Consider the following 71,650-nt stretch of genomic DNA (forward strand, 5'->3'; position numbering starts at 1 on the left):
TGATTGGAATGCAAATTTGGAAACAAAGAATGATCAGAAGTTGGAGAATATAGCCTTGGTGATAGAAACAATGCCAGAGATTGAATGATAGAATTTTGCAAGACCAATGACTTCTTCATTGCAAATACCTTCTTTCACCAACATAAACGACGACTATACAATATGCATGGACCTGCCAGATGGAACACACAGAAATCAAATTGACTACATCTGTGGAAAGAGACGATGGAAAAGCTCAATATCATCAGTCAGAACAAGGCCGGGGGCCGACTGTGGAACTGACCATCATTTGCTCTATGCAAGTTCAAGCTGAAACCGAAGAAAATCAGAGCAAGACCATGAGAGCCAAAATATGACCTTGAGTATATCCCACCTAAATTTAGAGACCGTCTGAAGAATAGATTTGACACATTGAACACTAGTGACCGAAGACCAGACAAGTTGTGGAACGACATCAAAGACATCATCTATGAAGAAAGCAAGAGGTCATTGAAAAGACAAGAAAGAAAAGACCAAGATGATGTCAGAGGAGACTCTGAAACTTGCTCTTAAACGTCGAGCAGCTAAAGCAAAAGGAAGAATTGATGAAGTAAAAGAACTGAACAGAAGATTTCAAAGGGTGGCTGGAGAAGACAAAGTAAAGTATTGTAATGACATGTGCAAAGAGCTAGAGATGGAAAACCAAAAGGGAAGAACACTCTCAGTGTTTCTCAAGCTGCAAGCACTGAAGAAAAAATTCAAGCCTTGAGTTGCAATAGTGAAGGATTCTATGGGGAAAATATTAAATGACGCAGGAAGCAGCAAAAGAAGATGGAAGGAATACAGAGTCATTATACCTAAAAGAATTAGTCGATATTCAACCATTTCAACAGGTGGCATATGATCAGGAACTGAAGGTACTGAAGGAAGAAGTCCAAGCTGCTCTGAAGGCATTGGCAAAAAACAAGACTCCAGAAATGGATGAAATATCAGTTGAGATGTTTCAACAAACAGATGCAGTGCTGGAGGTGCTCACTCATCTATGCCAAGAAATATGGAAGACAGCTTCCTGGCCAACTAACTGGAAGAGATCCATATTTATTTCTATTCCCAAGAAAGGTGATCCAACCGAAAGTGGAAATTATAGAACAATATCATTAATATCACACACAAGCAAAATTTTGCTGAAGATCATTCAAAGACTGCTGCAGCAGTATATTGACAGGGACCTGCCAGAAATTCAGCCGGTTTCAGAAGAGAACATGCAACCAGGGACAACACTGCTGTTGTCAGATGGATCCTGGCTGAAAGCAGAGAATACCAGAAGGATGTTTACCTGTGTTTTATTGACTATGCAAAGGCATTCGACTGTGTGGATCATAACAAGTTATGGATAACATTGTAAAGAAAGGGAATTCCAGAACACTTAATTGTGCTCATGAGGAACCTTTACATAGATCAAGAGGCAGTTGTTCAGACAGAACAATGGGATACTGATTGGTTTAAAGTCAGGAAAGGTGTGTGTCAGGGTTGTATTCTTTCACCATACCTATTCAATGTGTATGTTGAGCAAATAATCTGAGAAGCTGGACTATATGAAGAAGAATGGGGCATCAGGATAGGAGGAAGACTCATTAACAACCTGTGTTATGCAGATGACACAACCTTGTTTGCTGAAAGTGAAGAGGACTTGAAGCACTTACTAATGAAGATCAAAGACCACAGCCTTCAGTATGGATGGATTGCACCTCAACATAAAGAAAACAAAAATCCTCCCAACTGGACCTATGAGCAACATCATGATAAATGGAGAAAAGATTGAAGTTGTCAAGGATTTCATTTTACTCGGGTCTATAATCAACAGCCAAGGAAGCAGCAGTCAAGAAATCAAAAGATGCATTGCATTGGGCAAATCTGCTGCAAAGGACCTCTTTAAAGTGTTGAAGAGCAAAGAAGTTACCTTGAAGACTAAGATGTGTCTGACCCAAGCCATGGTATTTTCAATCGCATCATATGCATGTGAAAGCTGGACAATGAATAAGGAAGACCGAAGAAGAATTGACACCTTTGAATTGTGGTGTTGGCGAAGAATATTGAATATACCATGGACTGCCAGAAGAACAAACAGATCTGTCTTAGAAGAATTGCAACCAGAATGCTCCTTAGAAGCAAGCATAGCGAGACTGGGTCTTACATACTTTGGACATGTTGTCAGGAGGGATCAGCCCCTGGAGAAGGACATCATGCTTGGCTGAGTACAGGGTCAGCGGAAAAGAAGAAGACTCTCAACGAGTTGTATTGACACGGTGGCTGCAACAATGAGCTCAAGCATAACAAGGATTGTAAGGATAGCTCAGGACTAGGCAGTGTTTTGTTCTGTTGTGCACAGGGTCGCTATGAGTGGGAACCAACTTGAGGGCACCTAACAACAACAACAGCAAAATTACACACATTAGTGTCGCCATGCATGAACACCTCATCAGTACTTTTTAGCTCAGGGACTTAATAACTCTGCAGTCCTCCCGAGGCTCAAGCCCGAGACCTGACAATCATCCTTGATTACTCATATTCTCTAACCTCTCAACCTCCTGATCAGGGACCAAATCCTGCCCTTTCTGTCCCCAAACCATCCAGCCATTCAGCTGTGTATTCTTCTCCATCCACTGCTTAGCCTCAGTCCTGGCCACCACCATCTTTTACCCCATACCCTCTCCCCTGCCCTTGTAGCCAATGAGAAGACCCAAGAATTAGGAAGCCGTAAGGAGGTCAAAGAAGTCCTTCAATGACAAATTAAAGGTAGAGACTTTTTAATAAAATCTTTTTGCATAATACATTCAAGGTTAATAGTGCAGAGAGGCAAGAATCATGTATAGAGACAACTACAAGGAAAAAAAAAAAAAGCCCTTCTTTCTTGGTTGCAGCCCATGTCACCTCCCAGGCCTAGAACTCTTCCTTTTCCTTGACATGGTGTATGAAAGTCCCCAGGAAGGAACCAGAACCAGGAAGCCCTGATGCTGCCCATGTACCAGCTTCTTAAGCCTTTGTAAGGCGTGCTATTCCTCACTGATTGGCTCAGTGTACATATACGTGCTAAGCATTTGCCAAGGGTTGGCGATGCTGAGAGATCTCCAACTGTTTTCAAGGACCTCAGAGTTGAGATGGGCAAATGTGGAAACAGCTAAGTAAATGCAATGTTCTAAGTGCCGTAACTTTGCACGAGCCTCCATGAGCACATACTCCAAGTGCCAAAGTCTGACACGGCACAGGGGAGAAGGCCAGACTCCCTACCTCTGTGAGCAATCAGCTCCTTCCTGTCCTAAGAGGTGGGCACTGTGAGCACCTGGGGACAGAGCCTCTGCACAGACACAGCCCTTTCCTGGGTGCCTTCATCACTGGTGCCTGAAAGTTGGTGAATGCAGGGTGTACTCTGTTACATGCAAGGGGTGGAGGAAGCCCTTTGCTTGCTGAATCAAAGGGAGGGAGGGAAGGTGGAAGGAGAGGAAACTCCAGCCTAGGCTTTCTTGTACAGTGCTGACTTCTCTCTGCTCAGTGCCCACAGAGGCCCTTTAAGAAGAGGAGAATCTGCCCTTCTCTTCCTTCCCCTTTTCACCCCAGCCAGGTCACTGTACCCTGTGCAGAGGGGAGGGGCTGTGAGCTGCTGAAGGGAGGGGAGAACCCTGAGCAGCCTGGTATGGGGGGAAAAAGCAGAATGAGGACACTGATGGGGAGTTGGAGAGACTTCATCATTTCCCAGGGCCCGAGACACAGGCTGACAGTGTCTGGACCGAGGCATGAAATGAGGCTACCTTGGTATCTGTAAAACAAAGCGAATGAGTCCCCTTGGGGCTTCTCAGACTCCTTCCCAGCAGCATCCTGGGCCCAGCTTCAGCAGTGGAGGAGAGAAAGTGGGCTGTAGAGGCATCAGCCTGGGCAGGTCATCTACCCTTGGTTCCTCCCATGCTGCTCCTTGCAGTCCTCAGGGCCTCAGTCAGTTGCAGCCCCCTGACCTGAGGCATTAACAGGCTGGTCACTACACAAGAGCATTCTGCCTGGGGACAAGTGAGGGCTGACATTCAGCTTGACCATTGCTGGCTGAGCTCTATGTAAAACACAAGTTTGTGTCCAGCTGGGTGCAGTGGTTTTTCTAATTCACTCCTAGGTGCCACATGAGTTAGAGGGCTGAGTGGTCTCGGTAGCAGCCAGAGACTTCAGACTCTGGGCCATAGTCATTGCCACAGCTTTCTGTGTTTTGCTGTTGGCATCTGTTGGATCTCACAGGCCTGTGCTGGTTCAGGCAAAAGCAGCTCCGAGAGCTGGAGCCACAGCAGGGAGAGCAGTGGTGAGGCATGGAGGTGAGCACTGGGTGGGCACCGGTTGAAGCAAAGTTAAAGAGAGCTAAGTGGTGTTGAGAAAGCAAAAGCTTTATTTTTTCATAGAGTCAGAGCCAGGTGATGACAATTGACTGGGCAGGTACCGGGGCAGGAATTTGTGGGCTCCTGGAGAACAGACAGGAGAGCCCTCTGGGGAGAACTCAGAGCCCTCTCCAGGGACATCTCAGCAGCTGGCTAAGGGAAGGGAGATAGATAGGAGTACTTGGAAAGTCCACACCAGGCAGGAGTGGGCCTTAGAACTCTGGTCTGTGGTCACTTTACAATTGCTCTTCTCAGTGGCATTGCCCAGTCATCAGACAGGAGGATCCTTTCTGGGAGGGCTCAAACCCTCCACAGGGACATCCACTTAGCTCGGCCTGTGAAAGTTGGTCTGAGAAAGGATGCATCAGGCTGGGGTGGTCCTTGGAACTTTGGGCCTTCACTTCCTTTACAATTGCTTGTCTCGTCCACACTGCCCAGAGCTGTGGCCACAGTGGGAGCCCCCGGACTGCTCACCACTGCCATCATCACTGCAGTCGGAGCTCTGGCGCCAGCATCAGTGGGACCTGTGGCGCCTGTGGTGGCTCAGGCAGCAGCCGGCCTCAGAGCTGGGGCCATGGCAGCCCCCAGAGCTGAGGGCACAGCTGGAGGAGACTTTGGGCAAGCACTGTGTAGGGGTCTTTGGGGGCACTTGGGTGAAGGGCACTTGGGAGGGGCCTGGCACTGCTGCTGGCTCTGCTGGCAGGACATCTTGGCTGAAGGGCAGTGAGCCTGGATAGATCAAAGAAAAAGGTCAATGCAAAACTCTAGGCCACTGTTTCCTCTATGAATGGTTTAATAAAACACTTGCTCTTTTGACCAGCTGCTTCCTTAGCTGTGATCTTCAGAAGGAAAATGGAAACTGGTTTAAAGTTAACCTGATCTGACAAGGCATCTCTTTCCCTCCACTTTGCTCTCCTGCCAGAAAAGAAGGCTGACCTCTTCTAACTGATCCCCAAGGCTTCCTGTCTTCATAGAAATGTGGAATCCAATACACCATTTGGTGTATTTGCTGAAGAATGTCTCTAGACGTGTGCATCTCTCAGGATGAAGTGTGGAGGGAATGCTGAGAGCCGGGGATCTGGCATGTCACAGACCCTGAGGTACCCTACTGAGGTTCCTTGCGTACTGTCCATATCCTTTGTCCCCAGCCGTACACCATCCTTTGTCCTCCTGCCTTCACATTAGACACCTCTGCTTCCCTCTTCCCCACTAAAGCCTGGGCTTGTCTTGCCAATGCTCCAAGTCAAAGCTCTGTCCCCTTCCAGACACTCACCAGATGCAGAGGAGGCAGGAGAAGGCTGTTCCTGAGGAGGCTGTGGATGAAGAGTCCAGGGCAGGAGCCCTTTTATCCTGTGCTGATTTGTGATGCACAGCCCAGGTATGCCGCTGCTTTCATAATCCGGGGAGGTGGCAGAGTTGAAAGGTCCCAGTCTAGGCCTCCAGCATCTTCCTGCATGCTTGATAATATCTGAAAAAAGAGACCCCGGAAGTCTTGATGACTGCTCAATATTTACCAGGAGGTGTATTGGGGACCTGCCATTTCTCCTCCTAACACGCATTCAGCGCAGATACTTTGACTTCAGCTCTGTCCCTTGTATTTTTTGGCGGGGGGGGGAGGGGGCCAGTGAGAATGTAGAGATGTATACGAATTGTTTCCTGACCTTCATTATTTCAAATCCAACTGGACAGACACCAGAAAAAGTAAACATAGATGTCTGGTATCATGTGATGTGTCCTGTGATACAAATGTTGCCGCAGACCTGTCTTTTGGATGTTGGTTCGCTATCAGGCCAAAACCAAACCAAACTCCTTGTCCTCTAGTTGATTCCGACTCATAGTGACCCTCTAGGGCAGAGCAGAACTGCCCCATAGGGTTTCCAAGGAGAGGCTGATAGATTTGAACTGCTGACCTTTCGGTTAGTAGCCTGAGCTCTTAACCACTGTGCCACCAAGGGTCCATATTCCCAAGGGGAGCGATACACTCAGAAGTAATCTGTTCCTGACTCCTAGGGGTGCTGAGTGATCTGAGTCCACTAGACCCTGGGAATAAGATGTATGGGGAAATGGATGGAGGGTGGGATCTAGACCCTGTTTGGGGCAGGTGAGATCCTTAATAGAACTTTATAGCAATTTATAAATTGCTTTATACAAGGCAAATTGAGATCTTCAGGCAAATAAAAGCAGTAAAGCCAAGGTAGAATTATATGGATGAGTAGACAAAATAGCAAAAGGACCTACAACTCTGAGATCACAAGAATCATAGTTAGTACACAAAAAAAGTTTGTCTATATTTACCTTCTTGTGTATATGTGATATTGATTATAAGAAAGTAAACTGATCCACAAGTATGAAATATTTAAGATAATTGAGGGAACTCATGAAGATGATTTTGTTTAATGCATTGCTAATGACGAGGTTGATGATGGTGGTAATGTTACGTGCATCTCATTTAATGGAACAGACCTGATGATTTCTCAGGTTTGTATATGATGATTTTTATAAAATCTGAAGCATATTTTCCCATTGAATTTTATTGTAGTATTAGAGATGAATTTCTCATTAAATTAATTTCTACTATCATAAGTAAGGAGCTCTGGTGGCGAAGTGTTTAAAGCAATCAATCGACTATTAACTGAAAAGTTGGTGGTTTAAACCATCAGTGGCTCTGAGGGAGAAATACGTGACAGCCTGCTTCCATAGAGACTTACAGCCTTGGAAACCCTGTGGGGTCACTATGAGTCAGAATCAAATCGACGGCAGTGGGTTTGGTTTTGGTTTGGTATCATAATAAGTGTATTTGGCTATTTATTTCCCAAAAATTACAGTAAAAAAATACAAGGGAACATTAACTATTTATATTTAAGTTAAATGATAATTTTTAATGAAACATTTGTACAGTAAATGTACGTGATTCTTTTTTGTACTTTACACGCTTTATAGAATTAACACATTCTTTTAGACATTAAAATACATTATAAGGATATGCATTTTACAACTGACTTTAAAACTTAAGGATCCTGTGTTTACTCTGAGATACCTGTGGTAGAAGGAATTCCACAGGGTCACAAGGAGTGGTGACTTGGGATAGGGGAAGGCGAAAGGGGTAGCAAGAAGCACTGACCCACCTCTCTGATGTTCTTTTTCCAGAATGAGACCTTCTGGGAGGGGATAGTTCCGGCTTAGTCCCAGAGCTATACTTGAATGTCCATTTCCCTTATTTTGTTGATGGCCCCACCAGTTGATAGTGCATTGGAAATAACTACTCATTAAGGGTAAAATTGGAACTTTCTCATACCCAACTGAGTAGCAAAGGTGAAGAGAGACCTACAGTGTTAAAAAACTCACCTCCGTTTTCCCCACATTGGAACCCAAGAGAATGCCAGATGAGAAAGGGAGCATCCTAATGAAGGTGTGTTTCTTAGTCAGTGTTCTCTAGAGAAATAGAAGCAGTAATATCTGTCTTTCTAGCTCTATATATCTAGAGAGACAGAGAGAAAGAGAGAGGTTTATTTATTTTATGGAATAGGCTCATGGGATTGTGGGAGCTGGCAAGTCCAAAATCTGTAGGTCATAATATAGGATGAAGATTCCTGCAGATTTGTGTCCCAAAATCTATAGGTCAGTTGACAGGAAGAGTGAGGAGGGAAGGAGTTCTGGAAAAAATGTCTATTTATAGTCTTGAGACAGAATACATTCTGGAGAAAACTCTTTTTTCGCTCTTAAGGCCTGTTACTGACTGGATGAAGCTTACCCACATTATGGAGGATATTCTACTTTATGTAAAGCGAAATGATTTAATCACATGTAACTACTTCATAATAGCATCTAGGCTAGTGTTTGACCAAACTGGGCACTATAGCCTAGCCAAGTTGGCACATAAAATTAACCATCACAACATGCTACCGGAAAATTTGGGAAACCCTGGTGGCATAGTGTTTAAGAGCTATGGCTGTAATGAAAAAGTTGGCAGTACAAATCCACGCTTCTTGGAAACTCTATGGGGCAGTTCTACTCTGTCCTATAGGGTCACTATGATTTGCAATCAACTTGATGGCAACATGTTTTTACTTACTTATTTATTTTTTTTGGTTTAAAGGATCCACTTTAGTCCTTAATTTGTGACTCTGGTTGGAGACACCACCTTCTGTCCTCTGTCTCACAGGCCAATATTTGCTCTGATCCCCTCCCCTTCCTAACTGCTATCACCAGCCCTCCCTTTCTGAGATTCCTTCTTCTTCAAATAATTCATTCCTTTACTTTATTCATTTAATAAACTTCAATTGAGCATTGCTGATATTCTCCAGGCAAAGACCATCATGGGCACACCCAGAGCAGAACAAAGTTGTGTTTATGGATTCATTGCAATGAAGGAAATAGTTCACCTTGTGTCTTAGTCATCTAGTGCTGCTATAACAAATACCACAAGTGGATGGCTTTAACAAAGAGAAGTTTATTCTTTCACAGTCCAGTAGGCTAGAAGTCCGAATTCAGGGCACCAGCTCTAGAGGAAGGCTTTCTCTCTCTGTCGGCTCTGGAAGAAGGTCCTTGTGATGCCTCAGTCTTCCCTTGGTCTGGGAGCATCTCAGTGCAGAAACCTCAGGTCCAAAGGAAATGCTCTGCTCCTGGCACTGCTTTCTTGATGGTATGAGGTCCCCCTGTCTCTCTGCTTGCTTCTCTCTTTTATATCTCAAAAGAGATTGGCTTAAGATACTATCTAATCTTTTTTTTTAGATTCTTTGGTCTATTTCTGTTTTTTTTTTTAATTAATTTTTATTGTGCTTTGAAAGTTTACAAATCAGGTCAGTCTCTCACACAAAACTTTACGTACACCTTGCCATACACTCCTAATTGCTCTCCCTCCAATGAGACAGCACAGTTCTTCCCTTACTCTCTCTCCTTGTGTCCATTCGGGTAGCTTCTGGCCCCCTCTGCCCTCTCATCCCCCCTACAGACAGGAGATGCCAACATAGTTTCATGTCTCCACTTCACCCAAGAAGGTAGTTCTTCACCAGTATCATTTTCCATCCCCTATGCCAGTCCAATCCCTGTCTGAAGAGTTAGCTTTGGGAATGGTTCCTGTCCTGAGCTAACAGAAAGTCTGGGGACCATGGCCTCTGGGGTCCCTCCAGTCCCAGTCTGACCATTAAATCTGGTCTTTTTACAAGAATTTGGGGTCTTCATCCCACTGCTCTCCTGCTCCCTCAGGGTTTCTCTGTTGAGTTCCCTGTCAGGGCAATAATCGGTTGTGGCCGGGCACCATCTAGTTCTTCTGGTCTCAGGCTGATGGAGTCTCTGGTTTATGTGGTCCTTTCTGTCTCTTAAGCTCAAAATTACCTTGTGTCTTTGGTGTTCTTCATTCTGCTTTGCTCCAGGTGGGTTGAGACCAATTGATGCATCTTAGATGGCCGCTTGCTAGCGTTTAAGACCCCAGACACCACTCTCCAAAGTGGAATGAAGAATGTTTTCTTAATAGATTTTATTATGCCAATTGACTTAGATGTCCCCTGACACCATGGTCCTCAAACCCCCACCCCTGCTACACTGGCCTTTGAAGCATTCAGTTTGTTCAAGAAACTTCTTCACTTTTGGTTTAGTCCATTTTTCTTGACCTCTCCTGTATTGTGTATTGTGTTTCCCTTCACCTAAAATAAAACTTATCTACTATCTAATTAGCAAAAACCTCTCTCCCTCCCTCCCTCCCTCCCCCCATCTCGTAACCATCAAAGAATATTTTCTTCTCTGTTTAAACTGTTTCTTTAGTTCTTATAATAGTGGTCTTATGCAATATTTGTCCTTTTGCAACTAATTTCACTCAGCATAATGTCTTCCAGATTTCCCCATGTTAATGAAATGTTTCATAGATTCAACATTGTTCTTTATTGATGTGTAGTATTCCATTGTGTGGTTATACCATAGTTTATTTATCCATTCATCCATTGATGGGCACCTTGGTTGCTTCCAAATTTTGCTATTGTAAACAGTGCTGCAACGAACATGGGTGTGCATGTATCTGTTTGTGTATAGGCTCTTATTTCTCTAGGATATATTCCAAGGAGTAATATTGCTGGAACGTATGGTAGTTCTAAGGAAACCCTGGTAGCGTAGTGGTTAAGAGTTTGGCTGCTCACCAAAAGGTCAGAAGTTTGAATCCACCAGGTGTTCCTTGGAAACCCTATGGGGCAGTTCTACTCTGTCCTATAGGGTTGCTATGAGTCAGAATCGACTCGACGGCAATGGATGGAAATGGATGGTAGTTCTATTTCTAGTTTTTAAAGAAAGCACCAAATCGATTTCCAAATTGTTTGTACCATTTTACATTCCCACCAGCAGTGTGTAAGTGTTCCAGTCTCTTCACAACCTCTCCAACATTTACTGTTATTTTTTTTTGGATTAATGCCAGCCTTGTTGGAGTGAGATGGAATCTCATTGTAGTTTTGATATGCGTTTCTCTAATGGCTAATGATCATGAGCATTTCCTCATGTATCTGTTAGCAGCCTGAATATCCTTTGCCCATTGTTTAATTGGGTTATTGTTTTATTGAGTTTTAGCAAAATCATGAGTTTTATGATTGAGTTTTAGCAAAATCACGTAGATTTTAGAGATCAGGCGCTGATCGGAAATGTCATAGCTAAAAACTTTTTCCCAGTTTGTGGGTAGTCTTTTTACTCTTTTGGTGAAGTCTTTGGATGACCATAGGAGTTTGATTTTCAGGAGCTCCTAGTTATCTGGTTTCTCTTTGGCATTTTTAGCAATGTTTTGTGTTCTGTTTATGCCACGTATTAGGGCTCCTAGCATTGTCCCTATTTTTTCTTCCATGATATTTATCGTTTTAGACTTTGTGTTTAGGTCTTTGATCCATTTTGAGTTAGCTTTTGTGCATGGTGTGTGGTATGCATCTTGTTTCATTTTTTTGCAGATGGATATATAGTTATGCCAGCACCATTTGTTAAAAAGACTGTCTTTTTCCCAATTAACTGACTTTGCGTCTTTGTCAAATATCAGCTGCTCATAAGTGGATGGATTTATGTCTGGATTCTCTAATTCTATTCCATTGGTCTACGTGTCTGTTGTACCAGTACCAGGCTATTTTGACTACCTTGGCTGTATAATAGGTTCTAAAATCAGCTAGAGTGAGGCCTCGCACTTTGTTCTTTTTTTTTCAGTAATGCTTTACTTATCCAGGGCTTCTTTCCCTTCCACATGAAGTTGTTGATTTGTTTCTCCATCTCATTAAAAAATGTCGTTGGAATTTGGATCGGAATTGCATTGTATCTATAGATGGCTTTTGGTAGAATAGATATTTTTACAAAGTTAAGTCTTCCTATCCATACCAGAGGGTATGTTTTTCCACTTATGTAGGTCTCTTTTAGTTTCTCGCAGTAGTGCCTTCTAGTTTTCTTTGTATAGGTCTTTTACATGTCTGGTAAGATTTATTCCTAAGTATTTTGTCTTCTTGGGGGATACTGTAAATGGTATTGATTTGGTGATTTCCTCTTTGATGTTCTTTTTGTTGGTGTAGAGGAATGCAACTGATTTTTGTGTGTTTATCTTGTATCCTGATCCTCTGCTGAACTCTTTCATTAGTATCAGTACTTTTCCTAAGGATTCTTTAGGGTTTTCTGTGCATAAGATCATGTCATCTGCAAACAGAGATACTTTTACTTCTTACCAATCTGGATACGCTTTTTTTCTTTATCTCGCCTAATTGCTCTGCCTCAGACCTCCAGCACAATGTTGAATAAGAGTGGTGATAAGAGGCAGACTTGTCTGGTTCCCATTCTCAAGGGGAATGCTTTCAGGATCTCTCCATTTAGGATGACATTGGCTATTGGCTTTGTATAAATGTCCTTTATTATGTTGAGGAATTTTCCTTCAATTCCTATTTTGCTGAGAGTTTTTACTATGAACGGATGGACTTTGTCAAATGCCTTTTCTGAATCAATTGATAAATTCATGTGGTTGTCTTTTGTTTTATTTATATGGTGGATTATATTAATTGTTTTTCTAATGTTGAACCATCCCTGCATACCTGGTATAAATCCCACTTGGTCATGGTGAATTATTTTTTTGATATGTTGTTGAATTCTATTGGCTAGAATTTTGTTGAGGATTTTTGCATCTATGTTCATGAGGAATATAGGTCTGTAATTTTCTTTTTTTGTGGTGTCTTTACCTGATTTTCATATCAGGGATATGCCGGCTTCTTAGAATGAGTTAGGGAGATTTCCATCCTTTTCTAGGCTTTGAAATACCTTTAGTAGTAGTGGTGTTTTGGAAACCCAGGTTGCGTAGTGGTTAAGAGCTACGGCTGCTAACCGAGAGGTCGCAGTTCAAATCCACCAGGTGCTCCTTGGAAACTCTATGGGGCAGTTCTACTCTGACCTATAGGGTTGCTATGAGTCAGAATCGACTTGTTGGCGGTGGGTTTGGTTTAGTAGTGGTGTTCCCCCTTCTCTGAAAGTTTGGTAGAACTCTGCAGTGAAGCCATCAGGGCCAGGGCTTTTTTTTTGTTTGCAGTTTTTTGAGTGTGTTTCTAGGAATTCATCCCATTTTTTCTAGATTTTCAAATTTGTTAGAGTACAATTTTTTGTAGTAATCTGATATGATGCTTTTAATTTCAGTTGGGTCTGTTGTAATATCGCCCATCTCATTTCTTATTCTGGTTATTTGCTTTATTTCCTGTTTTTCTTTAGTCAGTCTCGCCAATGGTTTATCAATTTTGTTGTTTTCAAAGAACCAGCTTTTGGTCTTGTTAACTCTTTCAATTGTTTTTCTTGTTCTCTAATTCATTTAATTCTGCTCTAATTTTTATCATTTGTTTTCTTCTGGTGCCTGAAGGTTTCTTTTGTTGCTCTCTTTCTATTTGTTCAAGTTGTAGGGACATTTCTTTGATTTTGGCTCTTTGTTCTTTTTGTATGTGTGCATTTATTGATATAAATTGACCTCTGAGCATTGCTTTCGCTGTGTCCCAAAGTTTCTCATAGAAAGTGTTTTCATTCTCATTGGATTCTCTGAATTTCTTTATTCCATCCTTAATGTCTTCTATAACCCAGTCTTTTGTGAGCAAAGTATTGTTCAGTTTCCAAGTATTTGATTTCTTTTCCCTGGTTTTCCTGTTATTGATTTCTATTTTTATACCGTTATGGTCTGAGAAGACGCTTTGAGATATTTCAATGTTTTGGATTATGCAAAGGCTTGCTTTATGACCTAATATGTGTTCTATTCTGGAGAATGTTCCATGTGTACTAGAAAAGAAAGTATACTTTGCAGCTGTTGGTTGGAGTGTTCTGTATATGTCTATGAGGTCAGGTTGGTTGATTGTGGCATTTAGATCTTCTGTGTCTTTATTGAGCTTCTTACTGGATGTCCTGTTCTTCACCCAAAGTGGTGTGTTGAAGTCTTCTACTATTATTGTGGAGCTGTCTATCTCACTTTTCAATGCTGTTAGAGTTTGTTTTATGTATCTTGCAGCCCTGTCATTGGGTGCATAAATATTTAATATGGTTATATCTTCCTGGTAAATTGTTGCTTTAATCATTATATAGTGGCCTTCTTTATCCTTCGTGGTGGATTTAACTTTAAAGTCTATTTTGACAGAAATTAATATTGCTACTCCAGCTTTTTTTTATTGTTGTTTGCTTGATATATTTTTTTCCATCCTTTGTGTTTTAGTTTGTTTGTATCTCTAAGGTGTGTCGCTTGTAGGCAGCTTATAGGTAGATTATGTTTTTTTAATCCAACCTGCAACTTTCTGTCTCTTTATTGGTGCATTTAGTCCTTTTACATTCAGCATAATTATAGATAAGTATGCGTTCAGTGCTGTCATTTTGATGCCTTTTTTGTGTGTGTTGTTGACAATTTCAGTTTTCCACTTACTTTTTTGTGCTGTGAAATTTTTCTTTGTAAATTGTGTGTTCCCATTTTTCATTGTAGTTGAATTTGTTTTTGCTGAGTTCTTATGTTTATCTGGGGTTTTATTTTGAAGTATGGGAGTGTTAGTCATTGTTGTGGTTACCTTAATATTTACCCCTATTTTTCTAAGTACAAACCTAACTTGTATCTCCCTATATCGCCTTGATTTCCTCTCAGTATGGAAGATCTATGCCTCCTGTATTTTGTCCCTCTTTATTGATTATTGTCATCTTTTACATAATGACATCAATGATTCTGTGTTTTGAGCTTTTTTTTTATTAATCGTATTTTATTTTTGTGATTTCCCTACCTGAGTTGATATCAGGATGTTCTGCTCTGTGTCCTTGTGTTTTGTTGATATTATTGACTTTCTGACCAAAGAATTTCCTTTAGTAATTCTTGTAGTTTTGGTTTGGTTTTTGTAAATTCTCTAAGCTTGTGTTTATCTGTAAATGACTTAATTTTGCCTTCATATTTGAGAGAGAGTTTTGCTGTATATATGATTCTTGGCTGGCAATTTTTCTCCTTCAATGGCCCATATATGTCATCCCATTGCCTTCTTACCTGCATGGTTTCTGCCGAGTAGTCCGAACTTATTGGTTCTCCTTTGTAGGTGACTTTTTGTTTATCCCTGGCTGCTTTTAAAATTTTCTCTTTATCTTTGGTTTTGGCAAGTTTGCTGATAATACATCTTGGTGATTTTCTTTTGGGATCTACCTTGTATGGGGTTCAATGAGCATCTTGGGTAGGTATTGTTTCATCTTTCACAATGTCGGGGAAGTTTTCTCTCAGCAGATCTTCAACAATTCTCTCTGTGTTTTCCGTTATCTCTCCCTGTTCTGGATTCCAATCACATGCAAATTATTCTTCTTGATAGAGTCCCACGTGAGTCTTAGGATTTCTTCATTTTTTAATAATTCTTTTGTCTGATTTTTCTTCAAATATATTGGTGCCAATTTCCTTATCCTTCATCTCTCCAATTCTGCATTCCAATTCCTCAATTCTGCTCCTCTGACTTCATATTGAGCTGTCCAGTTCTGTAATTTTATTATTAATCTGAATTTCTGAATGCTGTTTCTCTATGGATTCTTGCAGCTTATTACATTTTTCATTATGTTCCTGAATAGTATTTTTAATTTCTTCAACTGCTTTATCTGTGTGTTCCTTGGCTTTTTCTGTACATTGCCTTATTTCATTTCTGATGTCGTCCCTGATGTCTTGAAGTTTTCCATATATTAGTCTTTTGTATTGTACATTTGGCAATTCCAGGAATATATCTTCATCTGGGAGAGACCTTGATTCTCTGTTTTGGGGGTTTATAGAAGCAATCATGGTCTGCTTCTTTATGTGATTTGATATCGACTGCTTTCTACAAGCCATCTATAAGTTATTGTAATGATTTATTTTATATTTGCTCACTGAGTCTTGTTTTGTTTTAATATACCCAGGTGGGGTACTAGAGTGAGCTAACTTGAATGTTGGAGCCTTTGAAGCACTCATGTCCTGTTACAAGATGGTTAGAGCTGTTACCAGGTATATGAGCCTATGAGTCCATTTACTATTCTTGAGTAGAATCAGCTCAGGTGTCCTGATGGTCAGTCACCTAGTGTGTAGTGTAGGCTCTCACCTACTATCTTAGAGGAGTAGTGGTGATGGTCATATGCATCAGTTTCTGGTAGTGGTTGGGGTCACACTCCGAGGAGGGCAGGGTGCTGCCAGCCTTCTCCCAAGTGCCAGTGAGGAAGTAGTGCCTGTTCTCTAGGGTGCCCTGGTGGGTGGGCTCTGCAGCTGTACCTTAGGCACCCAATGCTTGTACCTGTAAAGACTGGTAGGCACCACTATCCTCAGAACACTTTCACGGGTGGCTAGGTGGTGTGGATGGAGCCTTACCCCTCAGTTCCCTGCTGTGGGTAGGTGAGGGCTCTGTTTAATAGGTAGAGCAGTATCAGACCTCCAAACCTGCCTCTCCACCACTCAGCTGAAACAATTACAGTCAGACCTTTAACAGAATTGCCTTTGCATTATAATAGCCACCTGGTTCTATGTAGGGGTGAAAGCCAAAGACTGTGGGTCTCTTATGCCTGGACTGGAGCTGATTCTGTCCTGATCTTCCAGCTTAGGGAAGTCAGGAAAGGACTTTTTCCCCTGATTATTAATTGCTGCTTTTCCCAGGCCAGGAGAATGGGTTAGAAAAAAAGCAGGGCTCTTCTATTTCTAGCCCAGGGAATTTGAATGTTAATGAAGCTGGCTGGGGCAGGAAGGGGAGGGAGGAGAGAGTAGCTTGGTAAAATAGACAAAATCGCTTATCTTGTGTGGGGAGGGCTGTTTTATCTGTGATTCCAGAGGGGTGTGTAGCCTGTGTGTGCTGGCTGGGTCCCCACTACGATTGCCTCAGGGGGTTCGGGCTGCGTCCCATGCTTGCCTTGTCTCAGGAATCCACCATCAGCTGCACTCACACCAAAGCACAGCACCAATGAATCAGGGCTGGGACGCTGCACTGGCTCCATGACTGGTCGCTGCTTCTGTGCAATCTCTTCCTCCCATGCCAGTCAGGTCTGTGTGTAGCCTGTGTGCGCTGGCTGGGTCCCCACCAAGATTGCCCCAGGGCGTTAGGGCTGCGTCCCATGCTTGCCTTGTCTCAGGAAGCCACCATCAGCTGCACTTGCACCAAAGCACAGCACCAAGGGATCAGGGCTGGGACACTGTGCGCTGGGCTCTGCGACTGGTTGCTGCTTCTGTGGGGTCTTTTACTTCCCTGTTACTCAGGTCGATTCCTTAGTTCTGTGTTTGATGGTCAGAGTTCGTAGATTGTCATGTATGTAATTGATTCACTTGTTTTTTTTGGGTCTTTGTTGCAAGAGCGTTCAGTGGAAGCTTCTGCCTAGTCAGCCATCTTGGCCCTGCCTCCAACACTATCTAATCTTGTAGACTTCATCAGTATAGCTGCCACTAATCCATCTTATTACATCATAATGATAGAATTTATAACACATAGGGAAATCACACCAGAACATAAAATGGTAGGCAATCATACAACCAAATAAGGGAATCATGACCTAGCCAAGTTGACAGATATTTTTGGGGGACACAATTCAATCCATGACACCTTGTATACTGTTGTGCTTTTTATAGGATTTGGCCTTATGTTAGGTAATTTTGGGAAGAGGTCAAGGAAGTGAAACTTTCCTCTGTATTGAGTGCTGTCAGAAAGCATTTCTATGATTGGGTATCTTAATAATTTTTAAGTAGGAAGTAGAGAAAATGGAGCAAAGTTAAAGCTATAATTGGTAAAGAAGTAGCAGTCACTTGTATTAGAGATAGAAATGTTTAATCGTTTTTGTGGTCCAGACAATGCTCTTATTTTGTCAGTGCTCAGAGTGGTGTTGTTCCCTTCTTGTCACAGAGTTAACTTGTTCATGTTGGACTTCCATGAAGTTGTTTATATTCAATAGAAGAGCACCATGCCATGGTCTAGCTACTACAGCAAGACCAGTTTACTGCCAGCAGCCTGAGGCTACTCTGTCTTTTCTCAGAAGCAATTATGGGCAAGGTACATGGTCAGTACTGAAAATTTGAGTATTGAAAAAAAGAGGCATAAGATCTTTCTTCAGGAAGCTTAAAGTCTAGCAGAGAGAATAAACTGAGAAAATTAATTGTATCAGTGATAAATTGTCCCAGAAGAATTAATTATACCGTGATAAAGGCTCCCCAAATGAAATTCTGAGAGCCATAGGATATGTTTAAAGGAAAAAAAAAAAAAAGGTATTGGAGTTTAGAGTTTGCTACAAAAGTGGATATTTATGTCTTTATATTTGTGGTTATCAGAATCAAGTCGTGTTCTTATAACAAAAGCAGGCATGGAGGCCACATTTTCCCCCATGAGGTGTAACTGAGGCATTGGGGGTGGGAGGCAGGGACCAATAATTCCAAAAGTGACAAAAATCATAAACTTTGGGCAAAGTTTCAAAGGTTCAAACACTCTTGTCAATGGCTGTCAAAGGCAGTTTTCCCTGTCCTTCATGAAAACAAGTGGGCGCCTGCCAGGCTTCCTGCAGCCCCACCTCTAACTGCCTGTCTTAGAAAGCTTCATACAAGTCCTGGAGATAGAGCTCATTTACCTCACCTTCATCTTGGTGAGCGTTATGGATTGAATTGTGTCCCTGAAAAATGTGTGTCACTTGGCTAGGCCATGATTTCTAGCATTATGTGATTGTCTGCCATTTTGTCATCTGATGTGATTTTCCTATGTGTTATAAATCCTACCTTTATGATGTTAATGAGGCAGGATTAGAGGGAGTTTTGTTATTGAGGTAGGACTCAATCTACATGATTAGGTTGTATCTTAAATCAATCTCCTGAGATATAAAAGAAAGAAGCAAGCAGAAAGACAGCGGGACCTCATTACCACCAAGCAAAGAAAGCCAGGAGCAAGCATCCAAACAGACTTGGGGTCCCTACACAGAAAAGCTCCTAGACCAGGGGAAGATTGATGACAAGGACCCTCCCCTAGAGCAAACACAGACAGAAAGCCTTCCCTTGGAACAGGCGCCCTGAATTCAGACTTGAGAGAATAAACTTCTGATTGTCAAAGCCATTCACTTGTGGTATTTCTGTTATAGCAGCACTAGATAACTAAGACGATGTGTTATTCCCATCTCTCACCTCTCCTTTTCCTCCTGAGATCAGATGCTCCACAGGCCCAACACACAGAGCAGTCATCCTGGGATGACAGAGAATAGCCATAAGATCACACCTGGTCACTTCCCCAGAACACAAGGGCAATTCCCTGAGAGCTGTGACTCCCAGGAGTCCTGTCCTGGGGAGCCCGGGCTTCCTGTGGTCCTGAGATATCAAGGAAATATAGACTGGTCTGGCTGGATGAATTTTGGGAGGATTTCATGACTTAGTAATTCCAATTATATTATAGGAACAAGCAGTGTAAGAGCTCAGGTTTAGCTCCTTGGAGTACATTTTGGACATTCCATATCAGTAATAAGGGATGAATCAGCAAACAACAAATCCTTCTCCTTTTGCTTACAAGTCGCAGTTCCTTCTCAGTTCTGTCCCCTCCCATCCTCATCATAATCTGCATTCCGTGGCAAACAGCTGAGTCATTCTTAAGGAAAAGGGGAATAGGTAGCCAGAAAGTGCCTCATACCTTCAATATCAGTTTGAAGGTATGTGTCCCTAAGGTTCTCATAGATCCTAATTCCCCCCTCAGATAAAGTTGTAGTATTTTGAGGTAAACACATCTTATCACATTCCCTGAGAAGGCCCCCGATGGATCCAGGATGTAAGAAGAGGTTGGACTATACATTTCTTCTTATATAGGGACATTGGCTAAAGTCCCAAAGTTAAAAATAATAGGTGCTACTTATCCCTAATTTTAAAAAGCAATCCCAGAAGAAACTACTGAGCATGCCAGCAGGACTTGCTAAGGACGGAACTCTGTCTCTCCCTTCTAGATACATATGCAGAAGGCTGTGCTTTGATGAGAATTTTTCTGGTAGGGGAGTTTTTGTCCTAGAAGAGAATGCTGTGGTTTTCCCTCTATCCTATGCATGGGAAGGGAAACAAGCTGATTGTCCTCAACAAGGGGCAGTTTAGGGGTGATGTTCAAGATAACAACTGTAGATGTTAAAGGTCCCTGCAAGAAAGGGAGACTGGATTTTTTATCCTTCAGCCAAATGCCTTCTTCAGCAGTAGATTTGCTGATCTGCCTTCTAAACCTACGATTGAAGTGAGAAAAGGAATTGAAAGTAAAGAACAGGGCATTGAGATAGGACAGCAGAGGCCAATGGAAAGAAAACCAAGCTTGTATTATCTTGCTAGTGTGTTCTTAGGATGGCTGTCTACTGGCGGAAAGACCTCAGCATCAGGAGACTGTGGGATTGTGCCAATGAGGATGGGAGCTTAGGGAGTGTCTGAAGAACATCTCTCATGTTTGGGGACTGTGCTGTGGAGATTCCTTGCAGATGTCCCAGAATAAGTCACATAAACACCTTGTAAGACAGCCCTCATGTGGAGCCTGCCACGCAGAAGGAACAGACAACCAAGAGAGGAGGTCAGTAGTACAGCTGAATATGAAACAATTGCTCCCTTTCTTTTCCCAGATCTCAACACAATGGAGGAGAAGAGGGGACCCAGATGGGAAGGGTCCTCCTTGGTGGATGAGTGAAAGAGCTGAATTTGTCCTAGTTCAACTCCAGTCTCTTGGGGAGGTCTAGTCAGTACTGGGGGTGTGGAGTGGGGGTGTGGAGAAGATTGGAGTTTGAAATTATGTAAAGAATGAAATTTGGCTGGTTTAGACTTTATCATCCATGAAAATGACTGAAGAGATGAGGAATCTCCCTGAGATATTTTCAAGGGGGTTTCGACACAGCCTAGGAGAGGGCAGTTCCTGGGAAACAAAAGCAAGAACATGAACTCCTTCCTGTTTGACTGCACTGAGTTTAAACTGTTTACTATATTAATTAGAAGACTCTTAGACTATCTTCATAACAAGGGTACAACTTTTGGATCCTCCTCTTTTTCTAGAATCAGTCAAATCAATAAATGACAAAATTCCATTTCACAAAGGACAAGCAACAGGCAAGCCTAGGGACATTGAAGGAAAGCTTCGTACTACAAAGGGACTGGGAAAATGAAACTAGGAAGTTACAGGGGGTGGGATAAATGATGGGTTTTCAAAGTTCAGAGGGAGAGCCTTCTAGGGATAGGAGCATCTTAGAAGATTAAGACGCAGAGGAGAAGGAATAGGGTGCTGTGCTGTGGGAGTCCCCTTATGCTGCTCACCTGTTGTCCAGTGTGGAAAAGGGAAACTACCTTGGAAGCAGTGCCCTGGTCAATTTGACACCATCCAAACTCTTTGGCTTCAACACCTGCCATCTCTGTCTTCAATTCTTTGCCACATTTCTTCTCTTGTATCTGTTTTCTCATCCCTTCCTGTCTGTCCTGAATGTGGGGAGAGGCATAAACATACTAGGACCAAGAAGGACCTGTACTAAGTCCTGAGTAGGTGCATCCCTGTAGTGACTGATACTTGGTGCTCATGGAATATACTTCAGCCCTGAGGGAGGTCTCATCTCTAGAGGGCTTGGGAGGGATCCGGGTTCATTCAATATGGGCTGCACTGCTGGAGGGTTGTTGGAAGCAAAAAGAGATGGGGACATTGAAAGGACTCAGTGACACTCAACAGAGAAAATCTGGAGTGGGCACCATAAGAGTATGGCAACAGGGACTGATATCTGGGGATTCTGCTGAGTGTGGGGCTTTCTGGAAATTATACCCAATATGGGGTTACAGAAAATAGGACACACTGAGAACTGGAAAACAGATCTTTAGTGATGCACACGGTTTACAAACAAAAATTAAGATAAGGGTTTATGGTGAATATATGACTTCCAGATTAAACAGCAAGTTCTGTATGAGAACTCCCACCCTAACCGTCACCACAAATCTCCCATGAAATTTCTCAACCTAGGAGGTGGCAAATATGGAGGAGGAAAAAGCACCAGGCTGAGAAGAGGTTTGTCTCTGGTTCACTGGATTCACCGGTCCTGTTTCTCTATGGTTTTCAGATCCCAGGTCAGCAATAGCCCCTAGACTCTTGGTCACTGCAATGTTTGAAGCAGACGGAGCTCTGATGCTGCACTCAATGAGATCTGTAAAACCTCTGATGGCTCAGGCAGATGCATTCTCCAGAGCTGAAGCTAAATCTGCCTCCAGAGTTATGGCTCAGCAGGAAGAGACTGCAGGTGGGCACTGAACAAGATTTTTGGATGGACACATTGGAGTGTACTTAGAAGGAGTTTGATATTACTCTTAGGTTTGCTTCTAGGGCGCTTTGGGGTTAGTTTAGTGACCCTAAGCCAAACCAAACCAGTTGCTGTTGAGTCAATTCCTACTCATGGTAACCCTGCATGTAGCACAGTAGAACTGTATTCCATAGGGTTTTTAAGGTTGCAGCCTTTCGGAAACAGATCGCCAGGGCTTTCTTCCATGGTGCCTTCTGGGTAGAGGTCAAACCTCCAATCTTTTGGTTAGTAGTCAAGCTTTAGTTGTTTGCACCATCCAGGGACTCATTTAATGAACCTAGATGAAGTAAAAAAATAAAAAAGCAGATTATTTCAGATGGTCACATCGAATTACAAAAGAATGACCCTTTTCCTACTTACTTCAAGGCTTGTACTCTGAACTCACGGATATCCTCCAAGTTTCTTGGCATAGATGACTGCCCACCTCCAGCACTGCGTCAGTTTGCTGAAACATCTCAATTGGTATTCCATCAATTCCTGGAGCCTTGTTTTTTGCCAATGCCTTCAGTGCAGCTTGGACTTCTTACTTCAGTACCATTGGTTCTTGATCATATGCTACCTCCTGAAACGGCTCAACATTGACCAGTTCTTTTTGGTACGGTGACTCTCTGTATTCCTTCCTGCATCATTCAATATTTTGCCCATAGAATCCTTCCACACTGCAACTTCAGGCTTGAATTTTTTCCTTCAGTTCATTCAGTGTGGGAAATGCCGAGTGGGTTCTTCCTTCTCGGTTTTCCAACTCCAGATGTCATGGATTGAGTTTCATCCCCCCAAAATATGTGTCAACTTGGTTAGGCCATGATTCTTAGTATTGTGTGGTTGTCTTTCATTTTGTGATTGTAATTTTCCTATGTGCTGTAAATGCTAATCTCTGCCTGTGGTTAATGAGGCAAGATTAGATTATGTTAAAGAGGATTAGGGTGGCATTGTAACATCCTTACTAACATCATATCCCTGATCCAATGTAAAGGGAGTTTCTCTGGGGTTTGGACTGCACTACCTTTTATCTCACAAGAGATAAAAGGAAAGGAAAGTGAGCAGAGAGTGGGGACCTCATACTACCAAGGAAGCAGCACCAGGAGAAGAGTGTGTCTTCTGGATCCAGGGTCCCTGCACCTGAGAAGCTCCTCAACTGGGGGAAGATTGATGACAAAGACCTTCCTCCAGAGCTGACACAGAGAGAGTCTTCTGCTGGAGTCGATGCCCTGAATTTGGACTTCTAACCTCCTAGACTGTGAGAGAATAAAATTCTGTTTGTTGAAGTCATCCACTTATATTTCTGTTACAGCAGCACTAGATGACTAAGACACCAAGTCTTTGCACATTTCATTATAATGAATAAAATTAATTTTCTCGAGCCATCCTTTGAAATCTTTTGTTCAGTTCTTTTACTTCATCATTTCTTCCATTTGGTTTAGCTGCTCTGTGTTCAAAAGCAAGTTTCAGAGTCTCTTCTGACATCCATTTTGATCTTTTCTTTCTTTCCTGTCTTTTTAATGGCCTTTTGCTGCCTTCATGTATGATGTCCTTTATGTCATTCCACAACTTGCCTGGTCTTCGGTCATTAGTGTTCAGTTCATCAAATCTGTTGTTGAGGTGGTTTCCAAATTCAGGTGGGATATACTCAAGGTTGTCCTTTAGTTCTCGTGGACTTGTTTTAATTTTATTCAGCTTCAGATTGAACTTGCGTATGAGCAATTGATGATCTGCTCCACAGTTGGTCACTGGCCTTATTCTGACTGGTAATATCGAGCTTTTCCATTGTCTTTTTCCACAGATGTAGTCGATTTGATTATTGCCTATTCTATCAGGCATGGTACATGTGTTTAGTCACCGTTTATGTGGTTAAAAAAGGTATTTGCAATGAAGAAGTTGTTGGTCTTGCAAAATTCTATCATGCCATCTCTGGCGTTGTTCTATTGCCAAGACCATATTTCCCCACTACTGATCCTTCTTCTTTGCTTCCAATTACCAGTAATTGTCAATGTTTGATCAATTTCAGACTGCAGAAGATGGTAAAAATCTTTGTACATTCCACATTCTGATTATTAATGAATATTTACAGCTACTTCTTCTCATTTTGAGTCATGTGACATCAGTATGTGAAGGTCTTGAAAGCTTACTCCATCTGTTATTAAGGTCAACTCTGCTTTGAGGAGGCAGTTCTTCCCTAGTCATATTTTGAGTGCCTTCCAACCTGAGGGCCTAATCTTCTGGCACTATATCAGACAATATTCCATGGCTATTCATAAGGTTTTCATTGGCCAATCTTTTTCACAGGTAGACATGCAACCCACCACAGTATGACAAACTGACAGACGAGTGGTAGGAAAAACTGGTAGTCAAAGTGAAATGTTAGTTTTGGCGCACATCAAGGACAATGATTTTGACCTTAGGGGCAGCTGAGTGCTATACTCTAGATCCTAAATCTCGAAGACCAACTCTCTGTAAGGGTGATCTGTGTGGCTTGCTGTTTTAGTGGTGTAGAGTTTGAAAAGTAATATAAAACACATGCAAGTCGTTACAAAGGCAATCCACTATCTTCTCACATCTCTTAAAACATTTTAGAGAATCTTTGTATATCATGGTGGTTAGGAGTGTGAACTCCACAGCCAAACTGTCTGGGCTTGACACACATACAAATCTTTGGTCTTATAAATACATACAGTTTATCACACCTGCAATAATCTCATTTCCATTTTTCTCCCCTCTCCAAGTTTCTCACAATGCATGTACAGTACACTGTATATGCATTGTGATGAGTGATCATCTCATGTGCTGCATCCTGGCCCCATTTCTCTCCTTGTATCCATCACCTATTCAGCTTTAAACAATCCCTTCCCACCCACTCAACACCCAGGTGTTTCCTCCAGAAATAAAGTGAATGTTCCTCTCTGAAGCCATTTGTCTTACCTGGGCCTCTTTCCAGTTCTAACATACAAGCTTCTTCCTCATTGTTTACCTGTGAGTGGAGGGAAGCATGAGCTCTTATTCTTCTAGTCCTAGGCCAGGAATAGGGTGGCTCTGGGCCTAGGAGACGGCAGATCAGTGGAGTAGCCCTGGGAAGGGCAAAATAAAAATGTGAGTGAAGAACGGAAGCTTTACTTTTCACAGAATCAGACACAACTGCTGTTAAGCCCTGACAAGAACATGGCTAGGGCAGACACTGGGCCCTCAGAAGGCCACCAGTAAGAGATCCTGAATACCTTCCTTTAGTGAACTCAGGAGTTCAGTCCACAGAGAAGAGATTAGGAGGGGCCCATAAATCTGCGACTGGTCCTTGTACTCTGGGTCTTCTGTCAGCTTCTACTCACATCAGCAGCAGCCAGCAGAGTTGGGGCAAAAGCCTGAGACCCCAAAAGAGCTCACACTCACAGCAGGTGGGGCTCTGATGCAGGTGCCTGAGGAAGAGACCATAGCCGTGGTGGCTCAGGTAGCAGCTGCCACCCCCAGAGCTGCTACAGCAGCAAGAAGAGACTGAAGGTGGGCATGGGGCTGGGCACTGGGGCAGGCATTTTGGGGGACACATGGGAGGGTGCTGGCACTGCTGCTGGTTCTGCTGGCAGGACATTTCCGTGACATTTCTGTGGGTGTCAATGACTCTAGAGAAAATAAAATGAGCATATTAATGCACAAGTCTCTGGCCAGTGCCTCTTCTCTGATGAGTCTCATAGACCTTTTGCTCTACATCTGAGCTAAGAAATGTAGGAAGGCAATGAAAACCTATCTGAACTTAATTTAACCTAGCAAGATGCTATTTCCTCTTTGGTCTCCTGCTAGAAGAAAGCGGATTGTTTTCTAATTGAGCTCCCAAGTCTTCTTGTCTCCATGTAACGATAGAGGAGAATAAACCCACTTGGGTAAAGCTTCTGTGAGGGAGATGAGAGAGGCTCTCCGAACATGTTAGGAGGAGGATGAGGGTGTCTTGAGAACCCCTGAGATGCCCCATGATGGTGCTCATTACCCCAACGCTCTGCTGCCCCCATTCTGGACCCTCTGCCTCTCTCTCCTCTGGTGGAGTCCTGGGCTGATCTTCCTAACCCTCCAAGTGCAGGTCCTGTCTCCAGCTGCACATTCGCCTGATTTCATGGAGGCCAGAGAAAGCTGATTCTGAGTAGGCTATGGACTGAGGAGCTCCTGATTGGTGATGCACGGCCTGAGTACGCTGCTGCTTTAACAACCAGGAGGAAGATAACAGCACCTAAAATCCCTGGATCCAGGCCTTCAGCATCTTTCTGAGCACATGACAATACATTTGACAATTGGGAACCAGAAAGCCCTCGTACTTGTTCAAATACCTTCCACTTAGGTGTACATACGTCCTGAACAGAGGCCATGTCCCGTACTTTACAGTGGAGGTATGGAGATATAGAGTTGAATATGACACATAACCTGATCTAGAGTGATTAACTAACTGGACAGACAGACAAAGTAAATAAAGAGACTGCTCCCATGTGATAAATGCTGTAATAGAAGTGATTAACTACAAAAGTCCTTAGTCCTTTGGATGTCGGTCCTTTTTTCGTTCATGTTCCCTTAGGAAGACTACGTATGCAGATGTGATCAACTCTTGCTCTTGGGGGTGGTGGCTGGGTCGAGCCCACTGAGCCTCCACAATGCAATGTGTAGGAAATGGATGGAAAGGGTGAAGCCAGGGGAGGTGCAGACCCTGAGAAAAACCTCATGAGACAAATTGGTACTTGACTGAAGGGCAAATGTAGAGAAGGAAACTATAATGATTGAAGAGACAAGAATAAAATTAGCATATTAAAAAAGGCATGCTATCTCTATCAAGATCCCAAGACCGTCATTAAAACAAAAACAAACTAAAAACACCAAACCCCTTGCTGCTGAGTTGATTCCAACTCATAGTGACCCTGTAGGTCAGAGTAGATCTGCCCCAAATTGTTTCTAAGGCTGTAACCTTTGCAGAAGCAGACTGCCACATCTTTCTCCTGCTGAGCAGCTGGTGGGTTCAAACTACAGGCCTTTAGGTTAGCAGTCAATCATTTAACCATGGTACACCCAGGGCTCTCTAAAAATTCATAGGCAAGAGTGATCCTTCTAATTGGACTAGTTAAGGAAGGTCTGTCAAACATGAATGATAATTCATGTGTTTGATGAAGGTGCTTTTGTTGAGTGCAATGAGATTGATGGTAGTGTTGGGTGCATCTCATCAATGGAACAGATGTGACATTGCCTATGTTTTGTCTACAGTGAATTGATATAAACTAAATGCCATTTTCTCTGTGACATTTGTTTTTAATTTCTCATGACATTCATCTCTAATATTAAAATAAATATATTTTACCATATGTTTTTCAAGATAAATCAGTCAAGAATATAATCAAACTTTTTCTATATTTAAATAAAATTGAAGTTTTCAATGACAATTAATTATATTCATTATAAGGGAGTGCAATTTTCTACCTAGCAGCTCATCTACATAAGAGCAGAGTGATGCCATGACTTATTTCAAGTTGCCTTTAGTCCTGCCATTTAAATGTTTTCATCCATTTGTTCACTCATTCATTCACCCATTCACTCTATTCAAACAGCATGTGTTGCACTGATAGGATGTATCTTGCATTCTGCTGCACACAGGAGGCTCAGAAATGAACAAGACTTGGTCTCTATTCTTGGGTAGCTCCCAGTGTAGCGGGGCAGATAGACCAGTATTAAAATAAGCATGATCCAAGGATGGGAGAGCTGTAATGTGCATGCGTGGGAAGTCATCTAGCCTGAGGTCAGAGCTTTGGGTGTCTGCTTCCTTTTGCCTGCAGTTACTCTGAGGAGGAGGGTGTGCATAGATGTTGTCACCTGCTATCACTTGGGAATGATAGATGCAATGAGGTCACTGGCCTGTGAGAACAGTACTTGGACAAGTGGCAGGAGCAGAGATGTGGAGCCTTGACCTGCCCATGGCAGCCATCCCAGGTGGCAATATCAAGAGGAGCTCATAAAACTTAGGGGTCAGCAGAGAGGTTGTCAGGAGGGAGATAACGAGGTTCTATGGGGAGAATGGGGGATGGGGCGGGAGCTGGAGGGATCTAAGACAATGTGGAAGGGACAGGATAATGTGCTTGATAAAAACATCTATTTTGGGGGTCAGAATTTCCTGAGTTTGAATCACTGCTTCTTCAGTTAACAGCTGGTTCCTGGGGTGGGGGGCAAGCAGAAGAAGCTATAAAGCAATAGAGGCACACTAGACCAGTGATGTGAAGAGTAAAATCAGAGACGAGGACAAGAAATCTATAAAAGCTGTGTGACATGATTAGTAAATTAACATACCTTTAAGGACCACTGTGTCAGTATCTTAGTGACTGTGATATTTATTCTAAGAGCTCCCGGATTAGTTAGGGGATGGAGTGTTTCAAGTTGGCTGGGATGGCTACGGAAAATTAGCTGAACGATGAGTAATACTTAATGAGGGTGTTGATGATGAGGTTGGTAATGGTGATACTTGTGAACACCTGAGTTAGGCAGTGATTGACCAAGGGCTTTGGGAATTGCAACTATGTTTAAGGTGTATAGTATTTTTCCACAGCATTTTATTATAACATTAGAGATGCATTGCCCTCTGAAATATCACATTTAAGAATGGGACAAAATTTTTTTTTTTTTATAGCCAGCCACTTGTAGGCAATTGAATAAGTAATATTTGTGGGCATAAAAGAGCACTTTCATGTCACCTGTGAGAAGATGCTTTTTTCACTGTGGCTTGTGGGTTCTGGGAGGGAGGGAGATAGCATGAGGACAGAGGGCTGTTTGGGCACCATCCCTGTCCTATTATTATTTTTGTAGAGTTCCTAAAGTGGAGACTTTTTTCCTTTTTAAAAAAATCTATTGTGGTAAAGCACATATAACATAAACTTTATTTTTTTTATGATTTTAATAACTTTGAAGTGTATAATTTAGTGACATTAATTACAGTGACACTGCTGTGCAACCATTACTACTATCTATTTCCAAAACTTTTTCATCACCTCAAACAGAAACTCAGTACCCATTAAGCAATAAATCCCCATAAGCCCACTGCTGTAGAGTCGATCTGACTCGTAGTAACCCTACCAGACAGAGTAGAACTGCCCCAGGGGGTTTTCAAGGCTATAAATCTTTATAGAAGCAGACTGCTACATCTTTCTCCCAAGGAGCAGTTGGTGGATTTGAACCACCAACCTTTCAGTTAGCAGCTGAGTGCTTTAACCACTCATCACCAGTGTCCTTATAACTGTTCCATTGTTATTAATAATTTATCTCCTTTCCTTTCTTGGCGGCTGACTTTTGGTGTGGAAGCTAGCAAATACTAGATGTTCCTTTTGTCGTCACCAGAGCTACCGTCTCAAAGCCTTACTAGTTGCCCAGGTTGAATATCTTCTCTGGCTTTGTTAAACTGAGGAAGTGTCCACCCAGTTCCAAAGGGTGAAAGGCCAACTGCACCGAGGGCCACAGTGTTTCGGTCTCTGCATTGCATGTGAATACAGGTGGTCTCCCATGGATCCATCTGAAGTAAGTTCTCTAGAGAAGAAACTTTGTCTCACTGCTTCGTCGCTGCATCTGCTGTGCCTAGAACTGAGCACATACGGGTTCAGGTTGGGACCTGGTGTCAGCCTGATGAGGTTTGGAGAATCTTCTCTCTACTGTTGGGACCTGCCCTTTTGTGATCAGTTTTTATAGGTTTCATTTATTACTTCCACCTTTCCCAGATTTCTTTGGAGTCCATGTCGTGGACTTTATTGGTTGATCCTATTCCCTTTTCTCTTCGCTCAGATTATTTTCAACCACACCAAGAGCTCTATTGTTTCCTTAAGGAGTGGTGGTTTGAGGTGCTTCTGAGCCTACGAGCCTCTTTTTACAGCCCCTGTGGGACTGCACATTCTAATTTTCCCGATTTGTCCAACCTCAGACACTCTGTTTCCAGGTCTGCACAGGTGTCCTGGTGTCAGGGTCCACACATCCTACTTTGTGGCTGTCTCCCGAGCAGCACAACTCTTCCATTGGTGCCAGGCCTAAACGCTACAATTCACATTGTGTGATTTTAAACAGAATTTAAACATAATAACAACCTGATGGGTACATGTCTGGTACTAAACTCCTCTCAGGGTTTTTTGGGGTCTTTTTAATCCCCCAAATTAAAAATTAATTTCTAGTTCATACTTCCCACAGGGTTTTAAACTTTTTTTTTTTTTTAATTCAATGAACTCCACACATTCTCCACACATTTTTTTTTCCTTTTTTCTTTCCTACTCAGCCCCTAACATCAGTTTCTCTCAACATTTGCAATTTGGCTGAAGCTCTGTGATGCTTTTTTGGCTTTCTGGTAGCCAAAGTGAGATGATACTCCCGGTTTAAATCTAGTCTAGGAGTATCCTTTCGAACTTGGTAACATCTGAGTTTCACAATTTAGGACAAAACATGGGACTCTGTTGAGGTTGTGACTAAAGTGTTGGTGTCATGGTAGTAGGGGTAAAAATTAATGTGTTTGTTCCTTTGATTGTACGAATTTATAACCCCAGCAACACTTCTCCTTTCCTCCTTTTCTCTCCTTTAATTTTTCCTAGTATTTTCATTTCACACACCCCCATCATCTCATTGACTAAACTCCAGCCACATCTTTCCCCAGAACTCTTTAATTTAAATAATTCTCTCTCACCTTTCACCCCCCTCTCCGGATTTTCAGAGTAGGTTGAGTTAAACTTCCTCCCTGAAGTTTACAACTCCTTCCTCTATTTTTTACTCTGCTCCTTTTCTGCCTGTAATCCCTGGGCTTCACGCAAAACGTGACTCCTTTCACTGAGGGTTGCAGGGCCCCAAACCAGTGTGACTCTTATCCTTTGTTCCTCTCAACTCCAGCCTAAAAATTCCCTCCAGTCCCTTCTATAAGTGGAAGTGAACCTGAACTTCAAATTTCCCCAGGTTCTGTTCCCACCGTTAGGTCGTGCTGGCATGAAGAACTTGGGGGAGGGGGGAACAAAGTAGACCGACAATTGAAACATGGGTGATGATGAGGAGAAGCTTTATTTTCCACAGGGTCAGACACAGGCTCTGACAAGCATCCGCAGGTACAGGGGGTGAAGGAAACTGTGAGATCCCAGGCATCAGGCAGGAGGAGACTTCCCGGGAGGGCTAAGACCCTCCACACGGACATCCGCGCAGCTCAGCCTGTGAAACTGGGTCTGGGAAAGGATGCGTCAGATTGGGGTGATCCTTGGAACTTTGGGTCTTTGTTTCCTTTACAATTGCTTGTCTTGTGCACACTACCCAGGTCAGCAGCAGCCCCCAGAGCTGTGGCCACAGTGGGAGCCCCCGGACTGCTGACCACTGCCATCATCACTGCAGTTGGAGCTCCGGCGCCGGCATCTGTGGGACTTGTGGTGCCTGTGGTGGCTCAGGCAGCAGCCAGTCTCAGAGCTGGGGCCATGGCAGCCCCCGGAGGTCAGGGCACAGCCGGAGGAGACTTTGGGCAAGCACTGTGCGGGGCTCTTCGGGGGGCACTTGGGTGAGGGGCACTTGGGAGGGGCCTGGTACTGCTGCTGGTTCTGCTGGCAAGACATCTCGGCGGGAGTTTCACCTTGGAAAAAGTAAAAGAGACAAATGAAAACAGAAGCTTTAGGCCAGTGTCTCCTCCCTTGTGGGTTTTGTCAAACACTTGCTCCCCAGGATCGAGCTGCTTTCTCAACCAGGGTCTGTGGGAGAGAAGTGGGCACGTGGAAAGGACACGTGCATCTGGATGAAGCTCCTCAAGGATGTCAGATGGATTCCTGTGCATCCCTGACGACGTGCTCAGAACAAAATGGGAAGAACCCTGAGCTCCTGTGGCTTTTGCAACTCCCAGGAAACCCCTTGCCGTGGAGTCGATTCCAACTCATAGAGACTTTAAAGGACAGAGTAGAACTGTCCCATACGGTTTCCAAGGAGCGGCTGGTGGATTCAAACTGCCGACCTTTTGTTTAGCAGCCGACCCCTTAACCACTGCGCCTAACACGTGCCAGGAAGCTCCTTCCTCACCATCGCCTGCCTTATTGCTGCACCCTATGGGCCTTCTCCTGATACTTCCATTTCAGGTCTGGGCTTATCTTCCCCAAATGCTCCCAGCTGAGGTTCTGGCCCCTTCCAGACACTCACCGGGTGCAGAGGAGGCAGAAGAAGGCTGTTCCTGAAGGCTGTGGATGACGAGTCCAGAGCAGGAGTCCTTTTATCCTGTGCTGGTGGTTTGTGATGCACAGCCCGGGTATGCTGCTGGTTTCGCAACTGGGGGAGCATGACGCATCACACAGTCCCAGAACCATCAACTCTCTGGGCACTCTCCAAGATGTCTGACAGAAGGGAACCAGGAAGTTCTGATGACTGTCCTCTTGTCTCTCACTCAGGCCTACTGGGGACCATCCCACTATCCTTGCATCATTCATTCAGCTCACATTCCCCAGCACAGGCTCTGTCTCACGGACTTAGGTGGATACTAGGCATATTTGGATGAACATGGTATTTTCTGTCCTCAAGTAGCTCACCATCTGTCAGGAAAGATAGATCGAAATTATACACACACACACACACACACACACACACACATCTACATATATTTGTCTATTCCTAAGTACTAAGTCACAGTGTTTGGTGCCACGCTTCCTTCACCCTGCACATAACCCAAAGCATGCTGGCATCCACATGTAGTCTGTTGCTGTCCTTGTGAGCTCCTGGGAATAAGATGAATGGGTAAAAATGAAGCAATAGAGCTGAGGCCCTGTCTAGGCTAAATGGGGCACATAAGATTTTCTCATGGCACCCAGGAACTCAGGCATGATGTTTCTGGGCAAGAAGGGGGTTGAGCTGAGTTTCAACAAGTAGAAGCATTTAATAGACCTGACAATGTATGAAGTTTGTATACGGTCTATTTACGTAAGCTGGAGACTTTTCTCATTTAAATTTACCATTCATTTTACCCTATGGAGCACAGTTTTACCCTGACACACACGGGGTCACCATGAGTCAAAATTAACTCAATGGCAGTGGGCTCATTAAAATCAATACCAATGAATTCTAAATAGGATTTAGAAAATTTGCTCCTACGTAGCTCTGTTCTCTCTCCACCGCCTTTGTAGCGCATATTGCCATACAGAGTTAACAGCTTTATATCTTATAAGTCCATAAACACAATTTTATCATTATTGTTTTATTCAGTTATCTTTTAAATTATACAGAAGAAAGTGTTACAAAGAAAAAGTATATTTAATTTATAGTGTCTTTTGTATTTACGTATGTAGTTAACTGATGCTCTTTATTTCTTTATATAAATATGAGTTACTGCCTAGTGCTGCTTCATGCCCTGACGGGCTCCCTTTAGTATTTCTTGTCTGATAGGTCCACTAACAATGAATTATCTAACTTTGTTTACTTGGGAATATCTTAATTTTTCCTTCATTTTTGAAGGATAGTTTTGTTGGATATAGAGTTCTTGGTTTACAGTATTCTTTGAGTACTTTGAATATGTCATCCCACTGCCTTCTGGCCTTCATGGTTTCTGATAGAAATCACTTCTTAATCTTATGGAAGCTCCGTTGTACATGATGAGTTGCTTCTGTCTTGCCGCTTTCAAGATTCTCTCTTTGTCTTTTGACAGTTCGATTATGATTTGTCTAGGTGTGAGTTTATCCTAATTGGAATTTGTTGTGATTCTTTGATGTGTAGATTAGTGTTTTCCATCCAGTTTCGAAAGTTTCTGGTCATTATTTCTTGAAATAATCCTTGCCTTCCCCTGTCAGTCAATCAATAAATACCTAGTCTTAAGTTGTGTTACATTTCCAAAACTTCGCTTAGGAAAGCATTCATTCCTGTAGTTAATAATATTCACTCTAGGAAATCATGGTTTTGTGGTCAAGGATGTGAAATATTGCATAAGATATTGGCCCTGGAAAGTTTTATGTCTCCAAATCCCACGTCACCCTCAAGGCCCTCAGTTCCCATGAGCAACTAAAGTTGGTCTGGAATCAGATCCCTTTCATTTTTTTTTGCAAGCCTTGAGCTGGGCTCCAGGACTCAGTGTAGCTTAGTGGTGGGCCTGAAAAGGCTGAAGAATGGGTAGAATCACTGTCTGGTTTGGGTTTGAGTTGCCAAGACAGGTACAGGGTGATCAGGTAGAGTTGAAGGAAGTTTCGTTATTTCATAAGGTCACATACAAGTACCAAAGATATCTAGGAAGTGGGAGCTGGGTGGAGGATTTTGGATGGGGGTGAAATCTCTGGTGAGAAATAGAACCTTCTAAATTAGAGGTTTCCAACTTTGGCTGCACATTGGAATCATCTGTGAAGGTTTTAAAAAAGACTGAACTCTGAGCTCTACCCCCAAAGACTCTGATTGAGTTGGCCTGAAGTGCAGCCAAGGCATTGGGATTTTTAATTTCTCCCCAAGTGATTCTAAGTACAGCCAGGTTTGAGAATATCAGATCACAAGAGGTAGAGGAAAAAGAATGGGAGGTTGGAGAATAAGATTACCTGTGGGTTTACATTCCTGTTGTCCACAGAATAAACAGAAAATTCTTTAGCAGGAAGTACAGTAACTCCCCCCCCACCTTATCAGAACACAATTTTATTTTTCATGGTTTCAGTTATCCCCGGTCAACTGCAGTTAGAAAATGTAAAATGAGTATGTAGCGTGATGAAATATCATGCCGTTCTGCTCTGTCATTCACATAACTTATTACAGTATATTGTTATAATTGTTCTATTATTAATTATTGTTGCTAATCTTTTATTGTGCCTAATTTATAAATTAAACTTATCAGAGGTATGTATGAGTCATAGTATTTGTAGGGTTTGACACTATCGTGGTTTCCCCATGGATAAAGGGAGGACTGCTGTACCAGTTTCTGCCATTTGGGAGCTGGTTGACTGTTCTCTATTCTCAACACTTACCACCCTCACCCCCAAATCTCACATTCAGTTCCTCACCTGCCTGTGATGAACCTGGAACTAAAGATCCTTTATCTGGGTAGGAGGGCACCTTAGTGACTGATGCTCAGTGATCAGAGAGTATCTTTCTGGCCACCTTGGGAAAGGATACAGGTGCCACTGGTCCAGTGAGGATCTGGATGGGATGCTGTCACCAAGTCCTGTGTCACTCATATATAGGCTGCAGGGCCTTGGTGGTAGGGATGGAAAGGGGGAAAAGAGGGCAAGTTTTACCAAGATAAGGTATCTGGGAAGCCCCAAGACTGTCCAAATACCTATTCTTTAAGCCTTTTGTGAGCCTGTTTCCTTCCATCCTTCCCTCCATCCCTTCTTCCTTCCCTCCTGTTTTTATTTCTTCTTTCCTTCCTTTTTTCTTAAACAAACAAGCTTACACTGCACATTAGGCATTCCAATGGGAATGAAGAATCATAAATGAATAAGATACAGTCCTTGTTGTATAGCTCATATTTTAATGGGGTAGACAGACAGGGTATCAAATACTTATAACCTAAGGTGATGAATGCTGTAATAAAGACATGTGGGGAGTCCTCAGACTTAGCCAAGAGCTCTTGGTTGTCAGTCTCCTGTTGCCTTGGTGTGTTCAGAAGTTGCCATTTGTCATCACTTGTGAGTGGTTGAAATGAGGTCAGCAGCCTTTAAGAATTGCAGGTGGGCATACAGCAGGAGCAGAGAAGGAGGAGCCTGACCTCTGCACAAGGGCAGTTGGTCCAGGTGGAACCACTGAGAGGAACTCACGAAACCCAGGAAGTAGAGGGGTCCCCATAAAGACAGGGCGGAAGTGCGGTTGAGGGAAGCTGAGGGCTGAACATGGCTGATAGAAGAGATTAGAATAATATGTTCATTATGGGCACTGGTTATGGAATCCAATTTTCCTGGCTTTGTTTCATTGTTTCTTCAGGTAGAGGTGTTTGAGAAAGAAAAGAGGCTATAATGATATGAAAGCACATGGACCACAGATGTTAGAGTTGAAATCAGAGATGAAAATGAGAAACTAACCTACATCTAATGAGAGATGGGTCAGTGAGTAACTCACTCTATGTTGTTTCTAAGAGTTTCAGGAGTAGTTCACAGAAGGGAATGATTCATCTTGGCTGGGGTAGCCAGGGGAATTTATGTGAAAGGTGAATTATAATTGATAGGAAGTGAATAATAATTGATAAATGTGGTAGTGTTGATTGTGTACACGTGACATAATGCAATTGATGTGACTAATGTCTGTAGAAATCGCATCATGTCAACTGTCAAGTTTTCCTATTGCATTTTACTATAACACTAGAGATGTATTTCCTTCTGAAATATGAATATACTTAAGAATATACTTATGAAATACTTAAGAATAGGACAAATATTTTATATTACACATGTAACTTAAAATGATAGCTTTGGATAAAGCATTGCTACAGTAAATATATCTATTTGTCTTGCTATAGGAAGGCTTGTAATTGTGGCTGCCCACTTTGAGATGTGCAATATGGTATAACCATGGAGAACACCAGAGCACCTTCATGGCCCTGGTGAAACATGTTTTTTCTAGTGGGACCTTGGGGAGAGTGAGGGAGGGAGACTGGGAAGGGCATAAGGATAGAGGTCTACTTGTGCACTAACATCCTCCTCATCACCATTAGCAACTCCTCTCTTGTTCTTACTTGATTGTTGCCTTTGGTATGAAAGTGAGAAGTTACTAAATGTTTCTCCCAGACTGGAATCTTTCACTATGTTTATCAAACCTACATTGCTGCTGCCCCAATTCAAGGGTGTGGGAAGTCAACTAGAAGAGGGTCACTTGTGTTTTGGTTTTCTGCATTCCAAGCAAATTAGGGAATTTTCTCAAATGGACCCACTAGAATGGGAGCTCAAGAACTGTGTCTTTATTTTTCTCATTCACCATTGTGTCTCCAGGGCCTGCAATGGTGCCTGTATATAGTAGGTGCTCAAAAAAATTTTTTTAAATCAATGAATTACTGACAGTTCTGTTCTGGGCTGCATTGGATGATCTCCTGATGATAATTGGGGCACTCTTAACCCATTGAGCTCTCACCTGTTGGGGTCTACTTCTAGGATTAGCATCATATTACCTAACTTTTGGCTTTCTTCAACTGTCCTGGTGCCTCAGGTCCAAGCTTTATTGGTTGGTCCAGTTTCTGTTTCTTCTTCCTCCTGAGTGAACTCACTACCTGTAGGAGTTGTTGGATACTTTTGTACTGAGAACTTGGACTTGGTATGTGTTTCTGAGTCTCCAAGCCTCATTCTACAGTCCTTGGCAGATGACAGGCTTTAGTTCATCAGAGAATGAGCTCTGTTTCTCTGGTAGCTGATGTGCAGTTACAAATGTGGCCCATGAATTCCAGTCACTTTTCATCCTGTGGTCCTCTGTTTCTGGACATGTGGAGCAGTTCTGCCAAGATCTGTGGGTTCTGTAGCTCTGGGTCCACCTGTCTCCCTTCATGGGAAGCTGAGCAAGATCTCACACACGTCATGCAACTCCAACCTCACAACCAAGTCTACCCTTCCTGAACATTGTTGTGATGTATATTTTCGCCATGACTCAACATTGTTTCTGTTCCATGGTGGAGTTCTACCCAAGGATTTCTCAGGTTAGAGCAACAAGAAACTTGTAGCAATGAATCCAAACATGGCAGTTGTGGCTCCTCCTTAGGAAATTGTGTTGAGCTGGAGAGTGGATCAGACTTCATCAGAGCATGCCTGGCATCACACTGCTTTTGTGCCCTTTATTAAATCTCAAAGATTTTAGAAACTCTGAGACTTTGGGTGTTAAAGGGAAAATAAATGGCCAGTTTGCTATTTTCCAGGACTTAAAAAAGTTTTTTTTTTTTTTCCTTCTATTCAATAAACGCCAAAATGCTACATAGGCTTGTTTCATTGTTTGGTATACTCAGCTCAACACCGATTTCCCTCAATTTTTAATCTGAATTTAGTTTAGGACCTATGGTGTTCCTTTGACTTATCCTGGGGGACATCTAGATGGCTCTGATGGACTGCTCCTTTACACCATTATTTTGACAATCTGGCATATAGAATGAGATTCATATCTAGAGAGATGATTCCATGTAGGGGGAAGCTGAATGTCACATTTTAGATCCCAGCTGTGGGACAGCAAATTTAAAAACAATGTTTACTGATATTGTGCCTCACGTGGTTGGGCTCTTAACTACGTAGCTTAAAAAAAAAGGAAAAAAAAAAAGTTCAGCAGACCAAAATCAATGTTACGAAATAAAACTCATTACGTCCACAGATCTCTTGAAAAGTCTCAAAGGGGGGCCATGTGGTAAGGTGGCTAAGAATGTGGACTCTGTCTGCACCACTCACTAGCTGTGTGGCTCCTGTCCTGGTAAAAAATGAAACTGGATCTCAGTTTCCTGATTTGTAAAATGTGGTCATTAAGAGCACATACCTTATAGACTGTTTCAAAAATTAAATGAATTAATATTAGTCACTTATCGGTTCCTTTGAGTCGGAATCGACTCGACGGCAACGAGTATCAGTTCTTAGCTTATGATAAACACTAATAAGTGTTTGAACTCACAATTATACCAGTTTACAATCCTAGTAATGCTTCTCGTTTCTCCTCTTCCTTTATCGTCTCGTAATCCACACTCTTTACATTCTCATATTTCCTGGACTCTCAGTTCCTTCTCTCCCTAATCCATAACTTCCTTAAAAAAAAAAAAAAAAAAAAAAACTTCCTTAGCTTTAACTAATTTCTCCACCTCCATCTCTCTCTTGGATTTCTCTTGAGCAGATGGAGTTATTTGTCCTCCCAGATGCCATCCCATCCTTCCCCTGCCTCTTTATTCTAGACTGAGGTTTCTCAACCTTGGCAACAATGGCATTCTGGGCCAGATAATTCCTTGTTTGAGGGGGAAAGGCTGTCCTTTCCTTTGTGGGATGTTTGGTGGCATCCCTGGCATCTACCCACTGGGTGCAGTAGTACTTCCTCTTCCTCCAAGTTGTGACAATCGAAAATGTCTCTAGATGTTGCCAAATGTCACCTGCTGAGAATCTCTGCCTATTCTGCCTATTTTCTGATCACTGTCTACTACATATTCGCTGTTCCTTAGTTGGATGCCCAGCAAAAGCAAATAGCTCCTCATAGGAGCCTGGGGATCCCACAATGAGGTGAAAACCCAACCCGAGGTGAAAACCCACCCCATGCCTATGTTTCCTAGGAAAAGTCATTCCTGTTACTGATGGCTACAGGCCTCAGTCTCTTCCTCTTCCCCTTACCTGTCAATTCCAGCATAAAAAGATCTGACAGAACCTCTATTTCTTAGGTTTAGAGTGAGGATTCTGTACCTCCCCTGTAGGGCAGTGCTGGGTTTGGGAGTTGGAGCGGTATACATTTAGCCATCTGGGAACGGCCAAAGTGAAACGACAAGTGATACACAGGTGGTGATAAGGAGAGGCTTTATTTTCTATAGGGCCAGACACTGGCCCTGAAATGCATTGACAGGTGCAGGGGGCGGAGGAAATGTGAAGTCCCAGAGGAGCCTTCTGGGGAGAGCTGGGAGCCTCCACAGGTACATCTGCTCAGTTCATCCTGTAAAAGCACATCTGGGAAAGGATGCTCAGGCTAGGGTGGTCCTTGGAACTTTGGGTCTTTGTTTCCTTCACAATTGCTTGTCTCATCCACACTGCCCAGGTCAGCAGCAGCCCCTAGAGCTGTGGCCACAGCGGGAGCCCCCGGACTGCTGACCACTGCCATCGTCACTGCAGTCGGAGTTCTGGTGCTGGCACCGGTGGGACCTGCAGCACCTGTGGTGGCTCAGGCAGCAGCCAGCCTCGGAGCTGGGGCCATGGCAGCCCCCAGAGCTGAGGGCACAGCCAGAGGAGACTTTGGGTGTGCACTGTGCAGGGCTTTTCGGGGGGCACTTGGGTAAGGGGCACTTGGGAGGGGCCTGGCACTGCTGCTGGTTCTGCTGGCAGGACATCTTGGCTGGAGTTGAATCACGCTGGACAAAACAAAAACAACTTGTCAGTTCAGAATCTACATTCCCATGTCCGTCTGTCATGATTTCCAAGACCCCTCTCTTCTAAGAACAGCTGCTTCTGTAATCAAGAACTGAAGGAGGGAAGGGAAGCTGATTTGGAGTGAGTTTGAGCATGTAAGATGCCTCCCACTTTGCTGTCCACCAGGAAAGGTGCTGTCAATCTAACCCAGGATCCACCTTTTTGTGTCTCCTTGGAAACTCTTAGGGAATGCACCTACTTGAGAAAAGCTTTCTGGAGACTGTCAAAGGACATGTGTGCACATGTGAGAACATGAATTAATGAGGATGGGAGGGAGCTTTGAGCTCTTGTGGTTTTTGCAGGTACAGAGTCCCTGTCTCATTCCCTATGGACCCCTTCCTCACTCACACTTCCTCCATTGCTGGCCTCCGTGGCCCTGTTTCTGCCGTTTCCACTCCAGACCTCTCTGTTTCCCTCCCCTCTGCTATGACTTGAACATTCTCAGCTGCAGTCATGTCCCCTGCTGGACACTCACTAGACACAGAGGAGGCAGGAGAAGCTGTTCCTGAGGAGGCTGTGGATGAGGAGCCCAGGGCAGGAGCCCTTTTATCCTGTGCTGGTTTGTGATCCCCAGCCAGGGTATGCTGGTGCTTTTACAACCTGGGGAGGTGCCATAGTGGAGCACTCTCAGAAAGAGGACTTCCAGCCTTTTCTTGGGCCTTGCATAATGTCCAGCTTACTAGGTTGAACCAGGAAGCCCCACGACTGACCACACACATCCCACCGGGACCTACAGGGAGCCTTCCTTCCTTCTTCCTTCTTTCAGCTCACATGCCTTGATGTAAGTTCTCTCTCATGTGCTTTCTTGGAAACATGGATGACTGTGACAGAAGTTCTTGAGCTCATGGTCTAACAAGACAGATAAACAAACATACAAATAAAAAATCATGAAACAGACCTCAAATGATCAAGGCAATGAAATGTGCACAAAGTCCCCAGGCAACCCCAAATATGACCTTCAGATGTAATCAACTACTGTCTCCCAAGCTCCTGGTATGAGATGTGTGGGTCAGGGATGGGGGGAATGGCACTGGAGTCTGTTTGGTGGAAGTGAGCCCCCTTGGATGGCCTCATGGGCTCTGGGTGTAGTATGGAGTTCCTGGGCTTGCAGGGGGCAGAGCCAAGATAGGTTTTGATATACAAATAAAGTGTACATAGTTTAAACTGTCTTTGGTTGGCAGTTCAAGTCCACCAGCCACTCCTTGGAAACTCTATGGGGCAGTTTTACCTGCCCTATAGGGTCACTATGAGTTGGAATCAACTCGACAGCAGTGGGTTTGGTTTTTATGGCTTGTTTTGAGTGAATTCATCTAAACCAAAAAATGTTTGCCTACTTGGATTTATTATATTATCATACTATATTCAAATAAAATAAAAATTATAATTAGGACTACAAGGGTATTTTAATAATCCATATATAATTTAAATACTTGTGTTATTAAAGTGATACTATATCATGAACTTGTATTTTTTTAAAGAATAATGTTCATGACCTATTGCTAACTGGTAAAAAGCAGAAGACAAAGCAGTACCAAAAGCCAGAACCAAACTCATTGCCATCAAGTTGATTCCACTTCATGGCAACCCCATGTGTTTAGAGCGGAACAGTGCTACATAGGGTTTTCAGCGGCTAATATTTGGGAGGTAGATTGTCAGGCTTTTCTTCTGAGGCAAACCTGGGTGGACTCGAACTGCCGACTTTTTGGCTCGTTAGTCCAGTGATTAACTGTTTGCACCATCCAGGACCTCTTTTAGTTTAGTAGATGAGTGCAAACCATTGAGCACCCAAAGACTGATAAAGTGTTAAAAAAAAAAGTATTACACACAGTTAATTAAGTGATATTTTGAATGAGAAACACTTTCTAGCAAATATGTCTTATTCATTTATGAACATTAAAGCCTATAGGACCAGCTTCTTTCCTTTAGGCAATTTCACTTCTCTCATTTCAGGTTAAAACTCATCTATATGGGTGCCTAGAGTTTCCCTGAGTTGTTTCAAGGAAACAGCAGTGAGGGAAGAACTTGTACTGAGTCTTAGGAGTGTTAGCTTAGGATGGTAAGTGGAGATGGCTGGGGACATTATATTCTCCTATCCCTGGAATGAGGTTTTTGACCCGCCTGAGGTGATGCTGTCAATCTCAGCCTCATTTTCCTCACTTTATTGAGAGTACCACAACTAGATACTGAACTGGAAAGGAGAGAGTAAGAATGATGACAAAGCCACTGTTTATCATACCAGATTTGGTGGGAGGATGAGGAGGGAGAGAACAGCAGAAAGCACATTTCTAATTTGGTCAACTTTACTGGACGTGGTAAACTGTAAGTAAAGTCACATGGATAGGGTTACTCTTCCTCCTGGTTTACCTGGGAAGTCTTAGGTTACAACTGTTGTCCCAGAGTAATTACTCAATAGTGTTGTGGTTTGGATGATAATACAGGGAGAAGGGAGCAGCCTAATGGAAGCGGTGCTGACATCAAATCTGCAGCCCCAGAAAGTCCAGCCTGACCTTGGTATATGATCAAGACGAAGACATCGCCCCACTGTCTTTTCTCCCAGAGACCCAAGATTGGGCCTGATTCTCCTCCTTCTTAACAGCCATTACCAGCTCTTCTTCCTGAATTCTTTCTCACTCATTCATCAATTCCCAAATTCCTACATTAAACAAACCATTGGTTGTGGGCCAGGCACCATGCTCAGCACTGGGGATACAGCCTTCATTGAATGAGACACAGCCTGTCAGAGAGGACAGTCTAGCAGAGAAAAACATCAAGTGATGACATCAACTGTGGTGCATGTTCCCAAAGGGAACAAGTAAGAACAAGGTCTAACATAATTTGGAGGGTCAGATCTCTCTGCAGAAGTGATTTTTTTTTTTCCTCCTTGACTTGCGGCTCAATAGAAGCAAGTACAAATGCTCTTTTTGGTTTATATAGGTGCAACCCTGAGTCATTAAATCCTACAGGGTAGAATAGAACTGCCCCATAGGGTTTCTAAGTAGTGGCTGATGGATTCGAACTGTTGGCCTTTTGCTTAGCAGCCTATCTCTTAACTGTACAACCATTAGGCAACAAAAATGGAAGAGTAACATCAAGCACAATGGTTGGACAAGTTCCAAAGTTTCTGGCAGACTCTCAGTGGAGAGTTTTCCCTGTTCTCCTTGAAATCTAAGTGGACTTCTGTCTGCCTTCCTCCTGGCCCTGGCCTTGTCTTATTGTCTTAGGGGTCCCTGCTTTAGTCCTGGAGATGGAACTCACTAACTTTACATGTTAGTATAAAAAGGAGTTCAGTGAGGAGCTCTCCCTTCCTAGCCCCTCATATATCTCTTCAGAGAATTATGGAACAAGGCTCGCTATTGTAGAACAAACCCTACTATTATCTCTGCAGTATGAAAGTAGAAGGCTAAGAATTTCGGGAAAAATTGTCCACAGAGGACGATTTTTCTAGAAGAACAGCATTGTAATTTCCTCACTTACATCTCCATGGATGCTTCCCAAATCAGAGACCAAATCAGAGGTTTTAGGTTTAAGTTGTTCTGCTCAAGAGAGATGCCCACTGGGTGAGGCTGTAGATTTTACCACTGAAGTTTAAGAGGGTGTCTAAAGAGGTAAGACATGGGGTGTGTCTCCCATGTCAGGGAACTCTGCCGTGAGGATGCCCCTTACAGGCCTGGACGGATAAATTCACCTCATAAGAGAACACTCATTTGGGATCTATCACACAGAGGCCTCTAGAAGACTACTGAGGGTTCAGAGGTTAAGCAGGGAAAGTCTTCTCCTTTCTCTCCTCCTCCTTCCCAGGACTTAAGATATCAGAAGAGACAGAAAGACCTAGAAAAAGGATATAGAGGAGGTAAAGGAGAAGAGAAATATCTATGTCCCTTCCCACTTAAGTCCCTTAGAGGAAACCTACTCAACATTGAGGGGAAGAAGAAGGTTTAAGACTGAAATTTCAAACTGAAGTAAATTGGACTGGACTGTATTTATTATCCATAAAAATGACTGCATTAGGAATCTGCCTGATATGTCAACAAAATGCAGGAAAGAGAGACTCAACACAGCACAATGGAAGGCACAAAAGAGTGGAGGGAGTAAAGTCAGGGCCTGGCTGTGGACAAATATAATGGGAGGAAGAGAAAGAGATGGAAGGAGATAGTGGGCAGGGACCATGAGTGTGGCGTTTTGGGGTTGTTGGTTTCTAAAATGACTATAAGGAATTTCTGCTAAAGATTGATATATGAAAAATTTTTTTTTGTTGTTTCTACCGTTGGATTTGTATATTTTCTGATGAAGCACAGTGCTGAGTCTACTTACTTGTTGAGTGAGGTTACCTGTCCTTGGGAGAATTTTCCTTCTTGCAGAGAGGCCTGAAGGGAAAACGAAACAAGAGAGGTGATGGGGCAACGTTGGTTGCTCATCCTGTATCCTTGCTTGTGCTTGTGCCCTATGATTAGAATGATGAAGGTCTAGAGCTGATGGACTAATTTCACGGGAGACCTGGTGAGATTCTGACAAAGGATTAGAGACAGAGGCCAACAGAACTGCACAAGGGCCGCGTTTTGGAAGCAGGCTGTTAGGGCCTGAGTGCCAAAATGTGACATTGAATGGGGGAGAGGCCATTCCTGCCACCATTACTTGCAACTAGCTTTGTTTCATTGTGACCTGCATGAGCTGTGGCTCTAAAAGCTCCCAAAACTGAACATCTGGGACAGATATTGGCCCTATCCCAATGGCAATGTCTCAGTGGAGAGAGGAGGTGCGTAATTCCTATGAGCAGGCGGGACATTGAGGATGTGAGATGGAGGAGGAGAGGGAGAACTGGGTGAACTGTGAGGTGATGAGAGCTGTCAGACTGGCTTCTATGACCATGTGGCACATTCCTTTGAGATTCCCAGAAATTACTTGGAGATGCATTGTGACTATTTGGGCCCTTGGTCATTTCCAACTACTGTGATTTAGGCAAATATATTTATCATAAACTCATCTTTTACTCACAAGCTGAAAAGACCAGCACGTATTAAGATTACATATTACAAGAGGTACTCATAATTTGTAAAAATGTGACTTTTTGTGCCTTACAGGCTAGCAATTCTAAGGAAACCCTTGGAGTAGTTGAGACATGTCTGTATTTACATTAGACGGAAGGAAATAAAAACCATTTAATCCTCTCAATAGTGCAGAAAAAAAGCATTTGACAAAATTTCAACTTTAATGATAGAAATTCTCAGCAAAAAAGGAATCAAAGGGAATCTCATCAACCTGTTAAAGAGTAGCTACAAAAAACAAAAGAAAACCAACAAACAACAAAAGCCCTACAGCTAGTATCATATTTAGTAATGACAGGCTGAATGCTTTCCCCCTAAGATTAAGAAGGCAGCAAGGGTAAACATATGGAAAAGAATATAGAGTCCAAAAATAGACCCAAACATATAAAATCAATTGATTTTCAACATCGGTAGAAAGACAATTGAATGGAGAAATGATAGCCTTTTGAAAAAATAGCACCAAAACAATTGGATATCCATATGCAAAAAACAAACAAACAAAACCTAAAAGCCAAATCTTTACTCATTCTTAGTACCATATACAAACATTAATTCAATAAGGATAATAGGTGAAAAAGGAGCCCTGCCAGCACAATATTTAAGTGCTCAGCTGTTAACTGAAAGGTTGGTGGTTCGAACACACCTAGTGGCTACTGGGAGCAGGACCTGGCAATCTGCTTACTTAAAGATTACAGCCAAGAAGACTCTATGGGGCAGTTCTACCCTGTTACATGGGATTGCTGTAAGTTGAAGTCAACTCGATGGCACCTAACAACAACAATAATTAAAATGTAAAACGTAAAACTATAAAAATTCTAGAAGAAAACATAGGAGAAAATCTTTGTGACTTTGATTTAGGCAAAAATTTCTTAGATCTGACGAAAAAGGCACAATTCAAAAAGAAGTCTTGATAAACTGGACTTCAGAATTAAAAACTTTTGCTCCTTGAAAGGCACTGTTAAGAAAAGGCAAAGACAATTCACGGACTGGGGGAAAATATTTATAAAACATCAATAGAGGATTTATGTCCAGACTATATAAAGATCTTTCAAAAATCAATAATAAAGAAACAAATAACTGGATTTAAAAATGGGCAAAAGAGTTGAGCAGACATGTCAACAAAGAAGATATTTGGATAGCATATATGCACATGAAAAGACATTCAGCATCCTTAGTCAGTAAGGGGAATGCAAATTAAAACCAAAATGAGATGACACTACACTCCTATTAGAATGACTAAAATAAAAAGTAGCTAACAATACAGGACTGTAAAGGATGAAGAGCAATGACCGTTTGGTCATTGCTGGTCTTATATGGTACTAAGAATGGTACAGCCATTTTGGAAAACAGTAGAAAGCAATTTCTTGAAAAATGAAGCATACGCTTACCATTTGCCCCAGAAAGCATATTCCTAGGTATTTAGCTAAGAGAAATAAAATTTTTGTTCACCGAAAAACCTGTAAGGGAATGTTTATAGTGGTTTTATTCTTAATTGTCCCAAACTGGAAGCAACCCAAATGTTCTTCAGCTGGTGAATGGATAAACAAACTGGTACATCTCTACAATGGAATGCTTCTCAGCGATAAAAAAGAATTGTACTACTGATTCATAAGACAACATCGAATGAATCTCAAATGCATTATTCTATGTGAATGGAGCCAGAATTTAAATGCTACATACGATTCCAATATATGACATTCTGAAAAGGCAAAATTATGAGGACATACAACAGATCAGTGGTTGCCAAGGACTAGTATGTAGGGAAAGGTTGGCTATATAAGGGCACAAGGGAATATTTTGAGATGATTGAATGTTCTATATCTTCATTGTACTCGTTTTTACACAAAAGTACAGATTTGTAACAGCTCATAGAATTGTATACTTAAGTGGGTGAATTTTTTTGTATGTAAATTATATCTCAAGAAATATGACTTAAAAAAATTAAAAAATAATACTTTTTAGGAATACACATAAATATGGTACAAATATGCAAAAGCGAAGCAAAGAAAAATACATTCAGGCTCATGGTTACATCAGATGGGGCAGTCAAGGACATGGGATGAGGGAGAACTACATAGGTACGTTTAATTTACTATAAAAATTCTCATTTTCATTTGGGTGGTAGATTTTTGTGTTTGTTATTTAAATGCTGTATGGATAAATAGATAAATGAACAAAGAGGGCCTTGCATGGACCAATGAAGAGCATATATTATGAACCAAGGATTATTGTTAACACAAATCTGAGCTCCTGAAATCCAATAATAAACTAAATGACAAACTCTAGGAATAATTATATTCAAATGAGAGCACAGGGAGATATTTTTGGGCTTGCTCATCTCTCTTCCCCAAGAATGACTCAGCTGCTTTTATAAAATCATGTCATATGTTGCAAAGGAGAAGGTTTGGCCCTGGTTTACTTGTTTGTTCAGTTATTACTAATATGTTTTGGTCAAAAGGCTCGCTAAATCTCAGATAGTCACCTCCTATGCCAGCGCTGATATCCTGCAATTTATTAGGTCATTGTGTCCTCATTTTAGGCCAGCCAGGTAAGTTTCTGTCTTCACTCTGTTATCCTGGGATCCTCAGGTTGTCAGGGCTACTAAGAAATTCTCACAGTGTGCACTGTTTGGAGTCACTTCATGCTCTGGGAGAAATAACGGGACCACAGTCTGAAGTATCTCCTTCTGTCATCTCAGGCTCAGTTCAGATAAGGAAAGGGTGGGCTGTGAGGTGGTAGTGGTGGTGGTGGGGCTCCATAAGGGAGGTGTGAAATTAAGAAGCTCCATTTCAAGCAAGAAGGTCCCTAAGTGGTGCAAACGGTTTACACTCATCTACTAAACTGAGCGTTGGTGGTTTGAACATACCCAGTGACTGCAGGAAAAAGACCTGGCTATCGGCTTCTGTTAAGATTACAACCTAGAAAACCCTGTGAAGTTCTCCTCTGTAACATGTTGACCTGCTGGCAATGTTTTTGTTTATTTATTTCAAGGAGAAAAAAAAAAAAGGAGTATCAGGATACGGACAAATCTAAGACAGGAACTAAGGGATGGGGCAGTTGTAAGTCTGCTTTTAATTCGTGAGGAACTGGGACCACTCCTGCTGACAGGTTCTGAAAATGTTTTGAATCATACTGACTGTGGAACACACTTCAGACCCAAAGTGTTGCCCCATAGTATCTCAAATCACACACCTTCAGGATTAAAAATGGCCTCTATACTGATTCCTGGAAAACCAGAGTACATGGAAAAATTGTTTGCTTCTGCATCTAGGCTTGAATCCTCAGACAAAGCTAGTCCTCCTCCTAACCCACTTGTAACACCAAATCTTACACTAGGGCTCAGCCATCACAAATGTCAGTACTTTCTAGTATTTATCTTCTCGCTAGGTTGTAAGATCCTTGAAGACTGCTCCTCTTGTTCGCTGCTGAAATCCAAGCTGTGGAAGTTACTTAATGCCCTCACTGGTAGTCAGCTTGTCCTTCTTAAATGAAGGATTGTGGGAATGAATGACTCAAGTGAGAATAAACTCCAGGGAATAGGGCATAGTAAGTTTCTCCCTTGCTTCGTTCTTGGCAGTTAGGGAGGAGAGGGGCTCAGATCAAACCCTGGGCCAGTGGAGAAAAACCATGGATTGGTGTCCTCAGTGAGGGTCATGGATCGGGGCCAGGGTAATGCCAGCAGAGTGCCTAGAATTCCGGGAGGGCACCTTTGGTAGGCTGAATAAAGCCCCCAAAATATCCAGGTCCTAATCCCTGGAAACAGTGAATGTTACCTTACATGAGAAAAAGGTCTTTGTAGATGCGATTAAATCAAGAATATTAAGATGAGAAGATTATCCTGGATTATCCAGGTAGGCCCTAAATGCAATCATAAGAGGAAAGCAAAGGGTGATTTGTCTACAAAGGGGAAGATGATGTGAAAACACAGCAGAGAGAGATTTGAAGGTGCTGTGCTATTGGCCTTGGCGATGGAGGAATGGGCCGTGATCCTAGGAGTACAACAATGTAGTTCTAGAAGCTGGAAAAGACAAGGACACAGATTCTTCCTAGAGCTTCCAGAAGGGGTGTGGCCCTGTCTATACCTTTGTTGAGGCCCGGTTGAAACCCATTTTGGACTTCTGACCTCCAGAGCTGCAAGAGAAGAAGCATGTGTTGTTTTAAGCCTGCAGGTATGTGATAACTTGTTACAGCAGCCATAAGAAACTAATACAGCCCTCTTTTACTCAGGTGGCCCCATCCCATCTGCCATTCTCTAAAGCCTGACACTAGTGACAAAGCTGTGCTTTCCTCTACTCTCTTCAGCCCCACCATCCAGTTTGGCATGAAAGAAATGACCTTTATACCCTTTGTGGGGCAATAACTAGAATGAGGTAAGGGGCCCCCCAGTAAAGCAGTTAGGCTGGAATTGAAAATACACCTGGGGGGGGGCTGGGGGCGGGAACCAGGACTTAATTTGAAGACAAAGACAGGCCATGGAAGTCTGCCCCACCTTTCCTCTGTCCAACCTCAGGCACCCTGTTCTCTGAGTCCCAGGACAATTCACGCACTTGGAATCACTGATTTAAAATCAGTAAATTGTAGATTGGAGTTGATAAAATAGATACTGTAGCCCTTAATATTAATTTAATGTCTAAGAACAGGTAGTCACACTTAAAGGCTTACAACAAATCAGAAACATTCATTATAATCAAGCTTTATTTAATTTCATTTGAATATGTGACTATTAAAGCCCTTTAATTTTTGGTAAATACAATGAAATATATTTTATTATCATATTAGTGATAAAGTTCAGTGAGAAATACATCTGTAATATCACAACTAAATCCAATGGGAAAATAGTATCAAAGTACATAATTTAGTTTACCTTAGCTTCTACTACATTTCTGTTTGTCATACTGTGGTGGCTTATATGTTGCTGTGATGCTGGAAGGTATACTACTGGTATTTCAAATACTAGCAGGTTCACCCATGGTGGATAGGTTTCAGGGGTGCTTCCAGACTAAAGACAGACGAGGAAGAAAGGCCTGGTGATCTACTTCCAAAAATTAGCACATAAAAAACTTATGGGTCACAACAGAATTTTCTCCAACTTGCTTGCTTTGGACGTGTCATCAGGAGAGACAATTGCTGGAGGAAAACATCATGTTTAGTGGAGTAGACAGCCCGTGAGGGTGAGGGAGACCCTCGGTGAGATGGATTGGCCTCAATGATAGACTTGAACATGAGGTGATTGTGAAATGACACAGGACCAGGTTACATTTCATTCTGTTGTACATAAGGTTGCCATGAGTTGGCATTGACTTGATGGAGGCTATCTATCTAAACCCTGGCTTTATGAAAACCAAAAAAAAAAACCAAACCCAGTGCCGTCGAGTTGATTCTGGCTTATAGTGACCCTATAGGACAGAGTAGAACTGCCCCGTAGAATTTCCAGATTTGAACTGCTGACATCTTGGTTAGCAGCCATAGCACTTAACCACTATGCCACCAGGGTTTCCTTAGCTTTATGAGGTCTAGATAATCAATGTAGCACACATACCATCAGCACCGTCAACATCACAATTATAAAAAATATTATTTTTATTATCTTACAAAATAATTATCATCACTCCTTTGCATAATTCTTCCTTAAAATTTTCAAACACATGAACCACTTTCTTCTATCAACTTCCACAGTCTTAGAATCAATAGCACACATCCCAGAGGCAGGTAGATGTGGACACACTTGATTATTAATTAAAAGAATAATATTAATAATGAATCTTGTCGCCTCTAGAACTGTAAATCCCTTCTTCACTCTAACTTGTCTCTTGATCCTCATGCTGCCACGTGGGAACCATGAGGTCTTCTTAGAAGCCTCTCTGTCCTGGCCAGGGACTGACTCCAAACATCCTTCACTTATCCTGCACATCGATTCTGACAGACCAAGGACCTTGTTTACCCGTCACCCTCAGAAAACATCTGGACACTCCATCATAGTCTGGGGACCTGCAGTGCAATGGGGCCTGACCCCCAGAGCCTGGGGTCTTAGGGTTGAGTTCTTTGCAAACATTTCTGTGATAGCACTTATCTCAACAGATCAATCACATTTGTTTATCTGAGTGATTGTTCAGCTAGGCTGTGAGCTTCTCGGGAAGAAAGGTACCGTATCCATCTCTGTATTACTGCCGTTGAATAAAGTGCAAGGGACAGAGCCTGTGTGAAGACATGGAAGCCAAATGAATGAATAAAGAGGCAGGGGAAGGTCTCCAGCAGACCCGAATGGGAAGTCACAAGGATATTCTGGTTCCACCTTATTAGAGCTTTAGGTATGTGCCCAGGAGAACACTTGAGACAGGTAGCTGGAGTGTGTGACACTGTCATCCTCCCCCCAGTTGTGAAAGCAGCAGCATACCTGGGCTTTGCATCACAAACTACCAGCACGGCATAAAAGGGCTCCTGCCCTGGACTCCTCATCCACAGCCTTCAGGAACAGCCTTCTTCTGCCTCCTCTGCACCCGGTGAGTGTCTGGAAGGGGCCAGAACCTCAGCTGGGAGCATTTGGGGAAGATAAGCCCAGATCTGAAATGGAAGTATCAGGAGAAGGCCCATAGGGTGCAGCAATAAGGCAGGCGATAGTGAGGAAGGAGCTTCCTGGCACGTGTTAGGCGCAGTGGTTAAGGGGTCGGCTGCTAAACAAAAGGTCGGCAGTTTGAATCCACCAGCCGCTCCTTGGAAACCGTATGGGACAGTTCTACTCTGTCCTTTAAAGTCTCTATGAGTTGGAATCGACTCCACGGCAAGGGGTTTCCTGGGAGTTGCAAAAGCCACAGGAGCTCAGGGTTCTTCCCATTTTGTTCTGAGCACGTCGTCAGGGATGCACAGGAATCCATCTGACATCCTTGAGGAGCTTCATCCAGATGCACGTGTCCTTTCCACGTGCCCACTTCTCTCCCATAGACCCTGGTTGAGAAAGCAGCTCGATCCTGGGAAGCGAGTGTTTGACAAAACCCACAAGGGAGGAGACACTGGCCTAAAGCTTCTGTTTTCATTTGTCTCTTTTACTTTTTCCAAGGTGAAACTCCCGCCGAGATGTCTTGCCAGCAGAACCAGCAGCAGTACCAGGCCCCTCCCAAGTGCCCCTCACCCAAGTGCCCCCCGAAGAGCCCCGCACAGTGCTTGCCCAAAGTCTCCTCCGGCTGTGCCCTGACCTCCGGGGACTGCCATGGCCCCAGCTCTGAGACTGGCTGCTGCCTGAGGCACCACCGGCGCCGCAGGTCCCACCGATGCCGGCGCCGGAGCTCCAGCTGCAGTGATGATGGCAGTGGTCAGCAGTCCGGGGGCTCCCACTGTGGCCACAGCTCTGGGGGCTGCTGCTGACCTGGTCTCTTGAAAGTGATTTTAGAGAAAACAAGGATCCAGAATGCCAAGGAAACCTCTGCAGCAAGACACCCTTATCTCCTTTTGGGACTTAGCAGCTGAATCCTCCTTGGGGGAAGGCTGAACTCTCCCCAGAAGACTCCTTCCATGTATTTTCCAGGAGCCCATGGGCTTCTCCTCCTCTGTACCTGATGGTGTTTGTTACCACCTGTGTCTGATTAGTAGAAAAATAAAACCTCTTCTCAATACCACCTGACTCTCACTGTCATTTTACTTTGTCCCACCCAAGCCAGTCCAGCAAGTCTCCCCTCCTTTAGCTCCTGAGGGTCCAGCAGGCCCAGTACCAGGGGTGAATCCTGGCTTGGGATTGGAACATTGATAGGTCAAGTTTTCCTCCACTCATAGGGACTGTGGGAGCTTTGAGTGTGGGCGGGTAGGAGGAAAGGAGACAAGACACTCTAGCAAAAGCCCTGACTTAGGTAATATGGTGGGAGGGAATATGAAAAATTCAGTCAGAATATGAAAAGCTTCTATATCATCAAACTTGGGCTGCAGGAAGGGACAGGGTGGTGCAGAGAATCTTCAGATAGAGAGTTAAGAGACCAGGGAGAATGGAGAGAAAGGTATGGAGGTGGAGAGAAAGGTCTAAGGGGGGAAGAGCTGGTCAACCTACAAATTGTGGACTTTAGAGAGAGGTGAGCTGGAAAGTTGGCAAATTCTGAAGAAATTGGAATTGAAGGTTTTCCTTGAGAGAACGTGTGAGGGGGTGTTCAGCAGATGAGAGGCTCTGAGCTATGAGAAAACTGATAAGCAAAAGGACGTAAGAAATGTCTTGGGAGGTTACACATTGGATACCTGCACATTTCTTTCAAGAGATCTGAAATGGAATGGAACTCATTTTCATTCTCTTTGGGCAGTTGAATGTTACTTCTTGAACTCAACGATAATAAAGAAATGCTCTACAGCTACAACAGTGTCTTAGTTGGGGAGTTCCTACCCTCCATTTGTAACCAATGGGCAATATTGACCTATTCTAGAAAGAAAGGTGATCATTTGTGGTGTTAACCAAGAGTGCTATGTCACTTGGAAAATGGTATTTTTGGAATAATGGTGCAGAGGAGCAGGGGTCTGTCAGACCCAAGTCTTGATGATTCTTGAAATACCCTCAATGAAAGATTAAAAGACATAACAGCTGTGGCTAGAGTCAGAGTTGAAATTTTCGAGAGAAATCAGAGTTTGGGCATGGAAATTCTAGGCAGAGGACAAAACCTGCATGATACTTTGGGAATTCAACCGAATGAAATGTTTTCATTTATTTACTTATTAAGACCTTGGGAAGTGGCAAGGTAAACTATAAATTAGTTTCATTCCAGTCCTCATGGACACATAATTTCTTAAGAAACTGGAATAAAAAGTGTCAAAATGAACCCTGATGAGGGTTCCTTTTAATCATTTTAACTGGGCCAGACACCATAAGACAACATCTAGGCTTATGTGCTGTACTTAGAAGCCATTTTGCCGGTCAATGAGCTCACCCACCGCCCTCAAGTAATACTAGGGACAACATCATAACACCTCACCCTTGTTATAGAACAGGGAATTGATAGCCAAAGGAGGTGACTTAAGTCCCATGGACTTCCCACACACTGATATAATAACAGGTATCATGTCAGCTCATAATGATTTGATTACTTGTCAGTCTTCCCCGCTACATTGTAAACTTCTTGAGGATGGGAACCATATCTTACACATTTTTGAATCCCCTGCATTTAACACATGCCTGAAACGAAGGGTACACTCAATTCATGCTGTTTGAATGAAAAAATGAACGAAAACTTATGAACAACTGGGATTCAAAAGTTACGATGCTCAGGGCCGGAAATGTGGGCAATTCAGGGACTTTCTGGCTCTTTTTATCAGAATAATCTCTGGGCATCTACTGAGGGAATACTGAAGGCTTGGGGCTGGAGAGTTTGAAGAGTTGTTACTATGGTTATAACCTGTCACCAACACCACTCTCCACAGCCCAACTGCTTCTAAAACTGCTTCTACCTGACTATAAATCAAAATAAGAAGAGAGAAATTTTTGGGGGTTGGTCAGCAATCCCCTTGAGCCAGGTCATCCCTGCTCAAGGCCCTTTCTGTTTCCTTGTTGCCCTTGTTGTTGTTGTTTGTTTCTGTGGAGTTGATTCCAACTCATGGCGACCTCATGTGTACAGAGTAGAATAGTTCCATAGGGTTTTCAAAGCTGTGACCTTTCAGAAGCAAATTGCCAGGCTTGTCTTCTGAAGCATCTCTGGGTGGGTTCAGACTGCCAACATTTTGGCTAGTAGTCTAGTACTTAACCATTTGCACCACCCAGGGACTCCTTTGTTGCCCATGGGTTACCTAAATGGTGGGCTCAGGGCCATAGGGGCAGAGTCTGTGAAAAGATAGTGGGAGGCAAGAGGGCAGGATATGCACACACACATATGTGTGTGTGTGTATATATATATATATACACACACATATATACATATATATAGAAAACATTGAAGGATCTGAACTGGTCCGTGAAGCTAATTCTCTTTGCTTTCCAGTGCTCTATGTTTTCCCACAAATCATGCCCCTGTCTCTTGCCTTGTGAAATTATAAAGGTTCTCCACTCGAGCATCATCTGACTATGGGTGGTTGCATTTTCCTCATTCCATTCTCCCTTCCCATTGCAGGCAGCCTGGGGGTTTTCTTTTCTTTACTTCCCAGAAAACAGCCCTTCATGAGATACAGAAGCCTGGACAAGACCAGAGGAGAGACAGGAAATAGGTGTTCTTCCACTTGAAGGGCATCTCTGGAAACTCAGTTGGGTGAGAGGTCCAGAATTGTCAGGGAAAGGCTTCGTGTGTTTTGACACTGGTGTCATCAGAGCTCTTCAGTCACTGAGCATTTTTGCTGCCCTAGGAGTGATATAGCCCCCTTCTGCCAACCCTTCAATGTCCTCTCAGGTGTTACAATATTTGCAAAGCTTCTGTAAATGTCTCTGTCTCAGCACCTCCACATTTCTCCTCAGAATTATTGCCCTGTCTGGAGGATCCAAAAGACATATTTTTACAGAGTGTGAACTTCTTTTTCCTGTCATCGGTGACCTACGTGATGGCTGGCCCCTTAGCTAAGAGTATGAGATGAGGCAGTACCAAATTTCAATGCATAAATCATAATAGCTCAAAACCCTCCTCCCACCCAAATCATCTACTGAGTACCTCCCCGAATTTTCTGGGAGTATCCAAGAGACATGTGATTACAACCAGACTATCAGTTGTCATCACCAAACAGTATCTACTCAGTGGACACTGAGTAACTTATATCCTCCATGTCTACCTCCCTCAGAGCAGCTGAAAGAAGCCCTTTGGGAGAAGCCCCGTATCTGTTTTGGACTGTGACTCCCAAGGCTCCCAGAATGGCACTGGTTCCATGTAGAGGGGGGAGAACTGCTTTCTCCTCACACTGTGCCATCCTTGGGGCCCAAACCTGTTCTGATTATGCCCAGTCTCTTGTGAAAGGTTCTGTCAGCTCCAGGCTCTCACCTATAATCTCACTAAGTCTCACTAAGCAGCTCTACTGGCTTCAGGACTTTATTGCTCCAATCATGAGGGTCGAGGACACAACAGGTGGCAAGAAGAGCATAAGAATACCTTTTCCCTTTAGTGTCCCTCTCTTCCCCCAGCCTTCTCTGTAACAAGGAAACCTGTTCCAAGCACAGAAATTCCAAGACAACTGGCTGGTGTGGAACAAATCTCAGTATCATGCTTCGTTCAGAAAAAATACAAATCTACCGCAGAGGCCTGTATGAATAATGTCATTCTTTGCTGGAGGATTTTATGAAGGGGCAGCACAGAGTTTGCATGGCAGCATGTTTTCTCTAGCTATCCATAGCCCCCAAATGCCATATTCATGCCACTTCCCTTGTCCCCAAATCTGTCACCCTGAGCTGTCCCCCATTTTCTCCTCTCCTGAGCAAGGCTTCTCATCTGTTATACTCTCCCATTGACCCATGCTCACCACCCTGTGTCTTCCTTCTGGCAGCCCACACTCTCGTGAACCCCTCAGTTAGAGGACTATCCCAACCTGTTCTCTCCCCCTGTATCTCATTTTCAAATTCTTCACCTTTTATGCTCTACAACTTCTCTCTCTCGGTTCTTCATGGCATGATTGACTTAATATTCTCCTCCTCCATCCTCTTTGGTCTTGGTCTTCTTTGCCCATTTTCTGATTCTCTGATGCTCTGCCACTCTCACCCCTGTCATTCAGTTGGGGAGCTCAGAACTACTTTTCATGGTCTTAGAGCAAACCCATGAACAGAGACTGGGGATTTCAGCGTCAGATCATACCTTGCTTCATTTCACACAGGAAAACTCAGGACTTTCACTAATTCATCCCCATAGATACTACTCCCTAACTACCCCCACTCCGATGTGCAAACCCCTGAGAGGCCTCTTGTGAGTTGAGTGGATTATGACCTGTAACTTTCTGTTTCTGAGATAGGATTCTGGCCCCGAGGTTGGGCAGTGCTGCCCTGTGCTGCCTTGCATAAGTCAAAGAAATGGATGTGTTAGGCAAAGGTTGCAGTGAGAAAGAAAAGCTTCTTTTATTTTTTTACAGGGACATAAAGAAGGAGAGGCAGAAGCATTGGGCTCCTCCTGGAAGCATTCAGACCTGTCCAGGAGGAAAGACAGGGGGCAGGAACAAGGAATGGGAAGGGTACATTAGGCCTGACTGGTTCTGGGCACTTGAAAATTTTCTTTTTTTCAAATTTTTTTGCTTTAATCTCATGCCCAGGTCAACAGCAGCCCCCAGAGCTGTGGCCGCAGTGGGAGCCCCCGGACTGCTGACCACTGCCATCGTCACTGCAGTTGGAGCTCCGGCGCCGGCATCTGTGGGACCTGTGGTGCCTGTGGTGGCTCAGGCAGCAGCCGGCCTCAGAGCTGGGGCCATGGCAGCCCCCGGAGGTCAGGGCACAGCCGGAGGAGACTTTGGGCAAGCACTGTGCGGGGCTCTTCGGGGGGCACTTGGGTGAGGGGCACTTGGGAGGGGCCTGGTACTGCTGTTGGTTCTGCTGGCAAGACATCTCAGCGAGAAGGCAATGGTCCTGGACAAAACAAAATATGTGTCAATGCAGAGGCTTCGGACCAGTGTATCCTCATTTCACTGTCTTACTTATAGATCCCATTGCCCTAGACCAGTTGCCCCTTCAGCCAAGATCTGGGGAAGGGAAATGGAAACTGATTTGGGGTTATATGGGCCTGATGAGTGGTCCTTCCTCTCTCTCTTCTGCTGGGAAAGAAGACTGACAGGCTTGTATGTGAGCCTCCAGGAATACCTCACATCTGTCACACAGGCCCAACGCGAATAGCGCCCCTATCATTAATCAGTGCATAAAACACACAATGGTCAACATGACTTTCCAGGGCCTCTTGCCTCTCTAAATTCCTGTGAGGAGAGTAAAGATCACCGAAGGTGTGAGGAAGGAATGAGGACATCTCTGGGAACATGCCCATGAAGAGAAAGGCCAGGATGCTGCAGTCAGCTGCATCACAGAAACCTGACATGGCTCATGGACCCCTTCCTCACAGTCCTGCCCTTTGCCCCCTCCTCCTTTGCTGCCCACCATGGGCCTTTTTTTACCACCTCCCTCCTGTCTTCCTGCCCCCTCTCCTGAAGCATGGACAAGTCTGCTCAGGTCCTCATCTCTGCTGGAAACTCACCTGGATTCTGTGGAAGCAGGAGAAGGCTCTTGGTGAGGCGATTGTGGACTGAGAAACCCAGGACCAGAGCCCTTTTATCCTGAGCTGTGTTTTGTGATACACAGCTGAAGTATGTGTCCCCTTTCCCAACCCAGGTAGTGGATGACAGCACCACACACTCCCAGGATCAGGCTTCCAGCATTTTCCTAGGCCAGTATTTTGATGAATGACAAAAGGGAAGCAGGAAACCTTGATGACTGTCCAATTACCCAGGCTCAGGACTACCAGACTGTCATCCCACTTTTATTTACTCATTCAGCTCACATGCCCTGAACTCAGGCTACATCATTTTTGGACACTGGTAATATGGAGACGAATAGAACACGTTTCTGCCCTTGAGTGCCTCGCAGCCTCTCAGACAGACAGATGGGCAAGGAACCAGAAAGTATGATCCTATGTGAGGCCACTGACTTGGGTAACAATCCCTCACTGCTTTGAAGATCCTTCACTGGGGACCATGTAATCGGCTCCTGTTTTAGGGGTGTTGTCTGACCTGAAGTCACTGGACCATGGAAGTGAGATGTACATGTCAAGGAATGAAAGAATAGAGCTGGAACCATGTTTGGAGAGGCAGAGCCTTAAGTGAACCTCATGGCACCTGGAATGCAGCATGCAGTTGCTGGGTGGGAGAATGGTGGAGCCAAGTTAGGTCTTGATGGAGGAGCAGACATAAAAATGTGATTTCCATCTGTGGGAGTAACAGACATCACGACTAAGGGAAAACAAAGGGCATCTGTTTGTGGCTGTCTGTGGAATATATGTGGCTGACTAATATTACATATTATAGCAATAATAAATGATGATTTAGTGTAATTTGTTGATAATCATGAGGTTTTGTTTATTGAATAACCTTGATGATGCCTGAGGTTTACACATGGCAAATTCATGTAAACAGAATATTTTTTTTCTTTTGGATTTAATTGTAACATTAGCAATAAATTCATCATTGAATTAATCTCTAATAATATAATAAAATATAACCTCCAAACAATAATTACTGCCATGTTTTCTAAAAAACAAAACAAAACAAACTTTTTTTACTATATGTTCCAAAGAAAATAATCACAAGTAAGATGGTATTATTTCTAATAATTGTGAATTTAAATTATATTGTAATTTTAAATTAAACATTATTTTAATCAGAATACACAAAAGCCTGCATGATCAAATACTTGTTCATTGGCCCAAAATGCATTGCAAGAAGGTATCATTTCTCCTTCTTCACCTCTGCCTGTTTCTGTACTTTAAACAATTGTTATACCTTGAGTTCTTTCAAGAAATATGTAGAATTAGGAAGGAGGGAATGGGAATTCTGGTTGGAGAGCAGGTGAAAGTCTGAGACAAGCATGCATGTTCTCAGTAACATGCTCCTGTTTGCAGAATGAGGTCCCCAAGGATGCTATATGTTCTGATTTAGCCTCAAAGCTAGGCTGGGAGTGACATTGCACGTATATTATCAACAGCCCCCTCCCCCCATGGAGCTGCTGTAGTAAAAAGAGACAATTACAAAGGATAAACACGGACCCTTATGAAACACCAGACTGGGTGGTGTGGCTGAGGAAAGAAGAAAGCAGAAGAAAATGCAGCTCTATTCAAACTGGCTGTGATGGTTAATTTTACATGTTGACTAGGCTATGGTGCCCAGTTGTTTGGTCAAACGTCTAGATGTTGCTCTGAAGGTCTTTTGTAGATGTGATTAACATTTACAATAAATTGACTTTAAGTAAAGGAGATTACCTTTGATGATGTGGATGGGCCTCATCCAATCAGTCGAAGGTCTTAAGACCAAAAACTAAGGTTTCCCAGAGATGAAGAAATTCTGCTTCAGGACTGTAACATAGAAATCCTGCCTCAGTTTCCAGTTGGCCACCAGCCCCCAGAACCGTGTGGGTCAGTTCCTTAAAATGAATCCCTTTATGTGTGTGCATGTGTGTGTGTGTGTATTTACTGGTTTTGTTTCTCTGGAGAACTCTGACTGATACACCAACTTTGCTGGTGGAGAGAATGGCAGGCGGAGGGGTCAGCCTGAGAACAGTGGTGCTATCAGAGAACTCTGGGCCTCCTGCCAATTCAACTCTGGCCTCTTGTGTGTGTCCCTGGAAGAAGCCCCTGTCTTACTCTCATAAGCCTGGGATTTGGCCTGAGTTATCACCTGCATTCCCTTCTGGAGTTCTTTCTCATTCATTCATTCCTATATTTCTTTTTAGAAAAAAAAAAAATATTGTTGGGCATCAGCTATAGGTTAGACACTCAACGTCAAGGATCCAGCAGTGAAGACAATTTTTTGTCCTCAGAGAGCTTAGGAGCTAGCAAATGGGACAAGCATCAAAACACCAGAGTGGTAAGAATTACCACGAGGAAAATTCAGCTATTTTAGGGGGTTCCTAAAATAGTCTGGTTAGGTACTTTCTTTCATCCTCTGTGGTTTTCAGGAACAAGCACAGAAGCTATTTTCAGTCAAAAATTACACAGTCCTGGTCAAGAATGAGGCCTAACACAAATTGCAAAATTGAGCAAGAGCCAAAGGATCAAAACATTCAGAAACACTCGGTGGAGTTGTTCTTGCGAAATGCAAATAGACTTCTGTGTGACTTCCCCAGATTCTATCCTTGACTGTATGTGTTGATGTTTTTAGGCTGATTGTCTCCCATCCTTTTGTTCTGAAGAAGGTGAGTCATAGTTCTTACCTTACAGCCCATCCTTTCTATCATCAGAGTCAGGGATTGACAAGCAGGACCGACATCCTGTGCTGACAAAAGAGTGAATCACCAACTTGTCACTTGTCCCAAGGAATGAGGGCAATTCCACATGGAGTTGTTGTTGTTAGTTGCTGTCAAGTCGTTTCCGGCTCATAGCTACCCTATGCACAACAGAAAAATACACTGCCCAGTCGTGTGCCATTCTCACAATCATTGTTATGTTTGAGCCTGTTATTGCAGCCACTGTGTCAATCCATCTTGTCCACGGTCTTCCTCTTTTTTGCTGAAACTCAGACTTACCAATCATGATATCCTTCCCCAGGGACTGGTCCCTCCTAATAACATGTTCAAAGCATATGAGATGAAGTCTCAGTATCCTCGCTTCCAAGGAGCACTCTGGTTGTACTTCTTCCAAGACAGACTTGTTCATTCTTCTGGCAGCCCACGGTATATTCAATATTCTTTGCCAACACCATAATTCGAAAGCATTAATTCTTCTTCAGCCTTCCTTATTCATTATCCCGCTTTTGCATGCATATGAGGGGATTGAAAATACCACTACTGGGGCCAGGCGCACCTTAGTCCTCAAAGTAACATCCTTGCTTTTCAACCCTTTAAAGAGGTGTTTTGCAGCAGATTTGCCCAATGCAATGCGTTGTTTGAATTCTTGACTGCTGCTTCCATGGGTGTTGATTGTGGATCCAAGTAAAATGAAATCCTTGACAGCTTCAATCTTCTCTCCATTCATTTTGATGTTGGTCATTGGTCCAGTTGTGAGGATTTTTGTTTTCTTTATGTTGCGGTGTAATTCATACTGAAGACTGTATTCTTTGATCTTCATCAGTAAGTGCTTAATGTCCTCTTTATTTTCAGCAAGCAAGGTTGTGTCATCTGCATATCAAAGGTTTTTAATAAGTCTTCCACCAATTCCGATGCCGAGTTCTTCTTCATATAGTCCAGATACTCGTTGTATTTGCTCAGCATACAGATTAAATAAGTACAGTGAGAGGATACAACCCTGATGCACAACTTTCCATATTTTGAACCATTCGGTATCTTCTTGTTTTGTTTGAACAACTGCCTCTTGGTTTAAGTACAGATTCTTCATCAGCACAATTAAGTCTTCTGGAATTTCCATTCTTCAAAAAGGCATCTATAATTTGTTATGATCCACATAGTCAAATGCCTTTGCATAGACAGAATACCCGAGGATGGATCCATAGTAGTCCTGCTACTCTGGGGTCCTAGTGAGGACTGGATTCAGTTTAGCTGATTGGACTTTTGGAATAGTTCATCATCTGTTTATGCTGGCTGGCCTAACAGGAACTGGCAATGCAGCATCACAGGCTTAATCCTGAGAAGTGCACTTTGACCAAGCTGTTTCAGTAATAACCTAACCAACCAACAAACAACCACACGTACAAACACAATTGAAATACTTCTTCCTTAACAAATCATAGTCTCTTCCCAATCCAAGTCTTTCCCACCACCACAACCATCTGTATCCTATGAAATGCAGCTAAGTCATTTATAGGGAGAATGGGATAAGGAACCTGAAAATTCTGCCTCAGCTTCCAATTTGATTATGTTTTTCCCTGGGTTCTTTAATTACCCCCTTTGTTTATATAAGGAGCCCTGGTGGCACAGTGGAGCCCTGGTGGTGCAATGGTTAAGAGGTTGTCTGCTAATCAAAAGGTTGGCAGTTTGAATCCAGCAGCTGCTCCTTGGAAACCCTAGGCGACAGTTCTACTGTTTTCTATAGGGTCACTATGAGTTGGAACTGACCCAAAGGCAATAGGTTTGGTTTGGTTTTGGTGGTGCAGTGATTAAGCAGTACAGCTGCTAACAAAAGGTTCACAGTTGACATAGACTGCAACGGGTTTGTTTTCAGCCTTGTTATATAAAGCACTGGCCTATTTCTGCAGAAAATTTTTCTGATCAAATCCAGCTCTAATAAGATTTTAAAGACACATGTATTGTTTTATAAGACTTTGACTATATTCCCCAAACTGTGGACAATAGGAGCCAAAATGCTTCTCCTTCTAAAGAGAAAAGATATAGACATAGTCCGGTAGGATTCACTGTGCAGTAGCAGAACTGATCCTATCACCATCATTGCCCTAACCCCTACACGTTCCAGCCTATAAACATGGGAAACGAGGAATATGAGAAAAAGTGCCAAATACTAGGTCACCATCTTAGGGAAAAAGTCTAGGACATTTTGCTTCTCTTGGGCAAAAGGAGTAGGGTGCCTGCCTGTGAAGGGGCTCTAAAAGTGGAGTGTCTATAAGAAACAGACATGATCATTTCAATCCTTGCTTAGGCTGTGGACTTGCATATTTTCTCTGCACTTACTATGTTGAGGGAAAAGGGATGGGGGACAGTAGGGCAGAGAAAGTGGTCAGCATGAACTTGGCCTACATGCTTACCATTTCATGGGGAAAATCCCCAAACCAAATCAGTTGCCATCAAATCAAGTGTGACCCCAAGTGTTGCAAAGTAGAACTGCACTCCATAGAGTTTTCAAGGTTATGACCTATTGGAAGCAGATTGTCAGGCCTTTCTTACAAGGTGCTTCTGGGTGGATTCAAATTGTCAACCTATCAGTTTATGCCATTCAAAGACTCCTTTCCTGGGGCAAGAGGTAGGATTTTCCTATGGACCAGCTGGACACTGGAGAGGTGGCCAGGCTTGAGCTGTCCTGCCAGTGCTCTGCTCAGCAGAGTTGTCTGTGGGCAAAGGAATGCCAGCAATAATGGACCAGTGGAACTGGGGGCTTATTTGAGGTAGTCAAAACAGAATCTATGCCACTGTGCTACTGAGAGATCCTTGAAGGTCAAATATCTCCCCTGAGAAAGTCAACAATAGCGGGAGGAATTCGACGGAAAGGACAGTTAATAGATGCTTTGCTCTGTTTCCTCCGCTGCCACACTTATCTGCCCTTAGATATTTTGGATGACAAAGATCTGGCCAGCACTGGGGGAAGAAGAGGATTTAAGATTAAAGTTTTTTTATTTTTATTTATTTTAATAATTTTTATTGAGCTTTAAGTGAACGTTTACAAATCAAGTCAGTCTGTCACATATAAGCTTATATACACTTTACTCCATACTCCCACTTACTCTCCACCTAATGAGTCAACCCTTCCAGTCTCTCCTTTCGTGACAATTTTGCCAGTTTCTAACCCTCTCTACCCTCCCATCTCCCCTCCAGACAGGAGATGCCAAAACAGTCTCAAGTGTCCACCTGATACAAGTAGCTCACTCTTCATCAGCATTTCTCTTCTACCCATTGTCCAGTCCTTTCCATGTCTGATGAGTTGTCTTTGGGAATGGTTCCTGTCCTGGGCCAACAGAAGGTTTGGGGACCATGACGGCAGGGATTCCTCTAGTCTCAGTCAGACCATTAAGTCTGGTCTTTCTATGAGAATTTGGGGTCTGCATCCCACTGATCTCCTGCTCCCTCAGGGGTTCTCCGTTGTGCTCCCTGTCAGGGCAGTCATCGGTTGTGGCTGGGCACCATCTAGTTCTTCTGATCTCAGGATGATGTAAGTCTCTGGTTCATGTGGCCCTTTCTGTTTCTTGGGTTCATAGTTATCGTGTGACCTTGGTGTTCTTCATTCTCCTTTGATCCAGGTGGGTTGAGACCAATTGATGCATCGTAGATGGCTGCTTGTTAGCATTTAAGACCCCAGACGCCACATTTCAAAGTGGGATGCAGAATGTTTTCATAATAGAATTATTTTGCCAATTGACTTAGAAGTCCCCTTAAGCTATAGTCCCCAAACCCCCACCCTTGCTCTGCCGACCTTTGAAGCATTCAGTTTATCCCAGAAACTACTTTGGTTTTGGTCCAGTCCAGGTGAGCTGACCTTTCATGTATTGAGTATTGTCCTTCCCTTCACCTAAAGTAGTTCTTATCTACTAACTAATCAGTAAATAACCCTCTCCCACCCTCCCTCCCTCCCTCATCCCCTCGTAACCACAAAAGCATGTGTTCTTGTCAGTTTATACTATTTCTCAAAATCTTATAATAATGGTCTTATACAATATTTGTCCTTATGCCTCTGACTAATTTCACTCAGCATAATGCCTTCCAGGTTCCTCCATGTCATGAAATGTTTCACAGATTTGTCACTGTTCTTTATCGATGCTTAGTATTCCATTGTGTGAATATACCACAATTTATTTAACCATTCGTCCATTGATGGACACCTTGGTTGCTTCTAGCTTTTTGCTATTGTAAACAGAGCTGCAATAAACATGGGGGTGCATATATCTGTTTGTGTGAAGGCTCTTATTTCTCTAGGGTATATTCCGAGGAGTGAGATTTCTGGGTTGTATGGTAGTTCTATTTCTAACTTTTTAAGAAAACGCCAGATAGATTTCCAAAGTGGTTGTACCATTTTACATTCCCACCAGCAGTGTATGAGTTCCAATCTCTCCGCAACCTCTCCAACATTTATTATTTTGTGTTTTTTGGATTAATGCCAACCTTGTTGGAGTGAGATGGAATCTCATTGTAGTTTTAATTTGCATTTCTCTAATGGCTAATGATCGAGAGCATTTTCTCATGTATCTGTTAGCTGCCTGAATATCTTCTTTAGTGAAGTGCATGTGCATAACCTTTGCCCACTTCTTGATTGGGTTGTTTGTCTTTTTGTGGTTGAGTTTTGACAGAATCATATAGATTTTAGAGATCAGGCGCTGGTCGGAGATGTCATAGCTAAAAATTCTTTCCCAGTCTGTAGGTGGTCTTTTTACTCTTTTGGTGAAGTCTTTAGATGAGCATAGGTGTTTGATTTTTAGGAGCTCCCAGTTATCTGGTTTCTCTTCGTCATTTCTGGTAATGTTTTGTATTCTGTTTATGCCTTGCATTAGGGCTCCTAACGTTGTCCCTATTTTTTCTTCCATGATCTTTATCATTTTAGTCTTTACGTTTAGGTCTTTGATCCACTTGGAGTTAGTTTTTGTGCATGGTGTGAGGTATGGGTCCTGTTTCCTTTTTTTGCAAATGGATATCCAGTTATGCCAGCACCATTTGTTAAAAAGACTATCTTTTCCCCAATTCACTGACACTGGGCCTTTGTCAAATATCAGCTGCTCCTGGGTTCTCAATTCTGTTCCATTGGTCTATGTGCCTGTTGTTGTACCAGTACCAGGCTGTTTTGACTACTGTGGCTGTATAATAGGTTCTGAAATCAGGTAAAGTGAGGCCTCCCACTTTCTTCTTCTTTTTCAGTAATGCTTTACTTGTCTGAGGCTTCTTTCCCTTCCATATGAAGTTGGTGATTTGTTTCTCCATCACATTAAAAAATGACATTGGAATTTGGATCGGAAGTGCATTGTATGTATAGATGGCTTTTGGTAGAATAGACATTTTTACTATGTTAAGTCTTCCGATCCATGAGCAAGGTATGTTTTTCCACTTATGTAGGTCCTTTTTAGTTTCTTGCACTAGTACTCTGTTGTTTTCTTTGTATAGGTCTTTTACATCTTTGGTAAGATTTATTCCCATGTATTTTATCTTCTTGGGGGCTACTGTGAATGGTATTGATTTGGTGATTTCCTCTTTGATGTTCTTTTTGTTGATGTAGAGGAATCCAAGTGATTTTTGTATGTTTACCTTTTAACCTGAGACTCTGCCAAACTCTTCTATTAGTTTCAGTAGTTTTCTGGAGGATTCCTTAGGGTTTTCTGTGTATAAGATCATGTCATCTGCAAATAGAGATAATTTTACTACCTCCTTGCCCATCCGGATGCCCTTTATTTCTTTGTCTAGCCTAATTGCTCTGGCTAGGACCTCTAGCACAATGATGAATAAGAGCGGTGATAAAGGGCATCCTTGTCTGGTTCCCGTTCTCAAGGGAAATGCTTTCAGGCTCTCTCAATTTAGAGTGATGTTGGCTGTTGGCTTTGTATAGATGCCCTTTATTATGTTGAGGAATTTTCCTTCAATTCCTATTTTGGTGAGAGTTTTTATCATAAATGGGTGTTGGACTTTGTCAAATGCCTTTTCTGCATGAATTGATAAGATCATGCGGTTTTTATCTTTTGTTTTATTTCTATGATGGATTACATTAATGGTTTTTCTAATATTAAACTAGCCTTCCATAAAAAAATTTTTTTCTTTTTTTTTTTGCATACCTGGTATAAATCCCACTCGGTGATGGTGGATTATTTTTTGATATGTTGTTGAATTCTATTGGCTAGAATTCTTTTGAGGATTTTTGCATCTATGTTCATGAGGGATATAGGTCTGTAATTTTGTTTTTTAGTGATGTCTTTACCTGGTTTTGGTATCAGGGATATGGTGGCTTCATAGAATGAGTTAGGCAGTATTCCGTCATATTCTATGCTTTGAAATACCTTTAGTAGTTTTTTTTAGTAGTGGTGTTAACTCTTCTCTGAAAGTTTGGTAGAACTCTGCAATAAAGCCATCCGGGCCAGGTTTTTTTTTGTAGGGAGTTTTTGGATTAACTTTTCAATCTCTTTTTTGTTATGGGTCTATTTAGTTGTTCTACTTCTGAATGTGTTAGTTTAGGTAGGTAGTGTTTTTCTAGGAATTCATCCATTTCTTCTAGGTTTGCAAATTTGTTAGAGTACAATTTTTCGTAATAATCTGATATGATTCTTTTAATTTCAGTTGGGCCTGTTGTGATGTGGCCCAACTCGTTTCTTATTCGGGTTATTTGTTTCCTTTCCTGTATTTCTTTAGTCAGTCTGGCCAATGGTTTATCAATTTTGTTAATTTTTTCAAAGAACCACCTTTTGGCTTTGTTAATTCTTTCAATTGTTTTTCTGTTCTCTAATTCATTTAGTTCAGCTCTAATTTTTATTATTTGTTTTCTTCTGGTGCCTGATGGATTCTTTTGTTGCTCACTTTCTATTTGTTCATGTTGTAGGGACAGTTCTCTGATTTTGGCTCTTTCTTCTTTATGTATGTGTGCATTTATCGATATAAATTGGCCTCTGAGCACTGCTTTTGCTGTGTCCCAGAGGTTTTGATAGGAAGTATTTTCATTCTTGTTGCATTCTATGAATTTCTTTATTCCCTCCTTAATGTCTTCTATAACCCAGTCTTTTTTCAGGAGGGTATTGTTCAGTTTCCAAGTGTTTGATTTCTTTTCCCTAATTTTTCTGTTATTGATTTCCACTTTTATGGCCTTGTGGCCTGAGAAGATGCTTTGTAATATTTCAATATTTTGGATTCCGGAAAGGTTTCTTTTATGACCTAATATGTGGTCTATTCTAGAGAATGTTCCAGGTGCACTAGAAACAAAAGTATATTTTGCAGCAGCTGGGTGGAGAGTTCTGTTTAAGTCAATGAGGTCAAGTTGGTTGATTGTAGTAATTAGGTCTTCCGTGTCTCTATTGAGCTTCTTACTGGATGTCCTGTCCTTCTCCAAAAGTGGTGTGTTGAAGTCTCCTACTATAATTGTGGAGGGGTCTATCTCAGTTTTCAGTTCTGTTAAAATTTGATTTATGTATCTTGCAGCCCTGTCATTGGGTGCATAAATATTTAATATGGCTATATCTTCCTGGTCAATTGTCCCTTTTATCATTATGTAGTGTCCTTCTTTATCCTTTGTGGTGGATTTAACTTTAAAGTCTATTTTGTCAGAAATTAATATTGCTACTCCTACCCTTTTTTGCTGATTGTTTGCTTGACATATTTTTTTCCATCCTTTGAGTTTTAGTTTGTTTGTGTCTCTAAGTCTAAGGTGGGTCTCTTGTAGGCAGCATATAGACGGGTCGTGTTTCTTTATCCAGTCTGAGATTCTCTGTCTCTTTATTCGTGTGCTTAGTCCATTTACATTCAGCGTAATTATAGATAAGTATGTATTTTTTATGTATTTAGTTCTGTCATTTTGATGCCTTTTTATGTGTGTTGTTGACAATTTCATTTTTCCACTTACTTTTTTGTGCTGAGACGTTTTTCTTTGTAACTTGTGTGTTCCTCATGTTCATAGTATTTGACTTTATGTTTGCTGAGTCGTTATGTTTTTATTGGTTTTTATTTTGAGTTATGGAGTTGTTGTACCTCTTTGTGGTTACCTTAATATTTACCCCTATTTTTCTAAGTAAAAAACTAACTTGTATTGTCCTATATCGCCTTGTTTTCTTCTCCATATGGCAGTTCTATGTCACCTGTATTTAGTCCCTCTTTTTGATTATTGTGATCTTTTACATAGTGACTTCAATGATTCCGTTTTGAGCATTTTTTTGTTTTAAATTAATCTTAATTTGTTTTTGTGATTTCCCTATTTGAGTTGATATCAGGGTGCTCTGTTCTGTGAGCTTGTGTTGTGCTGGTATCTAATATTATTGGTTTTCTGACCAAACAATTTCCTTTAGCATTTCTTGTAGCTTTGGTTTGGTTTTTGCAAATTCTCTAAGCTTGTGTTTATCTGTAAATGTCTTAATTTCGCCTTCATATTTCAGAGAGAGTTTTGATAGATATATGATCCTTGGCTGGCAGTTTTTCTCCTTCAGTGCTCTATATATGTCATCCCATTGCCTTCTTGACTGCATGGTTTCTGCTGAGTAGTCTGAACTTATTCTTACTGATTTTCCATTGTAGGAGACCTTTCTTTTATCCCTGGCTGCTTTTAAAATTTTCTCTTTATCTTTGGTTTTGGCAAGTTTGATGATAATACGTCCTGGTGATTTTCTTTTTGGATCAATCTTAAATGGGGTTCGATGAGCATCTTGGATAGATATCCTTTCGTCTTTCATGACGTCAGGGAAGTTTTCTGCCAACAGATCTTCAGCTATTCTCTCTGTGTTTTCTGTTGTCCCTCCCTGTTCTGGGACTCCAATCACACGCAAGTTATTCTTCTTGATAGAGTCCCACATGATTCTTAGGGTTTCTTCATTTTTTTTAATTCTTTTATCTAATTTTTTTTCAGCTATATTGGTGTTAGTTCCCTGGTCCTCCAGATCTCCCAGTCTGCATTCTAATTGTTCGAGTCTACTCCTCTGACTTCCTATTGAGTTGTCTAATTCTGTAATTTTATTGTTAATCTTTTGGATTTCTGAATGCTGTCTCTCTATGGATTCTTGCAACTTATTAAGTTTTCCACTAAGTTCTTGAATAATCTTTTTGAGTTCTTCAACTGCTTTATCAGTGTGTTCCTTGGCTTTTTCTGTAGATTGCCTTATTTCATTTCTGAGGTCATCCCTGATGTCTTGAAGCATTCTGTAAATTAGTTTTTATATTCTGTATCTGGCAATTCCAGGATTGTATCTTCATTTGGGAAAGATTTTGATTCTTTAGTTTGGGGAGTTGTAGAAGCAGTCATGCTCTACTTCTTTATGTGGTTTGATATCGGCTGCTCTCTCCGAGCCATCACTAAGATATTGTAGTGATTTATTCTATGTTTGCTCACTGAATCTTATCTTGTTTTGTTTTCTTTCAATATATGTAGATGGGCTACTAGATTGCTCTATCTTGAGTGTTGTCGCCCTTGACTCACTTATGTCCAATTACCAGCGGGTTTGGGTTGTTATCAGATATATAGGCCTAAGAGTCCATTCACTATTCTTGAGTAGGATCTGATTTTGGGTCATCAAGTGTGTGATGCAGACTGTCACCTATCCACCTCGAGAAGTAGTGGTGATAGTTGTGTGCACCAGATTCTAGTAGCTGCTGGGTTTCACACTCTGGGGGGCAGGGGGCAGAATGCTGACAGGCTTCCCCCAAGTGTCAGTACGGTAGGTGTGTCTCTATTCCTAAAGCACCTTGGTGGGTGGGTACTGTAGCTGTACCTTAGGCACCCAATGCAAGTACTTCTACAGATTGGTAGGTGTCATCCTCTTTAGACCCCTAAGGCAGGAGGGTAGGAGGTCTGGGGGAAGCTTCAGCCCTCAGTTCCCTGTTGTGGGTCAGTGAGGACTCTGTTGAATACACAGAGATATCAGACCTGGGAAACTTGTCCTTCCAGTAAATCTGCTAAAACAATTGCAGTCAGATCCCTATCAAAAATGCCTTTGCATTATAATAGCCGCCTTGTTCCCTGTAGGGATGAAAGCCCGAGACTGTGGATCACATTTGCTTGGCTGGAGCTGGTTCTGTGTTTTTAGTCCAATTAGGGAAAGATTTTTGGTCCCTAGTTTTTTTGTAGTTGCTTCTCTCAGGCCAGGAGAATGGGTTAGGAAAAGACAAAAACAAAATGAAAGAAAGAAAATCCGCAGAGCGGTTTACTTTCTGGCTCAGGAAATTCCAGTGTTAATGAAGCCGCCTGGGAAGGAGAGGGGAGGGTTCAGACAAATAGGAGGGAGTAGCACCCCGGAATATAGACAAAGTTTCTTATCTTGGTTGGGATGACTGTTTTATCTGAGATTCCCGAGGGGCGTGTGGTCGACTGTGTGCGCTGGCTGGGTAGAGATTGACCCCGAGGGTCAGGCGCGCGTCCCGTGCTTGCGCTGTCTCAGAAGCTGTGGTTAGTTCCTCCGCTCCCACTCCAAAGCCCAGCGCCAAGGTTCCCCAGCTGAGACGCCACAGTCCTGGCTGCAAAACCAGTCGCTGCCTCCCGGTGACTTCTCCTCCTGTCAGCCGTCTCACTGTGCTGCCTGTGTGCACTGGCTGGGCTTCCCCCGAGGTCAGTTCAGGGGGGTAGGGCTGCGCCCCGTGTTTGCGCCCTCTCAGGATGCC

The 71,650-nt window shown here is 42.7% G+C and overlaps 4 protein-coding genes and 1 pseudogene across 4 annotated transcripts; 1 reads left to right on the forward strand and 4 right to left on the reverse strand.

The window, feature by feature from the left end:
• Positions 1-4,797: 4,797 nt before the first annotated feature.
• LOC100668997 (late cornified envelope protein 3C-like) lies at positions 4,798-6,267 on the reverse strand (annotated as a pseudogene).
• Positions 6,268-31,390: 25,123 nt separating this feature from the next.
• On the reverse strand, positions 31,391-31,678 carry LOC100663512 (late cornified envelope protein 3C-like). The gene has a single exon (XM_064283168.1). It carries the CDS (start codon positions 31,676-31,678, stop codon positions 31,391-31,393), a length of 288 nt encoding a protein of 95 aa, XP_064139238.1.
• Positions 31,679-39,750: 8,072 nt separating this feature from the next.
• On the reverse strand, positions 39,751-41,036 carry LOC100663228 (late cornified envelope protein 3C-like). The gene has a single exon (XM_003409447.2). It carries the CDS (start codon positions 40,117-40,119, stop codon positions 39,751-39,753), a length of 369 nt encoding a protein of 122 aa, XP_003409495.2. The 5' UTR covers positions 40,120-41,036.
• An 11,194-nt stretch (positions 41,037-52,230) lies between these two features.
• Positions 52,231-52,518, forward strand: LOC100662943 (late cornified envelope protein 3C-like). Its single transcript, XM_003409446.2, has one exon. It carries the CDS (start codon positions 52,231-52,233, stop codon positions 52,516-52,518), a length of 288 nt encoding a protein of 95 aa, XP_003409494.1.
• A 4,781-nt stretch (positions 52,519-57,299) lies between these two features.
• Positions 57,300-57,619, reverse strand: LOC100662661 (late cornified envelope protein 3C-like). The gene has a single exon (XM_064283169.1). It carries the CDS (start codon positions 57,617-57,619, stop codon positions 57,332-57,334), a length of 288 nt encoding a protein of 95 aa, XP_064139239.1. The 3' UTR covers positions 57,300-57,331.
• Positions 57,620-71,650: the final 14,031 nt, after the last annotated feature.

The sequence above is a fragment of the Loxodonta africana genome, chromosome 3 (genome assembly GCF_030014295.1).
Source record: "Loxodonta africana isolate mLoxAfr1 chromosome 3, mLoxAfr1.hap2, whole genome shotgun sequence".
In the NCBI taxonomy this organism is placed as follows: domain Eukaryota; kingdom Metazoa; phylum Chordata; class Mammalia; order Proboscidea; family Elephantidae; genus Loxodonta; species Loxodonta africana.

Coding starts and splice junctions, on each gene's coding strand:
- LOC100663512 (XM_064283168.1), bottom strand. CDS start 31,678: ATGTCTTGCCAGCAGAACCAGCAGCAGTACCAGGCCCCTCCCAAGTGC.
- LOC100663228 (XM_003409447.2), bottom strand. CDS start 40,119: ATGACAGACGGACATGGGAATGTAGATTCTGAACTGACAAGTTGTTTT.
- LOC100662943 (XM_003409446.2), top strand. CDS start 52,231: ATGTCTTGCCAGCAGAACCAGCAGCAGTACCAGGCCCCTCCCAAGTGC.
- LOC100662661 (XM_064283169.1), bottom strand. CDS start 57,619: ATGTCTTGCCAGCAGAACCAACAGCAGTACCAGGCCCCTCCCAAGTGC.